Source organism: Salvelinus sp. IW2-2015, linkage group LG9 (assembly GCF_002910315.2).
Source record: "Salvelinus sp. IW2-2015 linkage group LG9, ASM291031v2, whole genome shotgun sequence".
Taxonomy (NCBI): Eukaryota; Metazoa; Chordata; class Actinopteri; order Salmoniformes; family Salmonidae; genus Salvelinus; species Salvelinus sp. IW2-2015.
The window spans coordinates 28,403,671-28,475,759 of record NC_036849.1 but is presented as its reverse complement, the minus strand read 5'-3'; the positions used below and the strand labels follow the sequence as shown (position 1 = coordinate 28,475,759).

The 72,089-nt window shown below is 41.9% G+C and overlaps 3 protein-coding genes and 1 long non-coding RNA gene across 7 annotated transcripts in view; 3 read left to right on the top strand and 1 right to left on the bottom strand.

The window, feature by feature from the left end:
• LOC111968897 (unconventional myosin-VI-like) overlaps positions 1–2,199 on the bottom strand; it is a 130,972-nt gene extending 128,773 nt beyond the window's left edge. The window contains exon 1 of the mRNA XM_070445249.1: positions 2,051–2,199. The gene's annotated coding sequence lies outside the window, so the exon portion shown is untranslated. The remainder of the gene's footprint in view (positions 1–2,050) is intronic.
• A 6,510-nt stretch (positions 2,200–8,709) lies between these two features.
• LOC111968896 (collectin-11) lies at positions 8,710–13,302 on the top strand. 4 transcript variants are annotated; one of them, XM_070445248.1, is made up of 7 exons: positions 8,710–8,897; positions 9,411–9,541; positions 10,887–10,958; positions 11,688–11,759; positions 11,855–11,908; positions 12,004–12,099; positions 12,324–13,302. In XM_070445248.1, exons 1-7 carry the CDS (start codon positions 8,779–8,781, stop codon positions 12,713–12,715), a joined length of 936 nt encoding a protein of 311 aa, XP_070301349.1. In that variant the 5' UTR covers positions 8,710–8,778; the 3' UTR covers positions 12,716–13,302. The 4 variants fall into 4 exon arrangements, with proteins under 4 accessions (XP_070301349.1, XP_023850614.2, XP_023850613.2 ...); XM_023994846.2 differs by having other exon boundaries at positions 12,306–13,302; XM_023994845.2 differs by having other exon boundaries at positions 8,740–8,897; positions 9,387–9,541; positions 12,306–13,302.
• Positions 13,303–25,048: 11,746 nt separating this feature from the next.
• Positions 25,049–34,477, top strand: LOC111968380 (doublecortin domain-containing protein 2C). The gene is made up of 9 exons (XM_023993864.1): positions 25,049–25,598; positions 25,757–25,805; positions 26,130–26,206; positions 26,536–26,667; positions 26,981–27,133; positions 27,255–27,312; positions 32,148–32,307; positions 33,964–34,064; positions 34,298–34,477. The coding sequence occupies exons 1-9, from the start codon at positions 25,309–25,311 to the stop codon at positions 34,475–34,477; spliced, it is 1,200 nt and encodes a 399-aa protein (XP_023849632.1). The 5' UTR covers positions 25,049–25,308.
• A 1,068-nt stretch (positions 34,478–35,545) lies between these two features.
• LOC111968357 (uncharacterized) lies at positions 35,546–49,723 on the top strand. Its single transcript, XR_002877879.2, has 3 exons — positions 35,546–35,629; positions 39,916–39,994; positions 49,669–49,723. It is a non-coding gene; the product is annotated as an uncharacterized lncRNA (long non-coding RNA).
• The last annotated feature ends 22,366 nt before the right edge of the window (positions 49,724–72,089 follow it).

Genomic DNA, 72,089 nt, shown 5'->3' with positions numbered 1-72,089 from the left:
GATGTCACAGGAAGGCAAAAAAGATCAAGAACATCACCACCCCACTATCATCCAGAAGGCGAGGTCAGTACAGGTGCATCAAAGCTGGGACAGAGACTGAAAATCAGCTTCTATCGCAAGGCCATCRGACTGTTATATAGCCATCACTAGCCGGCTACCACCCGGTTACTCATCYCTGCACCTTAGAGGCTGCGGYCCTATATACAGTGCCTTCGGAAAGTATTCTGACCCCTTGACTTTTTCCACATTTTGTTACAGCCTTAATATAAAATTGATTACATTGTTTTCKTCCCTTATCTATAAARCAATATACAACTGAAAAATCACATTTAAATAAGTATTCAGACCCTTTATTCAGTGCTTTGTTGAAACACCTTTGGCAGCGATTACAGCCCAGAGTCTTCTTGGGTATGACATTACAAGCTTGGCACACCTGTATTTGGASAGTTTCTCCCATTCTTCTCTGCGGATCCTCTCAAGCTCTGTCAGGTTGGATGGGAAGAGTTGCTGCACAGCCATTTTCAGAGATGTTCGATCGKGTTCAAGTCCGGGCCACTCAAGGACATTGAGACTTGCTTCAACATAGGGATGGTGCCAGGTTTCCTCCAGATGTGATGCTTGGCATTCAGGCCAAAGAATTCAATCTTGGTTTCATCAGAACAGAGAATCTTGTTTCTCATGGTCTGAGAGTCTTTAGGTGCCTTTTGGCAAACYCCAAGCAGGCTGTCCTTTGCCTTTCAGTGAGGAGAGGCTTCTGTCTAGCCACTATCATAAAGGCCTGATTGGTGGAGTGCTGCAGATGGTTGTCTTTTTGGAATGTTTATGCTCTGACATGCTCTGTCAACTGTGGGACCTTATATAGATGGATGTGTGCCTTTCCAAATCATGTCCAATCAATTGAATTTACCACAGGTGGACTCCAATCAAGTTGTAGAAACATCTAAAGGATGATCAATGGAAACAGGATGCACCTGAGCTCAATTTCGAGTCTCATAGCAAAGGGTCTGAATACTTAYGCAAATAAGTTATGTTCTTTATTTTTAACAAAATGTGGAAAAAGTCAAGGGGTCTGAATACTTTCCTAAGGCACTGTACATAGACATGGAATCACTGGCCACTTTAATAAATGGAACACTAGTCACTTTAATAATGTTTACATACTGCTTTACTCATCTCATATGTATAAACTMTATTATATTGTACATTGCTCGTCTTAATATTTATTTCTTAATTACATTCCTTTACTTTTAGATGTGTGTATTGTTGTGAATTGTTAGATACTACTGCACTGTTGGAGCTAGGAACATAACCATTTTGCTACACCCACAATAACATCTGCTAAATGTGTATGTGACCAATAAAATGTGATTTGTTGTAGGTTTATTTTCATGTAATAATGAATAAAAAGTATCTAAAGTTATGACATTGTCAGCTATACTCGTCATTATTTGAACTGGCTAACCAGTTAGCTGGCATCGACCCAAAAGATTGCTTAGAAAGTTCCTGGAGAGCTACCCTCCTGGATGTTTTCGCTCCAACMCCAGTTGTAACTAACCTGTTTCAATTTATCGTCCAGCTAATTATTAGAATCGGGTGCGCTAGATTAGGGTTGGAGCGAAAACCTACAGGACGTTCGTCTCCAGGAACAGGATTGGAAAGCACTGAAAGACATTTTCCCCAAGTTATCCTACTGTATGCTATTTGGAGCACCGACAAAGTGTGATATCGGCCGAAAATAGAATGAAAGTTGTCGCGGTGACATCATGAACAAACGTTACCGACATGTCATTAGACCAACTGTAAACTAGCCTTTTCACTCAAAAAAAWTGTTTTAGCCTATGCAAAGCGAAATACAAATGAATGTATATTGTATCACTATTTCGACTAATAGTTGCTGTAGCTAGCGATCTCTCACTGTTAGAAAACTGTGTTCGCTCCATCATAACATATAGCTAGCCCCACTACCAGCTAGCCACGAGCTAACAAGTGCAGCCTACTAACGTTAGTTAGCTAAATGGTTTGCAAGATATCTAAAAAGTGAGGGACTTACAACAATGTATCCCTCAAATGTTACGTCTGTGTTCTTGATGTGGCTCAACGAAAACGGGTTCAATTTCCCGCATACAGAATATCCTTGAGACAATATCCGAGCTTTTTCTCTTGGTACTCTGTCCAGCACTTAAGCACAGCAGCATCCCCAGAGCGGCGCAGACTTTAGTCCAGGCCAGCTGGGAGGCAGAGATGACGTCACTGGGAATGAACTTTCCAAGTGCAGGTGCAGCCATGTACAGTAACAACCATCGTCATTCTGCTCATCATACCTGTAGCATAAAAAGGTATACATTCTATTAGTTGTAACATGAGTTGATAGTATTTGAATACGAATGCAGATTGATGATTATCTATGTTGAAGGATATTTATTTACACTTGATAACAATAAAAGTAAAGCATGTCATTGTTTAATGTTTATATAGGATTGTTTTAAAATTATTTTATGCTTCCCCTTTTCACCAGATGATGATGGAACTAAAGCACTGAGGGCAGGTGAGACTGCAGCAAATTGGCATACAACATCACAATGGTTACACACCTTTATTGAAACATGCGAACTTCAGACCCATAAATATTTGAGGCTAGTCATTTAAACCTTTATGAAGACATCACATGAAGACATCCTATCCCCCATTGAAAGTCAACACTGGGTTTATAAATCTAATTTGGACATCTGATACCCATTGTATCACATTTCCCATAGGTAGAACGCGTGTAAACATGACATGCAACATTTACATGTTTACTTTCTTTGAGGACAGGACTATAGCACGAGCAGTGTCCAGTTCACACATAAAAGACAACTGCACACCTAATACAGCACAATGCTGGCCAAACAGTTGTTTAGGCCTATWTTTTCTGCAAGTCACATTTTCTGGGTAACTGACCACAAGGGTAAACCATTGGAGGAATGAACCTTTGTCCAATTGATTGAGGTCAGTGAGAACATCTTATTGACAACAACCTGAGGAAGAGAGGCCTTACCTCCTTACTTAATTTGCACACAGTGTATACAGATCTTCTATTGTGTTATTGACTATAAGTTTGTTTATCCCATGTGTAACTCTGTGCTGTTGTCGCACTGCTTTGCTTTATCTTGGCCAGGTCGCAGTTGTAAATKAGAACTTGTTCTCAACTGGCCTACCTGGTTAAATAAAGGTGAAATAAAAGGTCAACATGAGGCTGAGGATAGAAGGAAAGGGAAGCATCGTCTTTCAGGGAGGGACTGTGACATAACTGGAGAGCTGAGCTGTTACATGAAGGCTGTGCCAGAGGAACAATTTAATCAGATTAATAGAGCAGTACATCTGAGGCTGAGCTCCCATTGGCTCGGTTGAGCCCACAGACTGTCATGCAAACCATGCTAGACTGGGGAATCCCCCAGCCAGAAATGGGCGTGACCAAGGGACTAGACAGAGCACATGATGAAACTGCAGTTAAATCAATATCCCTCCTAAAGTGGTTTGAACTCACTGTACCAAAAGTMTTGTTTTTGCATAGGAAACGGGTTGTTGCCCATCTGCTTCATAAAAGGACCACTAAACAAAACTTGGTCCTTAAACATTCACTTTATTTTTCACTTTAATAATGCTCACTGATCATCTTTAAGTGTTTCTAGGACATTTCATCTAAAGTTAACATTCATTATTAATTCACTCCAGATGCTAGGCTTCTTGCTCAACAGATTGGCAATCCAACAAAGTGTCCCTCACAAATAATTCAASTGCTAGAAGAATTCAAGCTAAAAAGGTTTCCTCTGAAGAGACATTCGAACAGGTACAAAACATGTTATAATTCACTCATATGTCTCCGACATATTTTTGAACAGGACAGTAAGAATAAACCGGAGCCATTTCTAGAACAAAGCTCCATCTGCACTGAAATTCTCCTTTAAGTGATTTTACTGCGATGTGACAATAAGGGAAGAATCATGTCACCATCCTATCAACCAATAAACAGTCACAAGTGCAGCCCAAAAAAATATATTAAAAATGCCTTAAAAATAAATAAAAAAGTTGGCATATATACAACAGATTGGCTGTACCTGTACACAGCCAATCTGTAAATAGCACACCCGACTACCTCATCCCCCTATTATTACTTACCCTCTTGCACCCCAGTATCTCTACTTGCACATTCATCATCTGCACATCTATCACTCCAGTATTAATGCTAAATTGTAATAATTATTTTAGCCTCTATGGCCTATTTATTGCCTACCTCCCTACATTTTCACACATTGTACATAGAGTTTWAMAWWTTTATTTTATGTTATTGACTGTACGTTTGTTTATGTGTAACTCTGTGTTGTTATTTTTGTCGCACTGCTTTGCTTTATCTTGGCCATGTCGCAGTTGTAAATGAGAACTTGTTCTCAACTGGGCTACCTGGTTAAATAAAAATATWAAAATAACTGAAATCCAGTGAGACACAGAAACTAAAGGTGCTACAGTGCCTTCAGTAAGTATTCACACCCCTTGACATTTTCCACATTTTGTTGTGTTACAGCCAGAATTTAAAATTGATAACATGTTGATTTTGTATCACTGATTTACACTCAATACCCCATAATGTCAAAGTGGAATGTTCACAAATTAATWAAAAAATGAAAAGCTGAAATGTCTCGAGTCAGTAAGTATTAAACTCCTTTGTTATGTCAAGCCTAAAACGGTTCAGGAGTAAAAATGTGCTTAACAAGTCACATAAGTTGCATGGACTCACTCTGTGYGCAATAATAGTGCTTAACATGATTTTTTAAATGACTACCTCATCTCTGTACCCCACATATAAAATTATCTGTAAGGTCCCTCAGTCAAGCAGTGAATTTCAAGCACAGATTCAACAAYGAAGACCAGGGAGGTTTTCCAATGCCTTGCAAAGAAGGGCACATATTGGTAGATGGGTTAAAAAATAAATAAAATAAGCAGATATTGAATATCCCTTTGAGCATGGTGTATCAATACACCCAGTCACTACAAAGATACAATTGTCCTTCCTAACTCAGTTGACGGAGAGGAAGGCAACCACTCAGGGATTTTAGAGAGGCTAGACTGAGGGCATGTAGGCCTGTTGTAAGACCCAGATGCAGACGGTGTCAAAGTAACAAAAGTGTATAACTAGAACAGGGGCAGGCAAAACAACAGGTCAAGGGCAGGCAGAGGTCAGTAATCCAGATTAGAGTCCAAAAGGTACAGAACGGCAGGCAGTCTGAGGGCAGGCAGGGGTCAAAACCTGGAAAACAGGAACTAGAAACAGACAAGAGCAAAGGGAAAACCGTTGGTATGCTTGACGATCAAAACAAACTGACAGACAGAACAAAGGTATAAATACACMGGGGATAAATGARGGGAGATGGGAGACAAGCATACAGGTGAAACAGATCAGACCACACACAACTAGGCAGGATATATGCTTTGATTTAAACAAAATAGAAAAAAGGCTAATAGTTTGTTAACACCATCTGCTCTACTTCGCTCACGAAACAGTAATTCAAGATGATCGAAATGCATAGGCTATTCCCAATCAAATGATTGATGCAGTTTCACAGGTAAAACATTAATAATTATACTTCATGATTGACAGTGATGATGGCCTATAGGTATGCCTAACTTGGTGTTTGAGTAAATGAAAAAAATATGTATGGGCATAGGCAGACGTTGCAATTGGAAGATGCATTTTATGCATATTATATAACAGGGATCTGGAAACCTGCTCCAGGAGAGCTACAATCCTGCTACCATCATTCCAACCCTAATCTAGCACACATGATTCTAATAATTAGCTGGTTGGTAAGATAAATGGGGTTAGTTACAACTGGGGTTGGAGTGAAACCCTACAGGAACAGGGTTGGAGAGCCCTGTAATGATAGGCTACATCTGTCGGCAAAAAAGATGACATCATTTACATATTGTTTGCGCCCCCCCAATCTAAAAAATAAATAACAATAGCACTACACCACTGCAAGTCAGATCTGTGGTAGGTCTGTAGCCGTGGAGTCTGTGTGCTGCATGTGTTCCCCCCTGGCTTCATCCATCTGAGCAGAAGACAAAATGCAACCTTCCTGTGCTCATTATGAAAAGGGTAAATGAAGGACCTTGAATGACAACACCATGGACAACTCCTCTTTACATTTACATTTAAGTCATTTAGCAGACGCTCTTATCCAGAGCGACTTACAAATTGGTGCATTCACCTTATGATATCCAGTGGAACAGCCACTTTACAATAGTGCATCTAAATCTTTTAAGGGGGGGGGGGGGGGGAGAAGGATTACTTTATCCTATCCTAGGTATTCCTTAAAGAGGTGGGGTTTCAGGTGTCTCCGGAAGGTGGTGATTTACACCCAGAGACTTTGTGCTGCTATTTTGATCTGCCGCTGACCACATTTTAGTCTTCTCTATTTACATTGTTTCATAGCCCACACTTGGATTAGCCTACACTGTAATTCATTAAACTTGACTGGATTATTTTACCGCACCAGCATTACAATACAACGTATACTATGCACAATTTCTGCAATAAACAGATGTATTGCGGCGCTATAGTTTTTTGGGGGATGCGCTACAGAAGGCTATATTGGTCAGTTTATACAGGACTAGTAAAGGCCAAGTGAACTACTTGATTTATTTAGATATTAAACAAAATTGCAAAAAATATATATATAATTATGCTGRAAATGGAACTCATTTGAATCCTGGTCAGGAGAAAAGGAAAATATATAATTTTCCCTTTCAGATTCATTGCAATCATCTAAAACATAAATCAAATGTAGGACAAAATGCTTACCATTCTTCCCAACTTCACCAGAAACTGATGTGGCTAAATCCAAACTATATTTACAATGCCGAGTTAACAATCAACTAGACTGTATTCTCCTCCTCACTCACCTGAGAGATGCTGCTGCTGCTTCTCTATCCGACCCAGACCATGGACCCGTGGGGGTGGGGCACACACTGAGCTTCTTCATGGCCGACCACAGCTTCTCTCCTCCCCTTCCGTCTGAGCACACGCTCAGCCTCCCCTCTTTGTTGAAGTCGCAGTCTGGAGCCGCTGGGCCTGGCCAAACCCTTGGTGCTGCTGCCCGCGGGGCTGAAGAACAGTGACATGGGGTTGGGGGAGGTGTAGTCCATTCAAACCCCTTGTCCAGGTCACTCTCTGCCTCCTCCAGCCAAGTTGGAGACACGGGCTCATGTTGGGGGTCATCTAGGCCAGGAAAGCAGATGACCGCCAKGAACCAGTGTGCCCTGGGGTAAAGAGGGTGTTTTGACATGATTTTACTGAGTTACAGTTCATACAAGGAAATCAGTCAATTGAAATACATGTATTAGGCCCTAATCTATGGATTTCAAATGACTGGGCAGGGGCACAGCCATTGGTGGACCTGGGAAGGCATAGGCACACCTACGTCAAAACAATAAACATTATGTCATGGATAGGATTTACTCTACAGTAGGCTTTTTCTGAAATGGCAGTGAAGTAGCAATTAACCTGCATTTTCTAGATCCTTTTTTCCCCTTGGGCTATTCCTCCATTTGTAGATGTAGCACACAGTCATTCCTATAATACATTACATATTTGAGATTGACAAGTGTTTGAAACCCTTAATTATGTTTTAAATAAAGGAATATTTTACCATTGAGCATTTTTCTGAGAAACTACAGCAGAGGCAAATCCATGTTGGAAGATTCTGCTTTGGACAACCACTCCTAGGGAGAGTACCTGGCTCACCAAGAAGTACTCACCACTGTCGATGACAAACGCCCCCCCCAAAAAATAAACATATTGACATGAGTTTGTAAGCGAGAAAGCCAGAAACACATACCATGGCATCTTGCCAATTCCCTGCATATTGAGTCTGATGACWTTTCCTTTTGTCAAAGGTCTATTTGCACAAAGTCCTGTCAGTCAGCACTACAGGCAGAAACTGTTGGAAATTMAAACATATCTTCAATTGAGGAAATCCAAATCCATTACAGCCACCACACTAYGTATTTTCACACACAAACAATAACCAATACATTTTCTTCATTGGATTAACAAACCATGCTAACATTTAGTTAAGACTAAGACAAACGTGGCTAGCCAGTTCGCTCGCTAACTTGACTTGGGTTGCGTTACATACACAGATATTATTGCTGGATGACGTAACTTTGACTGTTCGTTCATTCATATAGCAAATACTAGCCTTGTTTCATCCCAGAACATATCTGCAATGCTGAATATGACCGATATGATTCGCACAAACACCTGTGACCACCTGTCCGTGGGTAGAGTCCAWTTAAGAACCAATAACATGGTCGAAAACTACCAACTCCGCTCATCAGGAGCACCGGGCCATGTAAAATGAACTCAAATATAATAACGTTCAATGTTGATTCTATGCTGGGCCAATCAGCTCCTYAGATGCCGTGTTTTGAAATGAAGACGAGATTTTCTATTGGACATATTCAGGTTGGTTGCTCCCCGTTTCGTTCCGTTTGCTCTGCTTGCTTCCGTTTGGTTCCAAGAGTAAACGGTAAACAATWTCCGWTGCAAAACGTTTTGCTACAGACCAAACATTTTGCAACGGAATCGGACTAATGAATACACCCCAGATGTGGATGATGTCAGTGACCCCCACACTTTCCCATCCAATTATCTCTGAGACCCCAGCYGCCCCTGGCTTTATCTGTGAAACTGTTTATGGAAGGCCTTTCACACACATTCTAGGGTCCYGAGGAGGAAAAATGAAATCCKTTGAAAAGACCACCAGTGTGCAAGYCCCTGTTAACTCACAAGGASAATTTGGGAAAATCCTCWAACTGAAGCTACWWKCTGCTTTGGGATCTGGAAAACAACACAAAAGGTAGGTTAAATGTAGAACTATTGATGTGACTCCAGACCCACATGATTTGCTGTGTATGCCATGATAAAGCAAGCTTGGTAAAAAAAAAATGTGGTTGGGGAGGGGTGTGTTGTTTGTCGGCATGCGATCTGTCACAACACTTTGTCTTGTTTCATCTGGAATGTCCCAAGGCACTTTAAGGGAATTTAAGCCAGGGAAGAACATTTGGTCTTAGTTCAGGAAAAGTTTTTGTCAATCACATTGTTTTGTACTGAGTGATGTAATAGTTGATTTGAGGTCTAAAATCAGTTGTTGTGATGTACTGTATGAAAGCAAACTATCAAATAGGCCTGAAGAATCCTTGCTCATATCTGCAATAATTGTACCACGGTGCCAACCATGACATTGTATTTTCTCAATTGTCTGCCAATCAGTCTTACCTCGGCTCTCCTGGTGTCGCTTTGTTTGTGTGTTTGCCAGTCAGTGAATATCTAATTAAATGTCTTTCAGTCCATCAACCTGTCCATGTTGCAGGATGAGAGCAGAGGAGCTGATGCCTTGTGTTCTTATCACTCTGCTGGGGCTGACCCTGATGGAGTCAGCTCATGGACAGCACATGTCAGACGAACCCTGCTCCGTCCAGATCCTCGTCCCAGGACTCAAAGGCATATACACTGAGTGTACAAAACATTAAGAACACCTTCTTTATATTGAGTTGCACCCCCCTTTTGCCTTCAGAACAGCCTCAATTTGTTGGGCATGGACTCTACAAGGCGTCGAAAGCGTTTCACAGGGATGCTGGCCCATGTTGACTTCAATGCTTTCCACAGTTGTTTCAACTTGGCTGGATGTCTTTGGTTGGTGGACCATTCTTGATACACACAGGAAACTGTTAGGCGTGAAAAACCCAGCAGCATTGCAGTTCTTGACACACTCAAACCAGTGCCCCTGTCACCTACTACCATACCCCATTCAAAGGCACTTAATAAAAAATGTGGTCATGCCCATTCACCCTCTGAATGGCACATAAACAATCCATGTCTTGATTGTCTCAAGGCTTAAAAATCCTTCTTTAACCTGTCTCATCCCCTTCATCTACACTGATGGGAGTGGATTTAACAGGTGACATCAATAAGGGATCCAGTTCCTAATGTCTTGTAGACACAGTAGAGCTCCACAGTAGAGGTGTCATAATACCCATAAAAACTAGCGGTCGAATAGGGAAATGGTTCCAATTGTTTTTCCAACATTACATTTTCCCATACAGTGTAGGGGATTTTAGAAAAGCTTAAAATAAGTTCTGTGTTTTGTGTAGGCTTACCCTGGTGTGATGTTTTGATAACCGTGTAAATCTCTCTCAAACAAGGTGACTTTTATCAATATATTCGGCTCTATTTACATTGATTCGAAAATGCTATTTAGCATCAAAGTATACATCATGGAAAACTACAAATCCCTGCACATCCTCTCTAGCTGACACCTTTGCTAACAGGTATTGTGTCAATTTCAAACTTGCACAAGACAGACAGTTCACAGAATTGTCCATTTATAGAAATTTAGCCAATTTATTAATTATATTTAGCTAACATTAGATAGTTAATCCAGAGATTCTTACCTTTGCCTCGATTYGGCAGTCTCGTCCAGATCATCATGGCATTTGTAGTTCTTTGTGATAGCCACATTAGCAGCTAATTAGCATTTCATTTTTGGGGTGTAAATAAAGGACAATATATTGAAAAGTCACCTTCTCCTAGAGAGATTTACACGTTATCAAAACATCACACCAGGGTAAGCATGCACGAAACACAGTCCTAATTTAAATGTTTCTAAAATCCCCTGTGGGAAAAATGAATGGTGGAAAAACGATTGGAACCATTTCCCTGTTTGACTGCTTGGTTATATGGGTATTAGGACTCAGACTGTGGTACTCTATACACTCATTCCAGAGGTGTGAGGTTGTTGATTCATGAAGCTTTTTTTGATCCGTGAAGCTTTCTCTCCATTTGACAGGAGAGCCAGGAGAAAAGGGAGAGAAAGGGGCACCTGGGAGACCAGGAAGAGTGGGTCCACTAGGGGAGATAGGTAAGCATCCATCTTTGAAAACAGAAACAAGTACAATGTGCAGTATTCTCTCTGTACAGGTGCTATGCTTCACCCCTCACAATATCACAAAATGCTGATGACTCATCTATGGAGGCTTGTGAAACTTGAGAAATATATTGATTTTAAATGTATGAGTGGTCATTTTTTCAGTTTCAGAGAATGCTCAGGGCAGTTTGAGAATTTGGTTGTCATGAAAATCTGTTTAAACAGCCCTTCTGATTGACCTTTGGAAAAGGTATTTGCATAACCCTTTGGCCTCTCATTATGGTGTCTCATTACATTTGTGGACAAATGTATTTTACAAGAGACGAAACCATACAGATTTTGTTCAGAATGGTTTAAAATAATCCTATTTCCCTTCAGAACATTCTAGAGTTTATTTAATTGGACAGTTATTGTCTATAAACTAGGGTAAAGATCACAGTATGCACTGACAAGAATTTATCCTACAGGATGTTGTGATCTGGTTACATCGCTGCTAGGCAGTCCAGAGCAACAAAATGTTTACTTTAGGTCAGAGGTTGTGTGAGAAACGCTACCCAGAATCCCCTGAATCACTGACTGCAGCTGTTGTTGATGAATGATGCGGCTGACATCGAAGACAGATTAAATTCTCACATGGAGACTTTGTTATTTAACCCAATTATTCATTTGATTCTGAAATCAGTCACAAAAAACCTAGTTACAGTAACACATGTTTCCCTGCAGGACATACTGGAGTTAAAGGACATAAGGGTATTATGGGACGTTATGGGAAAATGGGCCCCTGTGGAATCAAAGGTAGGAATAAAAAACAGAAGAACATGCATTTACAACAGTGTTTTGGGATGCATTACCATATTTCCCATGTACTTTGACAATGTTTCCACACTCAGGTTTAAAAGGAGATATGGGGGATCCTGGGCCAATGGGCCTGAATGGTGATCCAGGTACAACATGTATTTGTTTGGGGAAACATTACAGGTCTAGTTAACAATGAGTCCACAAAGAGTATGGAAAATWTGCATTCCTTTTGTCTCATCAGGTGTTCCATGTGAATGCACACCCCTGAGGAAGATGATTGGTGAGATGGACATCCTAGTGGCCCAGTTATCCAATGAGATGAAGTTCATCAAAACTGGTACGCTTTTAGGATGTCTGGTTTATAGTAAAATATGAATGTTGAATTAGGAATTTCCAAAGAGTAACGCAAAGGTAAAGACATCAGTTTCCTTTCAGTATCACTCTCATCTATGACCATTTGGCTTTGTTTGCTTCCATTCCACAATGTGAATGCTGGGTATATATGTCAGTGTGATTATAGAAATACAAGTGCTCATTTTTCAGCACTGCCCTCCCCTGCAGCTGTCGCTGGCATCAAAGAGACCGACAGTAAGGTCTATCTACTGGTCAAGGAGGAGAAACGCTACACAGATGCAGAGGTCTATTGTCAGGGAAGAGGTGGACACCTGGCCATGCCCAAGGACGAGGGGGCCAACGCAGCCATCGCTGGGTACATCACTGAGGCGGGCCTGAGCCGGGTGTACATTGGCATCAACGACATAGACCGTGAGGGCCATTTCACCTACGTGGATCGCTCCCCCATGAGCACCTTCAGCAAGTGGAGGGAAGGAGAACCCAACAATGCCTACAGGGACGAGGACTGTGCTGAGATGATGGCGGCGGGGGACTGGACAGATGTGGCCTGCCATCCCACCATGTACTTTGTGTGTGAGTTTGACAAGGACAGTGTCTGAGGGGCATTTTGAGAGTGGTAGTGAGTTGGAAGGGCAAAGGCCTCATTGGAGCTGCATGACAGAGAGAGGCTATAATTATAGAGAAGCCTTTATAGTTACACAGATGATGTTCAGTATGTAACATTATTTTGACACAGCTGCATTTGTTTAATCACCCACCAGTTCTAAATATCATTGTACAGTTTAGAATATTGTATATAGAATACTGTGTRTACACTTCTCAGTTTTTCCAGAATTCTGCTTTTTTTACTTGAAAGTTTGAATTGAATGGATGCTGTTTTTATAAACCTTTGCATTGAATGGCTACAGCAATGTTCCCTTTAATCTCTTGATCTGAATGTTTAAAAAAAAAAGTAAGATATAACACATATTCTTTTTGGGGGTCTGTTTCTTGTCATTATTAGTCRTTCTTTTTTAAAACAAATATTCACCATAGTTTGTTCTGCAGTACTGAATATTGAACGTGAAAAATACAATATTGCTTTAATAGGGACCATGCAAACTCAACAAAGTAGTGAGTAACTGTAGATGCAACATGTATTTACTATTACCTAATACATGTTGGAAAATACACAAACATGTCTTGCWGTATGTTCATATTGTTGGTCCATTATCTTTTTATGAAAGTCATTTCTTGGAAAGCGCACTTACAGGAACTATAGACAAGCTAGGTTGGCATAGAGTAGTTGGGGATGGGCTTGAAAGTGTTTGAGGTCTGTCAGATGTCTTGACTTCTGCCGTGTGCCTTGACTTCAATGATGGTRCAGAGTTCATGTAGCTGAAATTATCCAGATAATGAATGGTTTCTGGTGTGTTATAGGATATTCATCAGCAAAAACAGAAAGAAATAAGATTTTGTGACATATCATAATGTCTGTTTTACCAATAGGCTTTCAACGACTGAATACAGTATCTATTCTAAAATATGGAAATGTATGTCCTTTTAACAGAACAGTGTCCTCAGGGATGCAGATGGTGAAATATGTGGTTTGGTATTGCTCATTTGCCTGTAATGTACAACATAAGCACTGATACTAATAGTAGGTCATGAATTTTTACAAGTTGGTAACGCTATGTAACTGTCCTACTGGTGTATTTTGTAGGCTACTGCCACCTAGTGGCTAATAGTGAAACACTCCTACCACTGTTCACGGTTGATCTCCTCACATAGAGCTATAGGGAATGTTTGCAAATTAAAATGGAAAGATAAGAAAGACACAAACCAGATGTGGCTATTTCTAGCAAACCAAAATATACTGACACCACATTCAATTTCAACCGGCATACCTTGCATGTGAACCTATTAACTTATATAGACTAACWGGTTTATGATGCTTGCAGATCATCTACAATTTCATTTAAAAAATCCAGTCCTTATAATTACCTTTTCCTCTAATGTYTATAAAATATGTACCATGTTACTCTATAGGCATACCTCTTATTTTATTTAACTAGGCAGGTCAGTTAAGAACAAATTCGTATTTACAATGACGGCCAAACCCTAACCCGGATGACGCTYGGCCAATTGTGCGCTGCCCTATGGGTCTCCCAATCATGGCTGGTTGTCATACAGCCTGGAATCAAACCAGGGTCTGTAGTGACGCCTCTAGCACAGTGCCTTAGACCGCTGCGCCACTCGGGAGCCCCAAATTCGACCAGATACAGAAGCAAAAGGTCTGTCTGCACATGATGTAATCTGGTGAAAACATTTGAAAAGATGCCATGACCTTAAGGAGCAATTGAAAGGTAAGAAACAAAAATGACATGTGATCAGAGAATTGTAACAGTAATCGTTTGCAATGAAGACCAGATCCAAAATCTATTATACTGTAGTTCCATCTAACAACAAATCACCTTATTGTGATAGATTATGAGTGAGCAGCATTGGTAATGTCCTTCTGTCAGGAGCTGACAGTCTTAATAGGGGAATATTCATGTTGGAATGCTGCCCCTGACTGGAACTCCATGTATGGGCATTGCTGTCTCATCTAAAAATGTATGTTGGAATGGTGTCTTTGCAGGAACTCCATGTATGGGCCTAACAGGAACTCATTTTGTGGGCATAGTAAATCGTTTGCTAAATGATTACACCTGAGCTCAATCTGAATCAAGAGTTTTTAGGCTAGCACAGGTTGGTTTTCATCAGGTCGTCAATTGATTAAGGATGCTTTGTGCTGCAGCAAAGATTGCTGCTTGATAGGTTCCAATAGGCTGTGTAATAGTGCTTTTAAAACTGTGCCTGTTGATACCTTACAAGTGTAACTGTCTCAGAGGGTTTTTGGCTGGTGAATTGGAAACAAGGTAGCGGAGTAGGATCTCAGGGATCTAATAATCGGGCCATCTGTGGCACTGGGGAATGTTCCTCCATGGTTCTTTCCAAGGCCTTATGTGGATTTGAATTTGATTCAGGAATAGGACWGGTGTGATGTTGGTAATGTAAGTACACAAGTAGATCAGTTTGTAATAATTTGTATTCCTTTTTGACAGTAAAAGGTTTAGGAGTTCTGCCAATCCAGCACCTGTTAATTGTTGAGTTCCAGCCTGTGAAAAATAAAGGTGTGGTCATACCTGTGGTCCCGTGTCTCTGTGGGGGTACACTGGGGGAGATGTTGCCAGAAGATTCCGACCCTACTCTTACGCTTGTTTACACTGAGCTGCACTGAGGTCTGAACACAATGATGGTTACATTAAGGCACTGTGGAACTGGTGCTAGATATGGGTTGGAAAATGTACTTCAATGCAGGGATGGAATATGCCACTGTACTCCAAATGTTACCTTTATCCACACTGAAACATTGAGATTGGAAAACTGCCCTTTTCGTTCTCCAGCAAGCTAGTCACCACAGCCATTTTGGAATGGCAGTGTCAGCCAATCAGCTCCTTAGTAGTTCAATGCGATGTGCCATTCCATAATCCTCATGCTAGCTACTGCTAGCTAGCATGAGGATGAAAAGGGCAGTTTTCTGGAAAGACTAGCAGTATTTCAATTTTGTCATTTTAGCAGACATTCTTATCCAAATCAATTTGTATTTGTCACGTGCCGAATACAACTGATGTAGACCTTACTGTGAAATACTTACATTTCTTTTAAATGCAGTTAAAATATTTACTAAATAAACTAAAGTTTAAAAAAAGAACAGAATGAGGCTATATACAGGGGGTACCGGTACCGAGTCAATGTGCGGCTGTACAGGTTAGTCGAGGTAATTTTTACATGTAKGTAGGGGTAAAGTGACTGCATAGATAAACCAGTAGTGTAAAAACAAAGGTGCGGAGGAGGGGTGTGTCAATGCAAATATAGTCAGTGGTGTAAAGCACTTAAGATGAAGGAAAAAGGAAACCGCACACTGCTCTTGATAGTATCACCGATATTTAATAAGCTTAMGTATCGGCCTCACGGCCTTCATCAGAGCTTTTGTGATTTAAAAAATAATAATTTGCACCCTTATGTAGACCTGGACCCATCCACATCCKTTCTACTCATCGAAGGGGGTTGGAGGCAAAGGAAAAACAAATAAGTGCTACCAAATATAACAATATGCATTTCATAAATATTACAAAAGTGTATAAATAAGGCGTATTGAGCACGTCTGGAAAACCTCTGAGGACATAGCAAGTTTTCATTAGTCATTGGGTACATCGTATGAAAAACGTCAGAATAATCTACAATACACACATTTCATGTTCAAATTCACAACATAACATACATAGGCATTTCATCATTAAGTCCTTTAGGAAATAATGTCTGGAGGGTGAAAATCCMAAAACATTCTCTTTTACTCAGAGTATTATTAATATCTCCTCCCCTGTCTGATATCTTAACTTTCTCTATGCCACAAAATCTAAAGGTGGAAATGTCATGCTTCAGGTCATTGAAATGTACAGCGACTGGATAATCCCTGTCGTTTCTCCTGATTTAATTTTTATGTTCACTAATTCTCTATTTGAGAGAGCAGGTGGTTTTACCGACATAACAGAGCCCATATGGACATTTAATAATGTAAATAACATGGGTGGTGGAACACGTAATGTCATTTATTAGGAACCGTTTTCCTGTGTGGGTGGCAGAAATATTCACACTTCATCATATTGTTGCACTGTGCGCATCCTCTGCATTTATAGCTACCATTTGGTAGAGGGCGTAAAAGAGCTTGGCTGATTTTCTTTTGTGGCTGGCAGTTGGCATGAACCAATCTATCGCGTTAATTGCGACCTCTCCTATACACAATATGTGGTGGATATTTAAATTCAGCCGGCAAAGCTGGGTCCGATGATTAAAATATGCCAGTGTTTCTTGACCACACCTCCCACTTTTCGCGAAATCAAAGTATATGTAGTTGTGGACATTACAGAGTGTTCTTTAGCTTTAGCTGGTCTTTTTTGTAGCAGTTCATCTCGTGTTTTTTCCAATGCCAAATGATGACCTTCATCCACACATTGTGACGAATAGCCTCTTCTTACATGCTGACCAGACCGGACACGTCGCGTGCGCGAGCGTCGCAAAATAAATKTAGAAATCCATGTTATTCAATTATTGCACCCACACTGCTTGCGCGCGCCAACGAGCGTCTGCGACACCAAGGGCTAAAATAGATGACGTTCCTATTTCTGACGCAGATTGCGCTGCAAGTTCTGCCTCTCCCATCTCCTCATTGGTTTATAGAAGCAGGTACCCACGTGCCATCTCCTCATTGGTTTATAGAAGCAGGTACCCACGTGCCATCTCCTCATTGGTTATACYCACGTGGGTGAATGAAAGATTAATTGTTTTGCCGGTAGTCGTGATAATACAATGAAAGTTTAGATGCGATCACCATATAAGTTAAACGATGAAAAWGCCTGGAAGGAGGAGAGATGACTAGAAACTATTCGGTTGGCCGTTTTATGTGTGGATTAATTGTCGGAGTAGAGGTCCTTGTGCATTTCAGGTAAAATAACAACTCAATGTTTATATCCCAGGACAAATTAGCTAGCAACAGCAAGCTAGCTAAATAGGACAAATTAACGTTAGCTAGCAGGTGCAAGCTAACTAGCTAAATTGCCATACATGTTTAATGCTTTTCGACCTGACCCCAAATTAATGTCATTGGTTCAGAGTTTGTTTTGATATTTTAACCTGCGTGTCGTGATCGCGTTTGGTGTGGGGGGGGAAAAATACATTTATGCACGATAGCACACGATGGCGCACGCGCGCAGCCGGTTTGGGTTCCGTGTTAGAAACCTCATGCGCATCTCCGCTGCTTTTTCTAGATAATCTTCTGTGGAGTGGTATATACTGTGCAGTCTACAAAATGGGCTTCTTGGAAGTCCTCTTTTTAATGGCTCAGGGTGGAAGCACTTAAGAAAAAAATACTTGAAAGTTCTACTTGAGTAGTTTTTTKGGGATTCTGTACTTAATTTGACTATTTATACTTTTGCAACTTTTACTACACTTCATTCCTACAGAAAATAATGTGCTTTTTACTCCATACATCCATACACCAAAAAGTACTCGTTACATTTTGAATGCTTAGCAAGACAACATAACTGGTCATCCCTATTGCCTCTGATTTGGCGGACTCACTAAACACAAATGCTTAATTTTTTTATTATCTTTGAGTGTTGGAGYGTTCCCCTGGCTAACCRTAAAAATTTGAAATGAGTTACACTTTAACATTTGATACTTAAGTATATTTCCAACAAAATACTTTTAGATTTTTACTCAAGTAGTGTTTTACTGGGTGACTTTTACTTGAGTAATTTTCTATTAAGGTATCTTTACTTTTACTCAAGTATGACAATTGGATACTTTTTCCACCACCGTAAATACCACCGCGCAGCTGTGGAACTTTTTGAGGATCTGGGGACCCATGACAAATCTTTTCAGTCTCCTGAGGGGGAAAAGGCGTTGTCGTGCCCTCTTCATGACTTTCTTGGTGTGTTTGGACCATGAACCATGATTGTTTGTTGGTGATGTGGATACGAAGGAACTSAATTCTTGACCCTCTCCACTACAGCTCCGTTGCTGTTACTGGGGGTGTGCTCGGCCCTCCTTTTCCTGTAGTCCACGATCATCTCCTTTGTCTTGCTCATGTTGAGGGWAAGGTTGTTCTCCTGGCACCACACTGCCAGGTCTCTGACCTCCTCCCTATAGGCTGTCTCATCATTGTCGGTGATCAGGCGTACCACCGTTGTGTCGTCAGCAAACTTAATGACGGTGTTGGAGTCGTACTTGGCCATGCAGTCGTCAGTGTACTTGGAGTCGTACTTGGCCATGCAGTCGTCGGTGAACAGGGAGTACAGGAGGGGACTAAGCACCCACCCTACATCTGGGTGAGTGCGAGGAGCAGGCACAGGACGTACCGGACTGGGGAGGCGCACTGGAGGCCTGATGCGTGGGACCGGCACAGATTGCACCGGACTGTTAACACGCTCCTCCAAACGCCTGCGTTGCCGCATACTCCTCGCCAACTCCATTCTCCGGTATCCCTCCTCGCACTGTTCCATTGACTCCCAGGCGGGCTCTGGCACTCTCCCTGGGTCGACCGACCACCTCTCTACCTCCTCTCATGTTGTCACTGGTTCACACCCCGACCACCCCGTGTGCCTCCCCCCCCAAAAAATTAGGGCTGTCTTTTGGGCTTTCTCTGTGGCCGCGAACCCCGGCGTCGTCGCTGTTCTCCCTTCTCTCCTTGCGTCTTCTGTGACTCCTGCCAAGGAAGGATTTCTTGTGCTTCCCATATTTCCTCCCAGGTCCAACTTATTTTCTCCCTGATCTCCTCCAAAGAACAGGATGCCATTTCCTCCCAGGCACGCTGCTTGGTCCCGTTGTGATGGGATATTCTGTCACGATCGTTTGTAAAAACGGACCAGGGCGCAGCGTGGTTACAGTTCCACATAATTTATTAATAGTGAAACTTAACAAAAACAATAAACAAAAATGAACAACGAACCGTGACTACAGAGGTGCTGGGGGTGTGCTGGGGGTGTACACTTACTCAAAATACAAAATACAAAATTCAATATCCCACAAAACACAAAAGGCTACCTAAATATGATCCCCAATTAGAGACAACGATTACCAGCTGCCTCTAATTGGGAACCATATCAAGCACACCAACATAGAAATATGAAAACTAGAATGCCACATAGAAATAATAAACAAGAACACCACATAGAAATAATAGACTAGAACACCCCAGTCACGCCCTGACCTACTATACCATAGAGAAACAATGGCTCTCTATGGTCAGGGCGTGACAGCACCTGAGCTCAATTTCGAGTCTCAAAGCAAAAGGTCTGAATAATTATGTAAATACGGTATTTCTGTATTTGCAAACATATCTAAAAAACTRTTTTTGCTTTGTCATCATGGGGTATTGTGTGTGTAGATACGCTGAGGATWAAAAAAAAATCAATTTTAGAATTGGGCTGGAACGTGACAAAATGTAGAAAAAAAACAAGGGGTCTGAATACTTTTTACACGGGCACTGTATCAGTGAGGATTAAGGTAACATTTGGAGTACAGTGGCATATCCCACATCCCTGCATTGATTTATGTTTTCCAACCCATATCTTGCGCTGGCTCCGCAGTGTCTTAATCAGCAATTGCTACATCTATTTTTGGACTTATAAATGGATTATATGCACCCATTGATTCTTGAAGAATATAACTTATAAATGCCTCATGAGCTGAGTTCAACTGTCGTACACCATCAGAACCCAAAATATGAGCTTGATTTACTCCAATGTCTGTAAACAAAGTAAATATAAACAAACACTATATAGCCTCAAAACATGGTTAAAACTATAATTTTGATATCATGGATAGTCAGTCCTTGCATCCATTGCTCTGTTTATTTGAGAGTGGTTACATTTCTCCATCCCCATCTCTCAGCTTTTACTGAAACAAACAGGGAGTATGTGTTATTGCTTCTACTGTTGATTGCTGCTTTAGGGTAAGAGTTAGGGTTATGGTTAGGGTTAGGTTTAGTGTAGGGACGTCTCAAGGTTTCCGGATAGCACTATCCAGAAGGATCCTGACTGGAGGAAGGTTACCGGATTGTCACGGACGGTCCAGAATTCAGACTGACAGGTAGGCTACTCAGTCTCAATAGAGCTGAGTGCAGACTATATGTGATGGAACTGACTCCAGACAAGGTCACCAAATACAGCATTGGAGTAATCTGCTCATACAGTTGAAGTTGGAAGTTTACATACACCTTAGCCAAATACATTTAAACTCAGTTTTTCACAATTCCTGACATTTAATCCTAGTAAATATTCCCTGTTTTAGGTCACTTAGGATCACCACTTTACTTTAAGAATGTGAAATGTCAGAACAATAGTAGAGAGAATGGTTTATTTTGATTTTATTTCTTTCATCACATTCCCAGTGGGTCAGAAGTTTACATACACTCAATTAGTTTGGTAGCATTGCCTTTAAATTGTTAACTTGGATAAAACTTTCGGGTAGCCTTCTACAAGCTTCCACAATAAGTTGGGTGAATTTTGGCCATTCTCCTGACAGAGCTGGTGTAACTGAGTCAGGTTGTAGGCCTCCTTGCTCGCACACGCTTTTTCAGTTCTGCCACACATTTTCTATAGGATTGGGTCAGGGCTTTGTGATGGCCACTCCAATATTTTGACTTTGTTGTCCTTAAGCCATTTTGCCACAACTTTGGAAGTATGCTTGGGGTCATTGTCCATTTGGAAGACCCATTTGCGACCAAGCTTAATCTTCATGACTGATGTCTTGAGATGTTGCTTCAATATATCCACATAATTTTCCTCTTCATGATGCCATCTATTTTGTGAAGTGCACCAGTCTCTCCTGCAGAAAAGCACCACCACAACATGATGCTGCCACCCCCGTGCTTCACGGTTGGGATGGTGTTCTTCAGCTTGCAAGCCTCCCCGTTTTTCCTCCAAACATAACGATGGTCATTATGGCCAACAGTTCTATTTTTGTTCATCAGACCAGAGGACATTTCTCCAAAAAGTACGATTTTTTGTCCCCATGTGCAGTTGCAAACCGTAGTCTGGCTTTTTTATGGCGGTTTTGGAGCAGTGGCTTCTTCCTTGCTGAGTGGCCTTTCAGGTTCTGTTGATATAGGACTCGTTTTACTGTGGATATAAACTCAGCAAAAAAATAAATATCCTATCACTGTCAACTGCGTTTATTTTTTCTGCAAACTTAACATGTGTAAATATTTGTATGAACATAAGATTCAACAACTGAGACAAACTGAACAAGTTCCACAGACATGTGACTAATATAAATTTAATAATATGTCCCTGAACAAAGGGTGGGATMAAAATCAAAAGTAACAGTCAGTGTCTGGTGTGACCACCAGCTGCATAAAGTACTGCAGTGCATATCCTCGTCATGGACTGCACCAGATTTGCCAATTCTTGCTGTGAGATGTTACCCCTCTCATCCACCAAGGCACCTGCAAGTTCCTGGACATTTCTGGAGGGAATGGCCCTAGCCCTCACCCTCCGATCCAACAGGTCCCAGACGTGCTCAATGGGATTGAGATCTGGGCTCTTCGCTGGCCAATGCAGACCACTTACATTCCTGTCTTGCAGAACGAGCAGTATGGCTGGTGGCATTGTCATGCTGGAGGGTCATGTCAGGATGAGCCTGTAGAAACGGTACCACATGAGGGAGGAGGATATCTTCCCTGTAACTCACAGCGTTGAGATTGCCTGCAATGACAACAAGCTCAGTCCGATGATGCTGTGACACATCGCCCCAGACCATGACGGACCCTCCACCTCCAAATCGATTTCGCTCCAGAGTACAGGCCTCGGTGTAACGCTCATTCATCACCCCTGGTGAGACAAAACCGCAACTCGTCAGTGAAGAGCACTTTTTGCCAGTCCTGTCTGGTCCAGCGACGGTGGGGTTGTGCCCATAGGCGACGTTGTTGCCTGTGATATCTGGTGAGGACCTGCCTTACAACAGGCCTACAAGCCCTCAGTGCAGCCTCTCTCAGCCTATTGCGGACAGTCTGAGCATTGATGGAGGGATTGTGCGTTCCTGGTGTAACTCGGGCAGTTGTTGTTGCCATCCTGTACCTGTCCCGCAGGTGTGATGTTCGGATGTACCGATCCTGTGCAGGTGTTGTTACACRTGGTCTGCCACWGCGAGGACGATCAGCTGTTCGTCCTGTCTCCCTGTAGCGCTGTCTTAGGCATCTCACAGTACGGACATTGCAATTTATTGCCCTGGCCACATCTGCAGTCATCATGCCTCCTTGCNGCACGTTCACACAGATGCGCAGGGACCCTGGGCATCTTTCTTTTGGTGTTTTTCAGAGTCAGTAGAAAGGCCTCTTTAGTGTCATAAGTTTTCATAACTTTGACCTTAATTGCCTACCGTCTGTAAGCTGTTAGCGTCTTAACGACCGTTCCACGGGTGCATGTTCATTAATTGTTTATGGTTCATTGAACAAGCATGGGAAACAGTGTTTAAACCCTTTACAATGAAGATCTGTGAAGTTATTTGGATTTTTATGAATGATCTTTGAAAGACAGGGTCCTGAAAAAGGGGCCTTTCCTTTTTTGCTGAGTTTAGATACTGTTATACCTGTTTCCTCCAGCATCTTCACAATGTCCTTTGCTGTTGTTCTGGGATTGATTTGCACTTTTTGCACGTTCATCTCTAGGAGACAGAACGCGTCTCCTTCCTGAGCGGTATGACGGCTGCGTGGTCCCATGGTGTTTATACTTGCATACTGTTGTTTGTACAGATGAACGTGGTATCTTCAGGCGTTTGGAAATTGCTCCCAAGGATGAACCAGACTTGTGGAGGTCTACAATTGTTTTTCTGAGGTCTTGGCTGATTTCTTTTGATTTTCCCATGATGTCAAGCAAAGAGGCACTGAGTTTGAAGKTAGGCCTTGAAATACATCCACAGGTACACCTCCAATTGACTCACATWATGTCAATTAGCCTATCAGAAGCTTCTCAAGCCATGACATAATTTTCTGTAATTTTCCAAGCTGTTTAAAGGCACAGTCAACTTAGTGTATGTAAACTTCTGACCCACTGGAATTGTGATACAGTGAATTATAAGTGAAATAATCTGTCTGTAAACAATTGTTGGAAATATTACTTKTGTCATGCACAAAGTAGATGTCCTAACCRACTTGCCAAAACTATAGTTTGTTATCAAGAAATTTGTGGAATGGTTGACTCCAACCTAAGTGTATGTAAACCTCCGACTTCAACTGCACCTAGTTTCTATCTCTCCTTGAAGTCTTGAACGTTGATACTCTTATCCATTTAACTTCTAGAATCCAGGCAAAGGTTTATCATTGTTTAAATCGAGATTGTCTCAACAACACTATTTTAAAGATTCAACAGGGCATCTAAAATGAAATCATATTGTAAACCAAACACAAATTCAGAACAATGTTGTATATGCATGGCACAGTTCTTTGATAAAGCACAGTATGAGTTGTCCCTTAAGCCATGAATAATGAACACAGAGATGATGAATTATGCATCCCATTGACCAGGAGAGTGTCTGGCAAAAACCAATTAGCTGCTGTTGTAGTGGTGAAATCTCTGGTTACCTCTGCAGTAAACAATTTGGACAGCACTGACTGAGGGGAGGGAAACATTGCCAGGTTATTCGGGTGGAAAAAGTCGCAACCATGTCCATGGGTGATGCTTTGTGGAAAAACTCCCACCTATTAATGTAATTATGGATTCCATCCACATGCAATCATTTAAAAAATKTAATCAAAAGTCTGCAAGAAGTTTAACAGTTAAGATTGCATACGTTTGTAATCTATAATGCAATTCAAACTGGTAGGCTATTTGGTCAGACATTTTGTGATTTCAGGCAGATAGTCCTACTGCTACATCTGATTGGTGAAATGTAGTACTGTATACAGTTAACACTTTGGTTGATCTGAAAGACCAAAGTAATAGCAATGACCACATTTGACCACATTATGAACTGAACACACATGAGTGTTTCAAGTGCCTACAGAAGTTGAGGGCCCAATGTGCCATCATGGCATGGTTTATATTATGGAGAAATGATCTGTCACACATTGTTTCTTCTCACCTTTAAATGTCATTGAGCATTTTCAAGAATAACTTTAGAAATGCAACTTGGAATTTAAGATTAACAAAATGAATAGATAGGATGAATACTGAAGCATAGGCTTGTTGTGCTTGATGTGGTCCCCTTTGCGGGATCCTACTTGATATACTGTATCATTATATGTGGCCCATGGGTCACCAAGCATTTCTGGAGAACGCGCGCTTTCCCCCCACAGGTTTCCTTGGAAACACATCCAACAACATAAATTAGATTGGTGGTAGCCACAAGGCTAGACAGCTTTTGAAAACAGAAACAACACGGTTAACGAGGAACAACAGCACGTTTGTTGACCAGAAACATCTGTAACGAAGGATAGGCTTCTTGATAGGATGCGTACCCAAGTGGACGTCTGTCTCATCTTCAGATATCTATTTCTTTGCGAGAAAAATCTAATTCTCTAGCTAACGTTAGCTGGCTAACTACTAGCTAACTCTTGCCATTTTGACCTCGGTTCTGGAACGTTGTCTGCCACGGTTGTGATYACATTACCATGTCTGGGACTTCAGGTAGAGCGGTGCTCCCTCAACCTCCAACAAAAACTATTGTTGTCTACAGGAATGGGGATGCTTTCTTTCCTGGACGAAAGTTTGTTATAAATCAACGACAGATGTCAACGTTTGACAGCTTTTTGAGCTATGTCACGCGTGGGGTTGAGGCCCCTTTTGGAGCGGTCCGAAATGTTTACACTCCAAGGGAAGGGCACAAAATCCATGACCTCGTCAACTTGCAGCACGGGGAGAGATATGTTGCAGCTGGAGGAGAGCGTTTCAAAAAGCTTGAGTAGGTACACTGTAATTAGCCGGGAATTATAAGGCTGATGTTATTGTTAGACAGCCCTTGTTGTTGCTGGTGCAGCCAGCCATAAATAATCATGTTTAATGACTAGCTAAACCAAAATGCATGTAATTTGTAATGTAATCTACTGTTTTTAATTCTAGTTATTACCATATAACAACGAAGAAACCACAGAAAAAGAAGAATGAACAGGTAAGGCCACTAACTATACCCTCATCTTTTTGCTTTTTTAAATGTTTTATCACAAAGCTTTTTGAAAATCATCCATGTGTATGTTTGTTGCAAATGACTAATTAGCCTAATTGCTTTCGACCTTAACTGAACAATGGAACTGATATTTGATACCATACTGGCCCCACCAATTCTTTGTCAKTAAAGGAATGCATGTGCACCTCTGAAAGATAGGCCTARGCTATCAATGTTACATTCACACAATACTTTTACAGGATTGCAAGATTCTTGGTAATAACCATGTAATACAATAACCATTTTTATTTTTGTTGTTTGAAATTACAGATCCGACCTGTAGTTCACAGTAGAATAGTTGTTTCTGCTCGCTGGAGGAAAATAATAAAYGAGTCATGCACTATCAAGTGAGTTTGGGTTTTCAAGTGTCCTACAATGATATTGTGCTGTTGCAAACATTATTGTTTGCAATGGGATGTAGGGAATACAAAATAGGCATKAACTCTTTTCACTTGTCTTGTCATTCTATAAATGACAAAACTAAGTAGGCCGAAATGTTTCTTGTGTCACGTAATACTTAAGGAGATGTTATTTATTCTACTTTGTTAGATTCAATTGATTTATGTAGGCTAGTCCTACAACATTTCTGATGTTGAAAATGTCAATGATCWTAACCATGTTGAAATCGCAAGCCCATAAAATGGTACTGAGTTTGATGTGTTTTTGTATTTTGTAGTGTTTTTACCAATGGAGATGTGTTGGTTCCTCCAGCTCGGATACTGATACCAAAGTATACTCTCACAAACTGGGAAAGTGTCTTGGCCATGGTGACCGAGAGGGTACATCTGCGCACTGGTGCTGTGTACAGGTAGGAAATAACTAATAATAGCTCTATGTTATAGATCATCATGTTTTTCAATAAAATAAAAAGTCATCCAACTTGTAGCGTTGACCTCATTTATGATTTACATAATCACATAATTAGTGTTGCTTTTCGTACCATTTAAATATTGAAAGGGCACACACTTAATATGTTGTGAAATATGTTATGAATGTATTGTAATGTTTTTAAAATGTATAACTGCCTTAATTTTGCTGGACCCCAGAAAGAGTAGCTGCTGTCTTGGCGATCCATAATAAATACAAATACATGTTAATGATAATTTTTCTTTGATAACTAGACTGTGCACATTAGATGGGACTACTTTACTTGGGCCAGTGGAGCTAGAGAACAACCAGTACTATGTTGCTGTGGGAGCTGAGAAGTTCCGCTTCTCGCCATACTTCCAGTGGGTCCCCAGCAGAGGAATCATCCAGGACAACAGTCATCATGCGTAAGAAAAACGATGTATTCCTCTCCAGAAAAAGAAAGAATTTAAGTTCATGGAAGTTTATGTTCTGTTGGTTTCATTCAGATTATGGTGTTCTTCTTACTAATTAGTAGATTTTCCTTAGAGTCAACAATGACAGTCTCCCAGTCCCTGTTCCCACAAGGAAAGGCAAACATGCAAAAGTAAGTAGGCCTACTGTGCAGCAAAAGTATACTAGTATACACCACATACAGTACATGCTTGTATTAACCTCCCCCCATGAAATCATTAGTTTCAGTCCAGGAGAAGCGAGAAAGAAAGACCTCCACTAAAGAGTTCCATTTGAAAAATATCATGTTTTATCACCCTGAAGTAGGAAACAGCTGTGATCACAGTTTATCCTACAATAATTTTATTTCAAGGACATACTGTACAGTGTGACTGGAAATTGTCTTCACGCTTAGAACAGTGAACAATGTAAACGTTTTCTGTTGCGTACAGCATTTCAATTAACATTTCCAGCGTGTGTTGTTCATGAGCCTTGCCGTGTGGGGGAGGCATTGAGTTACCATTGCCTTCCAATTTGATAGGTAACAGAACGAGCCTGGCCGTTTGATCAAGTAACAGCGAGTCTCATAGACTGAACATATTAACCAATGGACCATGCTGACAAAAAATCGGAAAAAATGTAATTCCTCCTGAACCGGGACATTTTACATTACATTTACATTTTAGTCATAGCAGACGCTCTTATCCAGAGTGACTTACAGTAGAGTGCATACATTTTATTAAATTGTTTTACATACTGAGACAAGGATATCCCTACCGGCCAAGAGCAGACGCTCTTATCCAGAGCGACTTACAGTAGAGTGCATATACATTTTATAACATTTTTTTTTACATACTGAGACAAGGATATCCCTACCGGCCAAACCCTCCCTAACCCGGACGACGCTATGCCAATTGTGCGTCGCCCCACGGATCTCCCGGTTGCGGCCGGCTGCGACAGAGCCTGGGCGCGAACCCAGCCCAGCCTGGGCGYGAACCCAGAGACTCTGGTGGCGCAGCTAGCACTGCGATGCAGTGCCTTAGACCACTGCGCCACCCGGGACAATTTGTATGCTGATTAGTAGGCGTTGAAACGCATTGCAGTGATATGAGAAATGCACAGGGTCCAAGATGAGCGCCACGTACATACAAACAAGTGAAGAAGAAGAGAACATGCACACTCAGCGGACAGTTAGAGATCAGGCTATATGGGGAGATATCTGACAACTGATTTTTCTAACTAAGAAAGGTGACAGTAACAGCATGGCATGTGTACATTTTTTCTGATATAGAAAAGCAAAAAAAAATTTAAGATACACTATGCAGAAATTGCTCTGCCATTTCCTGGTTGCAATTATTTTATAGTTTGCCTAATTTCCGTTTATATGACAAAACAAGCAAGCATAGTGTAGAGAATCATTGTACCATCTAAACCGCTGTGAAATATATTTTCTATAACCAAAAATATTGTATTTTCAGCTGTTTGAAGCTGGTGTACAAAACCGACAGTGAAAGACTCAAAAACTAAACTTAAAAATGGAATGCATAGAAATAGCTCACATAGAACAGATGTACCGCTTCTTGGACTTGCTTTCAATGAGAATGACAGATCTAGAAGTCACATTTCTATGTATTTTGTCAGGTCTCCCAAAAAGTCAGGTCAGGTCTCCCATATTGCAGCTTTAACACTTGAATTGATGTCTTGTTTTCAAACTATAATAATGCTTTATCAATGTGATTGAAATGGCAAGAAAAAAAGGTCAGTAACAGCAGAAATGTGAATTGAGTTACCAGAGCTCCTTTTGCCATTTTTGTTTTGGAAACAACATAAGTGGTCCTGCATAATTGTGTCAATATATGTATTTTTTTTACCCCTTTTTCTCCCCAATTGGTAGTTACAGTCTTGTACCRTCGCTGCAACTCCCGTACTCGGGAGAGGCGAAGGTCGAGATCCATGTGTCCTCCGGAACACGACCCAACCAAGCCGCACTGCTTCTTGACACACTGCTCGCTTAACCTGGAAGCCAGCCGCACCAATGTGTTGGAGGAAACACCTGGCGACCGTGTCAGCGTGCATGCGCCCGGCCCGCCACAGGAGTTGCTAGAGCGCGATGGGACAAGAATATCCCAGCCGGCCAAACCCTCCCGTAATTGTGCGCTGCCTCATGGGTCTCCCAGTCGTGACCAGCTGCGACAGCCTGGAATCGAACCCGGATCTGTAGTGACGCCTCAAGCACCCTGCTGTAGTGACGCCTCAAGCACCCTGATGCAGTGCCTTTAGACTGTTGCGCCACTCGGGAGGCCTTGTGTCAGTTTTTCAATGCAGGATGGAATCCACAAAGAGCAGTTTGCACTGTTCATTCCACCAACCAGTGTAATTCTGTTGTTATTATCTGCCATATTTCATTGACCTACACAGAGGGAGCATGTCCTTTTATTATACACCAGAAGGGGGAGGCAGAGACAGCGTTATGTCCTCTCTATCCCTCAGCCAGTGTTGTCACCAGTTACCACAGCCACAAAGTCAAAATTGTCTATTGTAAAATTTCATGAATGCTTTTCGGTTGTCAGTGTGGTTACGGTTAATTTTAAGAAGATACATTTTAGAAATAGGCAGGGTTTAGCCATAATTATGACTTTGTGGCTGTGGTAACTAGTGACGACCATCAGCCAGCTCATCCATTATTACTCATTGACTGGAAACGCTACCATACTTTTATGCTCCCTCATCACCTTACCCCTCATGAATTCGTAAATATGATTTGACCAGTTAATGAGGACGTTTCAGAAACAAGATTATTGGCAGAGAAATTGTCCACTGTAGTTAGATCTGTCAGCTGTTTAGCTTACTGATACACATACGTTTATAGGGTTGTGTTCCTCATTCATTTTGGTTTGACCTCACAAAGCGACAAGCGACCTGATTTGAAATGCCTGTAAAATCTCTGTAACATCCCGTTGTGGGCTGGTGTAAAATGTAACCTTTCTCRGGGTTCTGCAACCTTGCTTTGTGAGCATGGAGCATGGTGTCTGTCTGCACCAGCAGAGCGTCTCGATCATTTAGTACTGTACAGGGGCAGCTGGAGCACTGAGTAGTCACTGAAGTCTGCACTGAAGGCTCTGCTTGCAGCATGTGGCATTGACAGTACAGTGTGTCCCCGTTGGCAGCCTAGAGGCTGAGCTAGTTGTCTATGTGTGATGATTACCAGAAAACAGGATTGGTTGGAAAAATGTATTTCCTGCATTTGAGGTCCATTGAGCACAGTAACATAAGTGACGTCACACCGGCGCCAGTAGACTCAGTCACCTGGCCATATGAGAAGAACTCAGCGGACTACTCAGGGAGAGAGGAGCTAGAGTGCTCCCCTGACATCATCAGGTGACATCATCACCCCTTWCCAACTGTATCGTTCCCATCCAATGTGACCTGATTCAGAGGAAGTGGTGATGCCCAGCGGGAAGCGTTACACCCTAGTCGCCTGCTGTTAATCTGTCTTCCCACTGAGGACCAGGCACTGGGAGTGGCTCTGGCTCTGATCCTATACAGTGGTTGGAGGTTGGCTGCTGCTGGCTCTCTCTCATGCCGGCACCCGCTATCATATCGTACTGTCCTCCCGTTGACTCCTCCACTCTGCTTCTTGAGAGGGCCAGAGATTACACGCTAGCCGCCCTCTTGGGTCCTACTCAACATTGATTCCACACGACTCAGGTCTCGGCGGGGCCCGATAGACACTGTCGCCCCACAGGACATAGCAGATGTGTAATGCCAGCGGAAAAAGAAGCAGCAGCAATGACTTCAGCAGCTTTTTACATTGCTGAATTTTGCAGTTGTACTGTACTGTACTCCCAGAGCTCTTAACTGCACTGGAGTGCTCATCCTCTCTCTCCTTGAGAAGGGCTTTTCTGCTGATTTAAAGATTTGGCATTTTTCTCCACAAGGCTTTAAAGATAAAAGTGTTTACCTTTTTTTATATTTCAGATGGGTTTTAAGATTTGGTTGTGGTCTTTTCAATACAAGCTACAGTACATCACTCTTTGAACTTTCCTTAACTGAATATCCCAGGCAAACTGCAGTCTTTTCATGTTGTTTCATTTTTGTCTCTAGCCCACCAACAGCTGTATAAATTCAAAACAACATCAACACAAACTTGGCCTTTGCATTAAAGAAAGCAAACAAGTAGAAACAACACAGCCGCGCTATTCCCCAAACCACATGTTAACGGGATGGCAAACACCATTGCCCGGAGTGTGTTCTTGTGTGGAAGCTTGAGCTCAGTACACTGGCCCTCCAACCAGCCTTGGGATCGAGGCTGAACAAAAACARATCTGAAAAAATTATGTCTGCTCTTCCTTTTCCTCTCAGAGGGAGACAGAGCTCACCTTGCTACCTACAAAGAGTCTGAGCAGCCTACTGTCTCAAGCATCACTCTGAACTCAGCTTCCCACTCACACCCCCCCTCTCTCTCCTCTGTCTCTCTCCCTCCCTCTCCTCTCCCGCCCAGCTCCCCAGCCCTTTTTTTAATCAATAACCGTCTGCCGTCTTCTCTAAGAATAAGTTATTCCCTGCAACTCCCTTTCCCTTTAAGCTTGTTGGGATTTTCATTGTTTGATCTGGCTTGATAAATAAGATGAATGCCGTTAGAAATTCATGGCTGCCCTGTTTCATCAATAAATTATTAGTTTGCTGTGCTCCCCAGTGATTGATAGGTTCTGCATGGGATGTATTGGAACCAAATGAATTCAATACAGTGGGAGTCACTGGGGAGCCACAAAGCATATCAGCTCATGAAACATTGAGGTCAATGGAAAATGTAAAAAACAAAGAGGGGAAGAAAGGAAAGGGGTACACGTTTTGTACTAAAGCACATTAGACGTGTAACACAACATGTTTTAGTCTTTGAAAATAACAAGAAATAGATACATCTCAGTGAGAAAATAAACTTCTGTGGGCTTCGGTTCAGATTCGATCCATGGTCTTTGCTTTGTGTAGTTTGCTCACACAGGYTCTGGAGATGACCTTGAGCACACAGCCAGGGGCCATCCCAAGAACGCCACAGAGTCTTACTTCTACGCCAAGCCAGAGAAAGAGAGGGAGACAGCCAAACAACAGAGGCAGGTGTCCAGACTCCCACTTCTTTACACAACGGGCGGTAAGTAGAGCATTTCCTATAGAAATGTCTTCCAATGTTTCATGTGTGTACCACTGTTTCGCTACGCTCCCCTTCTCTGTTCCTCGCTCTCTGTGATATCAATTGAACCTGTTGTTTTTGTTGAAGGGAAGATTTTCTTAGCACTCGGTGTGTGCATGTGTGTATACAGAGAAAGCAGAGGCATGTGGAAGTGTGAAGAGCTTTCTTTGAATTCCCAACCTGCTCTCCAAAATCGACTTCGTACATCAGGGGAACAGAACAGGTTTTCAGCCTTAGGAAGATTGTAACTCTTTACGCTGTGAATATTAAACCGTACAAWACTTCAAACACCATCCAGTGCTCTAAATCATAGATTCATTCAATCAGGCCATTTTGTTGAAAATGTATCCAGAAAAGCCTTGTTAACTAGGCTAGGAAAACAAAATGCTTCGTATTTTCTCTTGATGGGGGAATCAAAACAATCATAAGTTATTCATCACAATAATATAACGGAGAGATCATAAAGCTGACAAAATCCTCTGTTAGATTGATGGTATTTAGCATTGYGGCAATTACACAGTTTGATTGTGATACGTAAGCTATACGATACATAGTAATTGCACCAGTGGCCTTAGACGCTCAACTGTTCAATAGTTATTATGCCGGTGTCTCTTTACAGTGTCCGGACCAGAGATATACCATGACATCATACAATGAGTAATTGCCACCGTTTTAGCATCCTGCCATCATTTCACATCACACATTACAGCTGAGCCAGCAGTATCCTATGTGATGGAGTTGAATTTCCTTTCCTCCAATCACGTTGGGACAGCGCATTAGCGCCTGACTGGCTGTCTACATCCCCTGCAGACCTGGTTATGAGAGAGCTCCTCTCACAAGTCTCTGGCCACTTTTTGGACACTTGATCATCCCCTGGGGGCAAGAACCCTCCTCCTCATTAACTCATTACTAATSGTTGAAAAAAATCCATAGGCTTCCTCTTAACTACATCAATCTGGCCTCACACACAAAAGCATGCATGCATGCAAACACACACATACATCACTCTTACCGCACAGGGACAATCAGGGCCTATCAAGCAGTGGCTCGGAGCATTGTTGGCAAGCATTCGCTGTCAATCGCAGGAGAGGAGGCAAAGCTTTCGGCAGCAGATTTTCATCACTGGCTTTTCTTCTGAACTTGATATGGAAGGATTGATCCGCGCTGCACTCTGTGAAATCGAACACCGTCACATCGTGCAACATGCTTCAATTTGGTGACGTCCTACTGTAGCTGGTGGCAAAGTCCGACCTTTTGTTTCATTATTTGCTCACAAATTAACAGAGTGATTGTCTACGACGAACACACAGTTACTGAACAAAGTTCAAATGGCTCTTGGTCCATATGTTATTTTAAACACAGACACAATTCTATTTATTTACTACCAAAGGACAGTGTGGTGTGCATTACTCAAATGCATCTAGTCACTGTCAGAAACTACTGTAGGAACATATTCTCACGCAGGGAGGACAAACTTGTAGCGGAGAAGTCTTGGCTTACACTTGGCTTGCACTCTAAATAAATTAATTGTTTGACATGATCACTTCTGATGTGAAGGAGAAATGGGAAAGAGAAGGAAAAAGAGAAGAGGTAATTGTGATCAATCACTTTTCTTAGAAGGCAGTGTGTTCCGTGCGAAAGACAAAAGAAGTGAAACTGTGGGAGCAGCTGAGGTCCAGGAAGATGGCAGAGTGACGGTGGACCTGCCAATTGACCAGGTAAAAACCAACCTTCATGATCTGCAATACCTGTAGTATATGGGCATGAAACTTATGCAATGACTACCCAAAGTGGTTGTGCTGTAGCCTGGGGTCAAACAGACAGATCTGAGACAAGGCTAGTTGTAACTGACCATCAACAGACGACAAAACCAGTAATACAGATGTATCGGGCAACTGTGTGTTGAGCGGTAATTAGCTAAGAGAGGGTTCCCCTTCCTTTCCCTGCCCAGGTTGAGGCCAAGGTAGTCCAGGAGGAAGAGCAGTATGTCCGGAGGAATTCCAGGCCGGCCGGTGAAACCCAGAGTCCCTACAAAGCCTTCCTCCAAGGCTCTGATGCATCCAGGAAGGTCAGTGGACTGGACTGCCACGTGGACAGTGCGTGGCATTTTGGAATGAAGGGAATWAATTAATTAATTCATAAATTAAAGAATGGAATGGAATTGAAGAGGCGACTCCGGGATGCTGGCCTTCTAGGCAGAGTTGCAAAGAAAAAGCCATWTCTCAGACTGGCCAATAAAAAGAAAAGATTCAAATGGGMAAAAGAACACAGACACTGGACAGAGGAACTCTGCCTAGAAAGCCAGCATCCCGGAGTCGCCTCTTCACTGTTGACGTTGAGACTGGTGTTGAGACTGACGTTGAGACTRKTGTTTTGCAGGTACTATTTAATGAAGCTGCCAGTTCAGAACTTGTGAGCTGTCTGTTTCTCAAACTAGACACTCTAATGTACTTGTCCTCTTGCTCAGTTGTGCACCGGGGGCCTCCCACTCCTCTTTCTATTATGGTTAGAGACAGTTTGCGCTCTTCTGTAAAGGGAGTAGTACATAGCGCTGTACGAGATCTTCAGTTTCTTGGCAATTTCTCTCATGGAATAGCCTTCATTTYTCAGAACAAGAATAGACTGACGAGTTTCAGAAGAAAGAGTCTCTGTTTCTGGCCATTTTGAGCCTGTAATCGAACCCACAAATGCTAATGCTCCAGATATTCAGCTAGTCTAGCTATACTTAGCTAGTCTGCTTATTTGATCAGAACAACAGTTTTCAGCTGTGCTAACATAATTGAAAAAGGGTTTTCTAATGATCAATTAGCCTTTTAAAATTATAAACTTGGATTAGCTAGCACAACGTGCAGTTGGAACACAGTGTGAGTGATGGTTGCTGATTTTGGGCCTCTGTACGCCTATGTAGATATTCCATAAAAAATCTGCCGTTTACAGCTACAATAGTCATTTACAACATTAGCACTGTATTTCTGATCAATTTGATGTTGTTTTAATGGACCAAAATATGTGCTTTTCTCTCAGAAACAAGGCATTTTCCAAGTGACCCCAAACTTTTTGAATGGTAGTGTTGATACGGGTTTAACAAGAGTTTTCTGTGTGTGTGTGTGTGTGTGTGTGTGGTGTGTGTGTGTGTGTGTGTGTGTGTGTGTGTGTGTGTGTGTGTGTGTGTGTGTGTGTTTAGGCTCGGCACCCTCGTTGGTCGTGGGGAGTCAGGTAAGGCACTGGTCTGACCAGCTCCAGAGACGGAGGACTAAAGTCACCTCTGGAACCTGAGCCACAGGTAACACACACAACACACAACACACACACACACACACACACACACACACACACACACACACACACACACACCACACACACAACACACTGAGCTTATCTCCTGCTAGAGAATGAACAGAGTGATGCCTACTAGACTGGGGAATGCAGCGTTGGCCCATCTTATTAATATAACTGGTGTTAGATCCTTGTCCCTCGCATATTCTAGTTATTATGTAGGTCATAAACAACAGTTAGAGCGCTGTGTATACAGATGTTTCTGCATGGATGTGTGGTTTAGTGTCGCACGGTATACCGGTACCACGGTAATATCATGGTACCAAAACATTATGATACCAACATTTTTAAATGCCGTAGTACCGTTTCATATGATAACCAACTTTTTCAGCCTACCGATTGAAAGAACCTGCTGGCGTGTTAGAAACATGTTTTATAAGTCTTGTTTATAGATTCAATAGAATTGAAGCAACAGCCACTAGTCTGTTGTATGAGCAGGTCTAATAATATCCACTTCACTTTCATGCGCACATCACGTGGCAACTGTAATCAACCAGCCCTCAACACCTGCTTCCCTCAGCATCCCTACCAGCCCTCACTCACCTGCTTTCCTCATCATCCCCTACCAGCCCTCACTCACCTGCTTCCCTCATCATCCCTACCAGCCCTTCACTCACCTGCTTCTGTAAGCATCCCCTCAGAGAGGTTAAAACATGACCCATATTACCTGAGAGGCCTTCTTTTCTTTCTATCGGGAGTCGCACGCATTTTATATAATTTCACAAACCATGTCGCAGGCTGTTTAAAACTAATCCTGGTCACTAATTATTGGTTGATAACAAACAACATTGTTCAGTCATGATACCTAGCTAGCTAACAACCTGGTAACTTGACAGTAGGTTTAGGCACATTTGATTTATACAGGAAGAAAGGAAAAGGGTCTGCTACTCATGAGATGTGCTTCAAAAGGTAGGATTCATATAGGCCTAATGGAAGCCTAAACTATATCAAAAATCTATTTCTTTCTGCTGCTCCTTCAATTCTGTTTGGTGCCCAACATTTTAAAAGTAGGGAGCAGTGTGTGTTTTTGTGGGAGAGCGAGGGTGTTGTGTTTTTATGAGAGTGAGGGAAACAGTGTGTCAATGTTAACTGAAGAGTAAAGGTTTCATGCAGTGTTTTCCCCTTACTGACAATGATATGCAGATCATTATGCATGTATATTCATYCTTCCAATCCTCCAGCCAAATTTTCCTTAGGGAGTTTTTTAGTCGTTCAGTTTTTATTGTTATTCTTTAGTTTTTTATCCTCTGATGTTTGTTGTGTACTAAATATTTCAGTTTTTATTTTCATTGTTTTTATTAGTTTTTTCCCTATGAAGTACATTGTGTTGCATTCCATGTCTGAAATGTGCTGTATAAATAAAGCTTGATTTGATTTGAAATCACAGGTAGGCCTTTTCAAATATGAGAAAATCAGCCATTCTATGCAGTATTCTGTTATACACTGAACAGTGTGAAGTTGAATTCAATGTGTTGTATTGAGTAGAAGTGTGAATTTCAGTGACAGGTTTTTGTAGAGTGTTTAGAAAACGTGAGCAAGCGTCCGGGGAACAGGGCGAACAGGATGCTAGGCCACAAAAAAAAATTGCCCATGGTATTGCGATACTACTCGGTATCGTGATACTTGGCCTGGTATCGTATTGTTTCTAGAAATTGTACTCAGTTTAATACACATATTCTGGTCTTATAATCTTTAAAGGAATTAAAATGGGGAGCCTCATAACAGTGATGAACGTACACAATACTTGGGCGATATTACAATTCCATGCAATTGCATTCAGCTTTGGAAATGAGAAGATATTGAGTCTTATTTAGGCAATCAATAACAGTGAACATTTTGTTTAATGAAAACGATAATTTCAGCCTATGGTAATCACACTTTAGAGAGATGTTTTGGTGTGATGATGATTCTTGCAGTGGTATGCACTTTTGTAATAAAGATATTCTTATCAAAATCATTATTGACTTCGGGGGAGTTATTACCCTGTTAAGGACCCTGTTAAAGATCACTAGCTTTGTTCATTACTTATCGCATTTACTCATGAATGAATATTGCTGAATCAGAATGGTTATAGATTCCGGGAATGACCATTAGATAATGGGGAATAATGATATCTGGACTCAGCTAATTTGTAGAGTTATCTCACCACCACTCCACCAAACAATGTTTGACTTGACTTGCTGCAGCTGACAAGAAGTCCGTCTAATTGTAATTGGGGTATTTACACTTCTGTCCAAAATTCAATAGATACATCTACAGTGAGTGGTTTGAAATAGGGTTGGATGAAATTAACTATAGCAGTAAAAAAATATACTTTATTTTATTAGTGTTAGCACAGGGAATTGCTGCTTTAAAAGCAAGGTTTGACTTCATGAAGTTTATTGTCGTAATTAGAGAAAACCCGAAGCATATTAATGTCACCCCTGGTGAATATATTTAATGTGTTTTGTAGCTACATTTTATGGGCTGAGATTTTTATTGGAGATTATAATATCAATATTATTTATGGAAGCTTTGATAGCAGGTCAAACTCAGAGCTGATATTCTGGCCAAACAACATATTAATATTACTTACTTCTCTCCCTTTCTCTCTTCCAGTCTCCTTATGAAGATAAGCAGAGTGTTTCAGTCTGTCCTGCTTCTTCATCATCTAGTATGAATGATAATAAAACACTATGGCTATGACTCATAGTTGAGCTGAGTTTGAAATAGATTACATCCCAGTCTGGCCACGCTTGTGAAATACCTCTCATGCCATATATATTGATGACCAAATTCAATTACATGATTGCATTCTCAGCCAAAACCTCTTCCCCCTCAGTTTAAATGATTCATTGCATTGGATTTAAATAGTGAATAGTTACAGTGGCAAGGTAGAGGTAATATTTGAAGGACCTCCGCTAGACAACATAAAGAGTTATTAGAATCAGCATGTTTGTCTGTCTGCCAAATGGTGACACACAATGTCTCTTGGGCATGACAACAGACTTCTGCAATAGGCTGATGCGAAGGCCAGAACAGGGCAACCATCTTCTTTTTATTTTTTTTATTTAACCTTTATTTAACTAGGCAAATCAGTTAAGAACAAATTCTTATTTACAATGACGGCCTAACTACTAAAGTAGTTTGTTCATGTTTGAGAGCTTGAGCCGATCACAGACTGAGCCGACTGACTGATCTACAAATAATAACGAGCAGTTATTTAGAATCCAAGGTGATTTGTAGATCAGTCATTGTGCAGACGCCGACTGCAATGAAGTCGATCTCAAACATGATCATTGCGTTAAATTGACATGAGTTGTTTCCTGATGGGTCTTTTGGAACACCTTCAGTTGAACATACTGTCGAATGTGTTCTCCTTATTTCTATACAGTTTTYCTTTAGCCTAGAAACAATGTAGAAATGGTTATGGTTCGCTGAATGTTCATGCATGTTGAACAAAGGTAGAGTTGAATGAGCTTGTGTAATTGTCTGTTTTTAACAATCGTTTGTTTTGATTTAACGATATTGGCTGATTTATCAGCCGGTCAGCTAAGCATTCTTTCTTAATTAATATTGTTAGAAATGCCAATAGGACTAGGCATGTTTTATCAGTCGTCTTCCTCTTAAGAATTTTGTGATAAGAAATCAAATAGTTATCGATCTTGCCATCGACCTCCACTATTCTTTACCAATGCAATTCCTTTTCATTTGTCTTGTCCTGTTTTCCTGCCTACTATTCCCCTAGCTTCTTAGGTTCGCTATTTGTAAAGCTTCTCCTCTCATGCAAGGTCAACTATAATCAACCCCAGACAATGTCACTGGCTTCTGCAGCAACCAGGGTATTCCTTTGGGGCTCTTAGGGCCCGCTGCATTCTACCATTCAATTACTGTTCATTAGACAGTGTACAGCCATTAATCAAACTGAGATGTTCTGCTATTCTTCAAAGGGCCATTGAACCAGGGAGGAAAAACACTGGCTGTTTATCCTTGTTTCCTGTTCTGAGATACTGTAGGAGCACAAAGAAGACACTCTGGGATTCCCACTYGATATGTCTGTTTTAAACTTCTCCTCCACACTACAGTCTCGGAATGTTAGATTAATAAACAGAGCGTGCTAGAGATATGCCGCAGTATTAGGAGTCAAATAGATCATTTGGAGTAGTAACTTGACAGATTTAGTGAATGCAGCCCATATGCATTGAATCTGACTGGATATGATATGAGGAACTGATTTATGTGCCTGTGTTCCAGGAGGCTAAAGAGGAGGTGGAGGCGGTGTCGTCCTCAAATCTGTGCGGAATACGGTCACGGATGTCCAAGTTCTTCAAGGGTAGGTTAATCAAAGCATAGTAGCACCACAAGCTAATTACCCCACGTTTCCTCCACAACACAATTGAACATAATGTGACCATAAGAAACCATAAAGAGACAACTAATAGTCTCGGAGTTACCCGGTTTCCCCATTGGCATGTCACCTAATCCTCAACTGCAGCTCTGCACATCTGGGAGAGCTACCGTACTTTATGTTTACCTTGTGGTCGAGAGGTTGAAGTTGCGCTCCCCCATATCACATTACTTATTTTAGTATTAAAGTTGCACTCTACAGAAATCGCTCTGCAAATTCCTGTTTGCTAAAACTCTAATAGTTTGCCTAATTTCAGTTTATGTGCCAAAATAAGCTAGTATTGTGCAGAGAATCATTGTATCATCTAAACCGCTGTGAAATATATTTTCCATWGCCAAAAATGTTGTTGTTTCAGYTGTTTGAAGCTGGTGTACCAAAGTAAAAGACGCTAAAACAAAACTTAAGAACGGGAAGCATAGAAATAGCACACATAGAACATACACTACATGAGCAAAAGTATGTGGACACCTGCTGATCGAAACATCTCCTTCCAAAATCATGGGCGTTAATATGGAGTTGGTCCYCCCTTTGCTGTTATAACAGCCTCCACTCTTCTGGGAAGGCTTTCCACTAGATGTTGGAATGTTGCTGCAGGGACTTGCTTCCATTCAGCCACAAGAGCATTAGTGAGGTCGGGCACTGATGTTGTGCGATTAGGCCTGGCTCGCAGTCAGCATTCCAATTTATCCCAAAGGTGTTCGATGGGATTGATGTCAGGGCTCTGTGCAGGCCAGTCAAGTTCTTCCACACTGATCTCGACAAACCATTTCTGTATGGAACTCGCTTTGTGCACGGGGGCATTGTCATGCTGAAACAGGAAAGGGCCTTCTCCAAACTGTTGCCACAAAGTTGGAAGCGCAGAATCGTTTAGAATGTCATTGTATGCTGTAGCGTTAAGATTTCCCTTCACTGGAACTCAGACGCATATCCCGAACCAAGAGAAAAAAAACACTAGACCATTATTTATCCTCCACCAATATTTATAGTTGGCACTATGCATTTGGGTAGGTAGCGTTCTCYTGGCATCCGCCAAACCCAGATTYGTCCGTCGGACTGCCAAATGGTGAAGCGTGATTCATCACACAAGAGAACGCATATCCACTGCTCCAGAGTCCAATGGAGTCCAGAGTCCAGAGTCCAAGCTTTACACCACGCTTGGCATTGCGCATGTTAATCTTAGACTTGTGTGYGGCTGCTCGGTCATGGAAACCCATTTCATGAAGCTCCCGAAGAACAGKTAGTTTGCTGAAGTTTGCTTCCAGAGGCAGTTTGGAACTCAATAGTGAGTGTTGCAACCAAAGAAAGAAGATTTTAGCACTTGGCGGTCCCGTTCCGTGAGCTTGTGTGGCCTACCACTTCGTGGCTGAGCCGCTGTTGCTCCTAGACGTTTCCACTTCACAATAACAACACTAACAGATAACCAGGGCGGCTCTTGCAGGGCAGAAATTTGATGAACTGACTCGTTGCAAAGGTGGCATCCTATGACGGTGTCACATTGAAAGTCACTGAGCTTATCAGTAAGGYCATTCTACTGCCAATGTTTACCTAGGGAGATCGCATGTCTGTGTGCAATTTTTTTTTACACGTGTCAGCAACGTGTGTGGCTGAAATAGCGAATCCACTCATTTTAAGGGGCGGCTTCTACTTGAAAGCTTCTTAGATTTGCTTTCAAGTAGAAGGATAGATCTRTAACTCACAATTGTATGTGAATTTGGTCGGTTCGCCCAAAAAGTTACATATTGCCACTTTAAACGTAGATTATTCACATACGTTTTACTTTTACCCATGTCCTAGGTAATCATGTCTACCCTGACAGATATTTTGATAGGTGGGAATATAAGACTGGTCTTAGTTTAGTATGACTGTATCTTCTCAATTATTGCATTTTGGATACAGTATTTTAAAATTAGTAGAGTATCTATCTATCCATCTATCGAGCAAAAATGTAAATAACTTTATTCTTGAATATGACTTCAAATCATGTGTATAAACACAATTTATGATTAGAAAGATATACCATGACAGAACGAGACCTAACGGTTCCATGATAGAAAGAGACCTAACGGTTCCATGATAGAAAGAGCCTAACGGTTCATGATAGAAAGAGACCTAACGGTTCCATTGATAGAAAGGAGACCTAACGGTTCCATGATAGAAAGAGACCTAACGGTTCCATGGTAGAAGAGAACCTAACGGTTCCATGTAGAAAGAGACCTACGGTTCCATGTAGAAGAGACCTAACGGTTCCATGGTAGAAGAGACCTAACGGTCCATGATAGAAAGAGACCTAACGGTTCCATGATAGAAAGAGACCTAACGGTTCCATGTAGAAAGAGACCTAACGGTTCCATGATAGAAGAGACCTAACGGTTCCATGATAGAAAGAGACCTAACGGTTCCATGTAGAAAGAGACCTAACGGTTCCATGATAGAAAGAGACCTAAGTTCCATGTAGAAAGAGACCTAAGGTCCAGGTAGAAAGAGACACGGTTCATAGAAGAACCTACGGTTCCATGATAGAAAGGACCTACGGTTCCATGATAAAGAGACCTAACGGTTCCATGTAGAAAGAGACCTAACGGTTCCATGATAGAAAGAGACCTAACGGTTCCATGGTAGAAAGAGACCTAACGGTTCCATGATAGAAAGAGACCTAACGGTTCCATGATAGAAAGAGACCTAACGGTTCCATGATAGAAAGAGACCTAACGGTTCCATGGTAGAAAGAGACCTAACGGTTCCATGATAGAAAGAGACCTAACGGTTCCATGGTAGAAAGAGACCTAACGGTTCCATGATTAGAAAGAGACCTAACGGTTCCATGATAGAAAGAGACCTAACGGTTCCATGATAGAAGAAGAACCTAACGGTTCCATGATAGAAAGAGACCTAACGGTTCCATGATAGAAAGAGACCTAACGGTTCCATGATAGAAAGAGAACCTAACGGTTCCATGATAGAAGAGACCTAACGGTTCCACGATTAGAAGAGGAGCCTAACGGTTCCATGGTAGAAAGAGACTACGGTTCCATGATAGAAAGAGACCTAACGGTTCCATGATAGAAAGAGACCTAAAAGTTCCATGATAGAAAGAGACCTAACGGTTCCATGATAGAAAAGAGACCTAACGGTTCCATTGATAGAAGAGAGACCTAACGGTTCCAGATAGAAAGAGACCTAACGGTTCATGGTAGAAAGAGACCTAACGGTTCCATGATAGAAAGGACCTAACGTTCCATGATAGAAAGAGACCTAACGGTTCCATGATAGAAAGAGACCTAACGGTTCCATGATAGAAAGAGACCTAACGGTTCCATGATAGAAAGAGACCTAACGGTTCCATGATAGAAAGAGACCTAACGGTTTCCATGATAGAAAGAGACCTAACGGTTCCATGGTAGAAAGACCTAACGGTTCCATGATAGAAAGAGACTAACGGTTCCATGTAGAAAGAGACCTAACGGTCATGATAGAAAGAGACCTAACGGTTCCATGGTAAAGAGACCTAACGGTTCCATGATAGAAAGAGACCTAAGGTCCATGATAGAAAGAGACCTAACGGTTCCATGATAGAAGAAACCTGACGGTTCCATGTAGAAAGAGACCTACGGTTCCATGGTAGAAAAGGAGACCTAACGGTTCCATGATAGAAAGAGACCTAACGGTTCCATGATAGAAAGAGACCTAACGGTTCCACGATAGAAAGAGACCTAACGGTTCCACGATAGAAAGAGACCTAACGGTGCCACGATAGAAAGAGACCTAACGGTCCACATAGAAGAGACCTACGGTCCACGAAGAAAGACCTAACGGTTCCACGATAGAAAAGAGACCTGACGGTTCCACGATAGAAAGAGACCTGACGGTACCACGATAGAAAGAGACCTAACGGTACCATGGCAGAAAGAGACCTAACGGTACCACGGCAGAACGAGACCTAACGGTACCACGGCAGAACGAGACCTAACGGTACCATGGCAGAACGAGACCATGACAGAACGAGACCTGACGGTACCATGGCAGAACGAGACCATGACAGAACGAGACCTAACGGTACCATGACAGAACATGAAACTCTCCTATGTCGGGGGATGTGCCTCATTCCCAGTTCAAATAACTTTCTCTAATTGGCCACAAACCATAGGCTGTAGGAGCAAGACCATTCAGTGGTCCAGATGTGTTCCAGCATTTGCCATCGTCCCGTGAGAATTCCTTAAGTGGCTAAAGGGAGAGAGAGAGAAAGTCCGGGTCCTTCGATATGGTTATTTTCTGTCCCTGATCTGAGGTAGTACAGGTTGTCACGGGTACCAAGAACTTCACTACATCCTGTGTTGCTAACAGCAGGCGCCCATCTCACTCACATGTAGCCGCGCTGTCAGCACACAAGGCAATTTACAGAAGCAATCTCATCCCCATTTATCTCAAATATTTTCTTTATATTCACGTTTGTTTTATATTGACTGGACTGGAGGTCTGGCATGATGAGAGAGATGGGAATTTCAGCAAAATGATGGAAATTATGTCCTGTTAAGTTTGTCTCTCTGTTTGGAATGGAGATATTCCCATTAGGGGTCCTTGGAATCGTGACTTCTCATCATTGGCATTGTGAACTCTAGACTCGTCCTTATTATACGTATGCACATTGCTGTTTATTGTCCTTATTTCTCAATGGGGCGGAATGGCTCAGCTATAGGCTACTGTATGCCCAATATTCACAACATCAACAGATCTGTTCAGTAGCTCTATGCCACAACCACTTCAGAGCTGAAGTGCAGTGAAGGGTAATTTTTAAATACAGGAAATACATGGGATCTATTGTAACAGTAAGGGAAATCCAACACTGCYTGACTGCTTTGTATCAAAAACTATACGTCTGTCTGTCTGCAAATATTTGTCCTCAATGGGAATTTTTCAGTTGGTAGAAATTGGTTGTTCTGGAATTGCRGTTGCATTTGGGCATGGCATTTTGGGAAAAATATACATMTTTTTTCTAATTTTCTTTATTTAAACGTATTTGGTTACATCTTCCCATTCTACATCAACTAATAACATCTTAATGACTTTAAATAATGTTTACCATTATGATAACATTGTGCCACCAGTAGGTGTAACACGAATGATGCAACACCTGAGAAATGTTTGGTTGAGGTTTTTCTTAAATKATGCTGAAATCATTAACMCTTTAAAAATAATTTACTGAATTGATATGAATAATTTTGCTCACGATGTAATTTCTGTTCATTTAAATGGACTAACACCAAGTGACACCAAATTGTCAATGGAATCCTCAAACGTATGACATACATATAGACTCCTTCCCACTATTGTCACACCCTGGTCTGTTTCACCTGTCTTTGTGATTGTCTCCACCCCCCTCCAGGTGTCACCCATCTTCCCCATTATCCCCTGTGTATTTATACCTGTGTTCTCTGTTTGTCTGTTGCCAGTTCGTCTTGTTTGTCAAGTCAACCAGCGTTTTTGTTCTCAGCTCCTGCTTTYCCCAGTCTCTCTTTTTCTCGCCCTCCTGGTTTTGACCCTTGCCTGTCCTGACTCTGAGCCCGCCTGCCTGACCACTCTGCCTGACCCCGAGCCTACCAGCCGACCTGTACCTTTGCCCCACCTCTGGATTATTGACCTCTACCTACCCTGAGCCTGCCTGCCGTCCGGTACCATTGCCCCACCTCTTGTTTACTGACCCCTGACTGCCTTGACCTGCCCCTGTTGGATTATTAAACCATTGATTATTCGACGTGTCTGCATCTGGGTCTTACCTTGATACTTGATACCTATAACAGTTTGCCACTGGAGGGAATGCTTAAGGTCCTTGTATATCTTTGTAATGAGTCATTTTCAAGTCGGTAACACCAATGACAAAACCAAGGGACAGACATACTAGTAAAAAAAATAGAAAATATAGCCTTCTTTGTAAAGTGTAAAGTGTTGGTCCCATGTTTCATGAGCTGAAATAAAATATCCCTGAAATGTTCCATATGCACAAAAATCGTATTTCTCTCAGATTTTATGCTCACATTTGTTTACCCAGTGCCCTTCTCCAACTTGCTACTACGGAGGAGAGAACAGTGGAGACAGGAGAGACCAACTCTCAAGGAATACGTCTTTGCCCTCATCCATCTGATGCATTCCACCCCTATGGTCCATCCCAGGGACACAATGCTTCATGACAGGGTGGCGGATTGTGTTCCCTGAAATGCGTACACCAACTGATTGACAGAGAGCGCCGGGCCCTCTCTATGCACTTATCTTCTCAACACACTGGAACATCCAGCTACTCCTCTGCGCGATATCAGAGAAGACCATTGTCCCGGGAAACATCCTTGCATCTGCTGCACCAGTGCCGTCCCCTTAGTGTATCCCATGTAATTTCCACCAAGGTGGATGACTAGAACACAGAGCAGCCTTGCTAGAACACCGAGCAGCCTTGCTCTCCAAGCCACCTRAWGTGACAGTCAGTGCATTCGTAAAGTATTCAGACCCCTTGACATATTCCACGTTACGTTACAGCCTTATTCTAAATTTGATAAAATAATTTCCCCCCTCATCAATCTACACTTAATACTATGGGGTATTAAGTGTAGATTGATGAGGGGGGAAATTATTTTATCAAATTTGACAAAGCAAAAACGTTTTTTTTTAAACATTTTGGCAGTAAAAATAACTGATCACATTTACATAAATATTCAGACCCTTTACTCAGTAATTTGTTGAAGCAGCTTTGGCAGCGATTACAGCCTCGAGTCTTCTTGGGTATGACACTACAAGCTTGGCACAGCTGTATTTGGGGGGGTTCTCTCATTCTTCTCTGCAGATCCTCTCAAGCTTTGTCAGGTTGGATGGAGAGAGTCGTTGCACAGCTATTTTTACRTCTCCAGAGATGTTTGATCGGGTTCAAGTCGCGGGCTCTGGGCCACTCAAGGACATTCAGAGTCTTGGCTGTGTGCTTAGGGTCGATGTCCTGTTGGAAAGTGAACCTTCGCCCCAGTCTGAGGTCCTGAGCGCTCTAGAGCAGGTTTTCATCAAGGATCTCTCTGTACTTTGCTCCGTTCATCTTTCCCTGAAAAACATCCTCACAGCATGTTGCTGCCACCACCATGCTTCACCGTAGGAATGGTACCAGGTTTCCTCCAGACGTGACATTTGGCATTCAGGCCAAGAGTTCAATCTTGGTTTCATCAGACCAGAGAATCTTGTTTGTCATGGTCTGAGAGTCTTTAGGTGCCTTTTGGCAAACTCCAAGCAGACTGTCATGTGCCTTTTACTGAGGAGTGGTTTCCGTTTGGCCACTCTACCATAAAGGCCTGATTGCTGGAGTGCTGCAGAGTTGGTTCTCCCATCTCCACAGAGGGACTTTTGTGCTCTGTCAGAGTGACCATCGGGTTCTTGGTCACCTCCCTGACCAAGGCCCTTCTCCCCCGATTGCTCAGTTTGGCCAGGCTACCAGCTCTAGGAAGAGTCTTGGTGGTTCTAAACTTCTTCCATTTAAGAATGATGGAGGCCACTGTGTTCTTGGGGACCTTCAATGATGCAGAAATGTGTTGGTACCCTTCACAAGATTTGTGCCTCAACACAATCCTGTCTCGGTGGTTTTTGATTTGGCTTGGTTTTTGCTCTGACATTCACTGTCAACTGTGGGACCTTATATAAACAGGTGTGTGCCAAATCATGTCCAAATAAATTGAATTGACCACAGTTGGACTCCAATGAAGTTGTAGAAACATCTCAAGGATGATCAATGGAAACAGGATGCACCTGAGCTCAGAGCAATGGGTCTGAATACTTATGTAAATAAGTATTATTGTAGCCTCACCATCTTTTTGCAAAAATAAATACAAATACACACAACTGTAAGCTACATATTAATCAATTAGTCAATATTACACGGGTAAGCTAACGGTTACAGAAATCAGGAATACAGACAGGCTCTATAGACCTCTATATAAGAGTGACTGTGTCCAACCCACCATCACCTGGTGTTATGTTGGGCACCTACTGACCCAAAAAAGATCAAATATACTGACATGTATTGCTAAATCAAAAAGGTTAAAGGAAATAAAGGCAGGCACTACATTACTACAATAATAAAAAAGCATGATGGTCTCATAAGTATAAAGGTAAAGCTTGTTTTCATATAATAATAAAAAAATATATTGAAAAGGGTAGCGGAATGGGATTAGTATGGTGCGTGAAGAATATATGCGGTAGAAATGACATTATTGTGGGTGCACTAACCTTTAAGAGTATGAATTAGGCTGTTTGCGAATGTTTGACTCCTAAGCAACCTGCATACCCATTGTTTTAAGTAATAGACCAGCATAGCTACTGTAGTARGTCAAAGCTGTGTGCTGGAAAACTTTGGTAGAGTATTGGTGGAGTAGGCATTGGGGTGTTCATGTGAATTTCCTTTCTTTTTCGGCTTCAGACAAATAGCTACTTCTCACTTAAAACATAGTATATTTTGTATTTTTTTAAATTATTATTACATTATTTTGTTCAATTTCTAATATAAAAAATTATATATAGATATCTCTAAATGCTTAAAACATGTCTCTACAACTTTACACATCACTACAGGGACAAGCCAATTTGCTTACCCTAAGTACTTTAAACAATGCATAAGCATACAATTTTGCAGTATAAAGGACTTGCATTATGTTTTATCAATATAAGCCAAAACATGTACGATGTGTAACTCTGTACCGGCACCCCCCCTGTATATATTGTTATTTTTTGCTGCTGCTATTTAATTACTTGTTACTTTCATCTCTTATTCTTATCCGTATTTTTTTTAAACTGCACTGTTGTTTAGGGGCTCGTAAGTAAGCATTTCACTGTAAGGTCTACTACACCTGTTGTATTCGGCGCATGTGACTAATACAATTTGATTTGAACTATTTGTCATTTTAAAGTGTTTTTCATGGTTGCAAAGTCAAGGGACGCAAGTCCACCGCAATTCAAGAATGACCCAAATAGGAAACCTTATTCAGCAAATGTAAATATACCTTCAAAGTGCTTTTTCTTATTTGCTTCCGGGTTGGATTAGGTATATGGCCTCTATACTAGGGCATTCTGTCCTGGGTTTCCGTGTATAACAGTAGACACTACAGTGTTCATTTTGCTGGAGATTCTCCTTCAAAAGTTATTGGCAACATGAACAATGGTCTGTCTATGGATGGTGATTATTAGAGCTTCTGACAGAAGTTGTAAAGCATTGTGATTGATTGGCGATATGAGATGTGTGCAGTCATGGTATATTGTCTCCCTTGCATGCACACACTACATGCAGTTGTGTGTCACAGATAAGTTATTCCACACAACCAAATGAATGTGTAGTAAATCATTTGTCTCGACCCGTGAGTAGTCTCGAATGACGACCTTTACGCCTATTTGACTTTTACTCGTATTTATGTAAATCGGTGTTGTTCAGGGTGTCATATTCATCGAAGGTCATGATGGTACTGTTTATTTGAGACAAAAACATTTTGTTTTTTACAGTATAACATTTTACAGTATAAAAACATGTTTTCTGTTAATGCTCCAATGATTGTAACTGAGTCCTTTTTCCCTTCATAATTTTTCTACAGAAAAAAGCAAAAAGTGACCAGCTTCCAGACCAAAATGCCATTTATTCAGTCAGAGGTAGGTTGTGTGCTTATGTTGGCATTTTATATGTTATTAATTCCAGTATGCATTATATTTACAGACATATTGTTGGTGCCATTCATATGTAAAATATCCAGTGAATATATCAAATTGTTGTGAAGCCATTCCACAACAGAGTTCATGTTATTTGTGACACACTGGTAATTGCATGTTCCATGGGTATTTGAACACACAGTCCATTTCACAATATGCCTTTTTATACTCATTCATCCAAGTTGAGTACTGGTTTATGCTCAGAGCAAATAATATCCCTATGGAATTGAATACTTCTTCCCATTCATCATATACATGGCATGAAAGGCCCTTCAAAGCAGCTCCACTAGCAGTATGTTTTCAACATGGAAAAATAAATAGTTCCAAAGACCGTGTGTGGAGAATCTGCCATTGTGATGTGAGGAGGAGAGAGGGGATGTCTGAGTGYGACCTCAGCTACCATTGTGATGACGGGTCCCTGTGAAGTGCACCACTGGCCAGTTACACGTTAACTTTGATTGCCAGTTTGCTCTGTTCACGGTCCGCTTTGAACCGCATCTCGAGATGAAAGCCAACCTTGTCCAGTGTGTCCATCCATTGTGTCTACTGTTATAGCTCTTTATTGCAAAAGAACTGGCCTCCGTCCCCGCAGGAGGCTTTTTGCCTTTTGGTAAGCCGTCATTGTAAATAAGAATTTGTTCTTAACTGACTTGCCTAGTTAAATAAAGATTCAATATATATACAGTATATTCTTTTTAATTGTCTCCAGGCGCCATCAAGGGCCTTCAAGACTTTAGCTACCATGCTGCGATGAGCATTATGTATAATGTATCATACAATGAATCTCCGACATCAGCCCCAGCTCTGTTCCTTCATTTTAATTGAATGCCATTTTTTATTTCTCCTGTTGACAGACTGTGGTAAACCTATTGTAACAACGTATGGCTTGGTTGTGTTTTTGGATGCGCTTTGATGTGGGCGGATCCAGTGGTTCTGAATGTATCAGTTCTCTGTTTTCTCTTGCCCTATACAGAATTCTAAGAGCCAGAATCAGAGAGTCCTGTAGTAACAGGAGCGGTCGAGGACAGCGTACCCCTTACGAGACCCCCACGTATGAGATTAAAAAGTGTTATAAACCAAATAAAAATGTTTGCGTCTTGACAGCCCCACCGTGGATATATATGGCCTCTTATTCCACGGACTGTATTGCATAATTATGTATGGTCTATGAATATTGCATGGCGCCTCACACTGAGCGCATGGTAAAATGCCTAATTGCAGAGTTTAATTATTAAGAAGCAAAGGTCCTTGGCGGGTTACACAGAAGCACTTTTGATCAATTATTTTTTGTGTTTTTTCTGATTAATTATTTTTGGGCTGGTGCCTCAGCAGGTCTAGTGGACAGTGTAACCGCTCTTGAGAGAGACTTAGCCTCCTGTGGAGAGGAATTACTTTGCTGATTAAAATCCGGTGGAATCAACTAAAAACTAATGATATTGAAGTGGTCGAGGGGGATCAAGCAAATTTCATTCCTCTCAGTCAAGGCTAGTAAAATACAGAGGCACCTTGATGGGGAGAATAAGAGCTGCTGGTATTGACCCTCAGGGCACTGGTTTAATTTGTCCATGTAACATGAGAGAGAGATAGAAACAGTGGTGTTTGCCTGAGTGCAGAGTAACCTACACTGAGTGCACAAAACATGAACACCTTCCTTATATTGAGTAGCACTCCCCCTTTTGCCCTCAGAACAGCCTCAATTTGTCGGGGCACATGGACTCTACAAGGTGTCGAAATCGTTCCACAGGCATGCTGGCCCATGTTGACTCCAGTGCTTCCCACAGTTGGGTCAAGTTGGCTGGATGTCCTTTGGTTGGTGGACCATTCTTGACACGCCTGGCACCTACTACCATACCCCGTTCAAAGGCACTTAAATCTTTTGTCTTGGCAGTTCACCCTCTGAATGGCACATATATATAATCCATGTTTCAATTGTCTCAAGGCTTAAACAAAAATGTTCAATCTGTTTCCTCCCCTTCATCTACACTGACTGATGTGGATGTAATTAGTGRCATCATTAAGGGATCATAGCTTTCAGCTGGTCAGTCTATGTCATGGAGTGAGCAGGTGTTCATAATATTTTGTACACCCCAGTATATGTTGTAAATATAATGTATTTCCTGACACTGTCCTGAGCAATACTTAGCAATCAAGGACAGAGAAAGGAAACCACCTTCGAGCAGTTTTCCAACACCAATGTGGTAAAAGCTGTAGATTTCTCTACACATGAAATGAAGACTCCTGTGGTAATTTTGTATTTTGTACTGACTTACACTATTTCCCGTCCCAAATGAGTAACGTACTGTGCAGGGGTTGTTCTATTCCTTATGTCCGCAGTGGTTGGAGGTAAGGCATTACTTATTTTCAAGTCTTCACTTTTTTGTGAACTGGAAGAGCCCATCTAAAGTCCCTTTTGAGCATCCATTAGCCTTTTCACTCTGTCATCAAATACAAAATAAATAGAAGCCACATTGAACTATAATGGAGGTCAAATTTGAGATGACTGCTGTTTTGAGAGCCCCTTTTTTCACAGTTAGCTCATGTTGCAACTTTAAAGCATATCTCCTATGACTATAAAATAAGAATCATGTTGACAGCTGACCCGTAATACTCAGTGCCACACAGTCTATCCACAACAAGCTACTTCAAGCTACGGCACTGTGAACACTACAATAGCTTCAAACTCTGAGTAATGGATCAAAGAGCTCCTGCAAAATGCATTGCAGTCTCGCACTCCAGTCAAGCTTCTTTTTGCAAGACCAGCACAAATAGATGAATAATTGATCAGGATCAATGGGAGGATTACTTTGAGTGTCAAGCAGTGTGTGGTGTGGCTAACTCTCCTATACCCTGTCTGTCAATGACGTGTCAGTCTTCTTATAGTCTACAGGGTACCTAGACATGCAAGACATCACCTACTGTAGCTATCCACTTCCTGTGTGTGTTTTTGGACAACCAACTATTCTGTGACAGGGCTCAAGGCCTTGTTTGAGTTGATCCAGTAAGTCAAGGAACTGCTCCGTAGGGAACAGTTTGAAGACATCCTGACAGAATGTTTGGTTGTTGTGGTTTTCAGGTTTGACCTGAAAGGGATTTTGGAGCAGGATAACAAGAAATAGAATCGTGACAAAAAACTAAGGGCAACACATTTGTTAAAGTCAACATCTAACCAAGGCTTTCACTTAAACAGATCACTGGGTGACTGATTCACTCATCAATACATGGCCACCCGCGGGAAGATATTTTGGATTAGTCGTGCTTTCGTCAAGTTTCTTTCTCCGTTCATACAGGAGTAATAAAGGCCTAGTTCTCTAATTTTGTGGGTTGTTTTGTATATATATTTAAGCAATAAGGCACGAGGGGGTGTGGTATATCGCCAATATACCACGGCTAAGGGCTGTTCTTAGGCACGACAATCAAATCAAGTTTTATTGGTTACATACACATGGTTAGCAGATGTTAATGCGAGTGTAGCAAAATGCTTCTAGTTGACAGTGCAGTAATATCTAACAAGTAATCTAACAATTCCCCAACAACTACCTAATGCGGAGTGCCTGGGTACAGCCCTTATCTGTAGTATATTGGCCATATATCAAACTCCCGAGGTGCCTTATTGCTGTTATAAACTGGTTACCAACAGAATTAGAGCAGTAACAATAACTGTTTTGTCATACCCATGTAATGAATACTCAGGGAGAAAAAGGTATAGATTCACGCTCAGAGYGCGGCAGATGTTYATTTCACCTTCACAGAAGGCAGGAATCGTGGTCGCAGGCAATGGTCAKACACAGGTAGGCAAACAGACAGGTGACTCAAAACTAGGACTGAAGGCTACAACTGGTTCTCACGAACGAGCTAGGAAAAGGCTTAGTAGAGTCAAAACCAACAATACCTTACAAAGGCACAAACAGAATGAACTGAACTAAATAAGGAGCTGATGAGACCAGGTCAGTAACTAACACAGGTGAAATCAATGAACAAAAATGAAAGACAGGGCTACGTTCAAGAACACAACGAAACAGAACACAAGGTTGACTAAGAAAATAAATACAGAACCTTACAACCCGTGGTATACGGTCTGATATACCACAGCTGTCATCAGCCAATCAGCATTCAGGGCTGGATTTCTGGCTCTCACAGACCTGTAACTTCTTCTTTAAGAGGCTCCTCTGTCCTCCACTCGTTACCTGTATTAATGGCACCTGTTTGAACTTGTTATCAGTATAAAAGACACCTGTCCACAACTTCAAACAGTCACACTCCAAACTCCACTATGGCCAAGACCAAAGAGCTGTCAAAGGACACCAGAAACAAAATTGTGGACCTGCACCAGGCTGGGAAGACTGAATCTGCAATAGGTAAGCAGCTTGGTTTGAAGAAATCAACTGTGGGAGCAATTATTAGGAAATGGAAGACATACTGATAATCTGATAACACTGATAATCTCCCTCGATCTGGGGCTCCACGCAAGATCTCACCCCGTGGGATCAAAATGATCACAAGAACGGTGAGCAAAAATCCCAGAACCACACGGGGGGACCTAGTGAATGACCTGCAGAGAGCTGGGACCAAAGTAACAAAGCCTACCATCAGTAACACACTAGCCGGCCCGGGACTCAAATCCTGCAGTGCCAGACGTGTCCCCCTGCTTAAGCCAGTACATGTCCAGGCCCGTCTGAAGTTTGCTAGAGAGCATTTGGATGATCCAGAAGAAGATTGTGAGAATGTCATATGGTCAGATGAAACCAAAATATAACTTTTTGGTAAAAACTCAACTCGTCGTGTTTGGAGGACAAAGAAGCTGAGTTGCATCCAAAAAACACCATACCTACTGTGAAGCAATGGGGTGGAAACATCATGCTTGGGGCTGTTTTTCTGCAAAGGGACCAGGACGACTGATCCGTGTAAAGGAAAGAATGAATGGGCCATGTATCGTGAGCTTTTGAGTGAAAACCTCCTTCCATCAGCAAGGGCATGAAGATGAAACGTGGCTGGGTCTTTCAGCATGACAATGATCCCAAACACACCGCCCGGGCAACGAAGGAGTGGCTTCGTAAGAAGCATTTCAAGGTCCTGGAGGCCTAGCCAGTCTCCAGATCTCAACCCCATAGAAAATCTTTGGAGGGAGTTGAAAGTCCGTGTTGCCCAGCAACAGCCCCAAAACATCACTGCTCTAGAGGAGATCTGCATGGAGGAATGGGCCAAAATACCAGCAACAGTGTGTGAAAACCTTGTGAAGACTGACAGAAAACGTTTGACCTCTGTCATTGCCAACAAAGGGTATATAACAAAAGTATTGAGATAAACTTTGTTATTGACCAAATAATTATTTTCCACCATAATTTGCAAATAAATTCATTAAAAATCCTACAATGTGATTTTCAGGATTTTTTTTCTCATTTTGTCTGTCATAGTTGAAGTGTACCTATGATGAAAATTACAGGCCTCTCTCATCTTTTTAAGTGGGGAGACTTGCACAATTGGTGGCTGACTAAATACTTTTTTGCCCCACTGTAGTTGTAGTACTTGCGTGCATGGTTGGGGAGTAAATGATTACATATAATCAATTACCCCAAAAAACTATAACTGGAACAGTTACTTACCAGCAGATTACAGGTACTTTTGAAAAGCTGGACAATTACTTCTTGGATTACTTTAAAATTCAGAAAGGATGTTTAGAAAAAAATACATTATGACACATTTCGGTTTTCTCAATGACATTCAATTCAGCATTGAAAAAAAGCGCAAGTTTAAGTTTGTTCCACCTGAGCGAGTCTTCTTCTAATACCTCTTAAGGGGAAAGTACTCATAAATGAATCCGATTACTTTACTGAGTTTGGGTAATCCAAAAATGACCTTCCTGATTACAATTTTGGACAAGTAACTAGTAACTGTAATGGATTACATTAGAAAGAAACCTACAGTGTGTGAGTGCACGCGTGTGTTTGTGACACGCGCATGTGTTTTACAGTAGCTCTCTGAAGGGCCTTAAGTGGTTCTCCTAGCAGGCGCTCTTACAGTTTTACAGTAGCTCTCTGAAGGGCCTAAAGTGGTCCTCCTAGCGGTTGTTTCTTACTGTCACGGTTTTACAGTGGCTCTCTGAAGGGCCTAAAGTGGTCCTCCTAGCATGCGGTCTTACAGTCTTACAGTAGCTCTCTGAAGGGCCTAAAGTGGTCCTCCTAGCATGCGGTCTTACAGTCTTACAGTAGCTTTCTGATGGGCCTAAAGTGGTCCTCCTAGCATGCGGTCTACAGTCTTACAGTAGCTCTCTGAAGGGCCTAAAGTGGTCCTCCTAGCATGCGGTCTTACAGTCTTACAGTAGCTCTCTGAAGGGCCTAAAGTGGTCCTCCTAGCAGGCGGCCGTACGGTCTTACTGTCCCAGTCAACTGACATCATCCAGAGCCACCAGCAGCCACTTCTTTTTTCCATCGCTCTCTTTCATCCGGCGAGCTACTGCTAATGGCTGGAGGCTCAGCTAAAAGCCCCCAGTGTGATAAGATGTGAGTCTGAGAGAGAGACAGTATCATTGGGCCAGCTACAGTATGTACTGATTATTCTGTGATGAGGAAATGGTCTATAAATAAACCCAAATGGAAAAAGGCTAGATGATATCATCCCCAGATTGCTGAGTACAGCGACGGGAGAGAGGGAGGGGTGTGTAGGGAGACGGCGACTTCTCTGCTTCCTCAAATAACTTAGTTAAAACTGGTGTTAGTATGGCTAGTTAGTAGCATTGGGAATCATGGGAGGTAGTATTGTAATAAATATAATCAGATCTTTCAAGGACATTCCACCTATCCATAGAAAGTGTTTTGACAATAGGCGACAAATATACATCACAATATATACATGAGACAGTAACCCTCCTAAATTATGATGATCCTTTTGAAGTTCCACCTGTAGCAAACCAGGGTCATGTTCAGTACGAAAACATTCTTGACGTTGCAGATAGAAATACCACAAATAGAGCCAACGTGATTCCTTATTCTACATGTCAGAGATGCATGTTTGTTTTAAATAGCACATTTATATCTGAATGTTCCTAAACATTGTGTCCTGCTGAATGCCACCAAAGTATGTGGTCCAATCAATGTGGGTGGTGGGCCGCGTGCACCTCCAATGGCCATCAAGTTCAAACAGGTGAGGTCGATAAACGTTTGCCTTTAGGGTCTTAGACGGTGCATTTTGCCAGGAGAGTGGTGGTCTTGAAGACGTAGATATTCAAGGTGTACTACATGCCCCCCCCCCCCCCCTCTCATTTGTCTTGCTCAGCTTCTAATGAAGTCTGCAGAGGGAGACACTGGTCCAAACAAGGCAACAGTAAATATGTATTCCCCTACGAATGACGCAGCGCCCCCTTGGGCCAATCAGTGTAATTTTGTAAATGCTGCATCTCTATCAGAAGACCTATCATTGAACCAAGTTTCATCAAAATCAGGCCAGTGGTGTTTGAGATGTTACGTGGATAAGCTAGACTCATATCCCTGAGCATGTGTGTCATATTTCAGCGCTATTTCAGTCAAACAGATATAAACATATGCCTGTTATAGTGCCACCGTTGGTTTGCTGACAACGTCACGAAAGTTATGAGCACGCTTCAATGGGGCAGTTGTTGTGGTTTTTGATGGCCAGATAGCTACCAACAATGACAAAAAACTGCCATGTGGGGAATCGTAAGTGACTCGTTTCGGCTATATGGTTTCATCTTGTTCTTGGTACCATGTCTTGTTTTGATGTAACGGTCATCGTTGCATGAAGAAGGATCGGACCAAAGCGCAGCGTGGTAAGCGTTCATGATTTTTATTTACACTGAACACTAGAACAAAATAACAAAGTGAGAACCGAAACCGAAACAGTCCTGTCAGGTGCAGAAAAACACTAAACAGAAAATAACTACCCACCAAGCATCGGTGGGGAAAAGCTACCTAAGTATGGTTCCCAATCAGAGACAACGATAGTCAGCTGTCCTTGATTGAGAACCATACCCGGCCAAAACAAAGAAATACAAAACATAGAAAAAAGAACATAGAATGTCCACCCAAATCACACCGTGACCAAACCAAAAGAGAGACATAAAAAGCTCTCTAAGGTCAGGGCGTGGCATTTGAGGTGTTTTGACTGATTTCTTGTCAATTCTTATAGTACCAGTCAAAAGTTTGGACACACCTACTCATTCAAGGGTTTATCTTTATTTATTTTACTATTTTCTACCTTGTAGAATAATAGTGAATACATCAAAACTATGAAATAATGAAATAACACAGATGGAACCATGTAGTAAGCAAAAAAAGTGTTAAACAAATTCTTCAAAGTAGCCACCATTTGCCTTGATGATAGCCTTGCACACTCTTGGAATTCTCTCAACCAGCTTCATGAGGAATGCTTTTCCAACAGTCTTGAAGGAGTTCTCACATATGCTGAGCACTTGTTGGCTGCTTTTCCTTCACTCTGCAGTCCAAACCATGTCAATTGGGCTGAATTCTAAATGAATCACTGACAATGTCACCAGCTTAGCACCCCCACACCACCACAACTCCTCCTCCATGCTTCACAGTGAAAACCACGCATGCGGAGATCATCCGTTCACCTACTCTGCGTCTCACAAAGACATGTCGGTTGGAACCAAAAATCAGAAATTTGGACTCATCAGACCAAAGGACAGATTTCCACCAGTCTAATGTCCATTGCTCGTGGTTCTTGGCCCAAGCAAGTCTCTATTTCTTATTGGTGCCTTTTAGTAGTGGTTTCTTTGCAGCAATTTGACCATGAAGGCCTGATTCACACAGTCTCGTCTGAACAGTTGATGTTGAGATGTGTCTGTTACTTGAACCCTGTGAAGCATTTATTTGGGCTGCAATTTCTGAGGCTGGTAACTCTAATGAACTTATCCTCTGCAACGGAGGTAAATCTGCGTCTTTCTTTCCTGTGATGTTCCTCATGAGAGACAGTTTCATCATAGCTCTCGATGGTTTTTGTGACAGCACTTGAAGAAACTTTCAAAGTTCTTGACATTTTCCCTATTGACTTACCTTCATGTCTTAAAGCAATGATGGACTGTCATTTCTCTTTGCTTATTTGAGCTGTTCTTGCCATAATATGGACTTGTTTTTTTTAACCAAATACGGCTATCTTTGTGTACCACCCCTACCTTGTCACAACACAACTGATTGGCTCAAATGCATTAAGAAGGAAAGAAATTCCACAAATTAACTTTTAACAAGGCACACCTGTTAAATGAAGTGCATTCCAGGTGACTACCTCATGAAGCTGGTTGAGAGAATGCCAAGAGTGTGCAAAGCTGTCCTCAGGGCAAAGGGTGGCTACTTTGAATAATCTCAAATATAAAATATATTTGTATCACTTTTTGATTAATACATGATTCCATATTTGTTATTTCATAGTTTTGATGTCTTCACTATTAGTCTACAATGTAGAAAATAGTCAAACTAAAATTAAAATAAAAACCTTGAATGAGTAGGTGTGTCCAATCATTTGACTGGTTCTGTATATGGCTAAAACTAGCTAGCTAGCTAGCTAACCAACAACTGTAACAATGTATTTGAGAGACAACAAGTGCTCATTGTGCAAATGTATTTATGTTTTCAATAAACATTGGAGACGAAATATAGTTTACATGTTGTCAATAATCTAATCCAACCTTGTCTGTTTTGCCCCATAGTTGTGCATGCATCGGTTTTGTTGCTATACAACCAACCAGTCTATATGATGAATCTTGACATTTTGTTTATCAGTTCTGTCTACAATATTGTGTGACTAGCGTACGACAAACGTACGAACAAACGTATGAACAAACGTACAAACGAACGGACGAAGACAGATCCATAGTCCCCTCCCCTATTTCATTGTGGGGGACAATTAAAGTCTGCAGAGGGAGCCACTGGTCCAAATGACCTCCCTCCCTCTCCCTCTCTCTGTCTCTCTCTCTCGCTCTCTCTCTCTCTCCTCTTCTTCCTTCCTTTTTCTCAACTCAGGGCAGGGTATCTCAGAGTTACGGTCCTTAGTAAGATGCATTGATGCCGGTGTTCCAAGGGTAGATGGTGGTTATTGTTCCTCTGTGTGTCTTCCAGTACACATATAGACTATATTAACATCCAGCCTGCTTGTCAGAGCTGATTGACATTGCTGGGCCTGGGGGACAGTACAGTAGCCTTAGTCTACCACGTCATTGCATCTGTGCAGTGTTAGTAACTAACTGCAGGAGTGGTCACTCCTTTTGGGGGGAGATAGTTTAGTTGGCTATAGTAGGCTGTATAGGACATGCAGTGCTCAAACACATGATAGTTCACTGATGGATTCTCTTACACATTCAATAGAAAAAGTTATTGTGCAAAAGGCAGGTTGAGAGGTGGATTTAAAATGCGTAGACAAATGGATTGATTTAAAACCTCTAGTACTATGAACTGTACTTGTTATGCTATATAACACATGTTTATATATTCTATTTGGTGTTGACAACATGTAGAATGTTGCATGACGTCCTCCTAATTATGTGATCATTTTGACTGATTTTCACCATAAGGGTTAGACTGTTGCCTTGCTCAGCATGCAGTTAACACTTTCACTCCCTCCCAATAATACCTCTGATTGGCTACCATTTTGCATAATGTGTTTTTGATAGATTCATTTCATTGAATCACTGTGATAAACTTTTATAACAGCTATCATTTACCTGCAGCATGTGTAGACCTCTTTAGGAGATCTACGCTAGATTTTCGGCGATGATCTAAGGCCTATAAATCACACAGCATATATAAATGATATCCCAAGTCCCCAGCTATATTTCCTTTGTGGGGTGCATATGTAAATTTAGCCAGCCCCAGGCGGTCATATGATATGCTATGCTCTGTGAAATTGCCATCTTTGTCTAGAATGCCTACCCCCAACCACTACCACCATTACCTTCATTTCAATCTCAGCATGCAATCGGAATATCGTCCCTTAGCTATTCCTAACAGATCTAATGAATGTATTGCCCCAAAGGTGAATGCCATAATTGATTAAAAACCACAATGTTTTCGCCTTGGCTGGGTGCTGGACGTGTGGAGACATCAAAGTCGTGCAGCACTCCACGCGCCGGCTCTATTTCATCCTGTTTAATGAGCAAACGGCGAGAGTGCTTCTGGGTCACTGTGGGAACATGCCCGGCGAGGTCACTTCAAAGGCGCGATAATGAAGGATTAAGTGTAAATCACAGTGATGGTTTTGTCCCTGCGTTACATTTCCCACTGTCTCCGTGCATTTGATTAACAAATCATTGCAATATGATCTGGTAAAATGTGTCCTCTGTCATTTTCCTTGTCCATCTTACGCTTCATAAATCCATAATATCCAGATTAACGGATACACAAAGTGGGCAATGAACTTTTTATAAAGCCCTGATGATGGTGATGAAATATCCTTTCTTTCCGGCCCTATATCTCTTTGGTGTATTCATATTTTAATGTAATGCTGTGCTCGCTTCCTTAATTGCCTCTTAGGGGGTTGTTGTCAAATGATAAGGACAGGGTAGAACAGAAGTGTTTTCAAAATAGTGGCCTCCCACTTTATCCATCCAGTCTGTTTTAGTGCTCCTTTATCCAAGAGGAGTGGTTGACAGCAGGACAATGTGGATATATTACATATCTTACCCATGGTCCTCTCCTTCAGTGTGTAACCCTGACCATCTCTCACCTTGGCCCTTCCAGAGTCCTTCTCGTTAGGGGGTTGTCCATAAGTGCAGCTGAAGTGATTTATGCACCTGTAGGCCCTCCGAGTGCACTCTACCAGAGAGCCACTCTTGTCAGCAAAACCCCAAATGATATGAGGAGGCTATACCCTTGAAGGGGTTTCTTTAAAAAATAGGTGCCTCTTGGGATAATTATTCAGTCAAGTGGTTGTTTATGACACGTCTTGTGAAAGTGTCTAAAACTATTATGGATTTAAGCATGGGTTATGACCAAGGTCAAAAACATGGTCAAGGTTTTTAAGATGGTTCTTAAACATTACGGGCGTTAATCCGGATCAGCCGCGATAATAATCTTTACATTTACACCTATAAACTACGGCAACAGCATTTATATTCCAGGATATATACATTAATAAGATCAACAGTATGTCAGTATCCATACAGGTATGTTTGACAGTTTTAGTTTCGCAGTGATTAGTGGAGGTTGTGACAGGCAGCTGAGATTGGGCAGTCTCCCTGGCCAGAGGGGGAAATCAGGCTAATTTAGCTGCAAGCTCTGAGGTGGCTCTCATTTCACCTGAGCCCTCTAATGTTTAATTGGCCTCATTATGTAATTAACTTAGAAAATGTACCTCTTCTCCTCAAGGGCACAGCGTTAAACAGTAGCAGACCAAGAGGCGTCCCAAAGTCACTCCATCATACACACCACAGTGTCAGCATATAGGCCTACTGTAGGATTTTAATTGGATCAATCTTTTGTTGCTGAACATTTTCCTGCACAGCAGGAAATATAAACTTGGAGTGTATTCAAGGTTTAAAAAGGCTTCTAAAGTTTGTAATTTCCATTTTAAAATATCAGAATTGATTTGCCCTAACGAAAAAGATATCAACTCCTACAAAAAATATATATTAATTTTAATCCACATAATAATTCCCATTTCCTGTTGCTGCAGGATTCATTTCCTGTTGTAAAAAAAAATGCCTCAAATTAGGATCCTGCATCTGTGTATAAGAGCTGCTGCTGGACATTGGACCTGAAGTTTTAGGAACATTTCCTAAGGTCTCAGCAATATTGTTTTGGACGTGTAGCTACAGCTCTTTGTTTTGTTCTCCATTCACAACAGCTTAACCCTGTGATAAATGTGTTATATCAACCAAATAACCGATAACAAACCTAAGGAACTGCAGCACAAGTTGGAGCTCAGGCTAGTTCTATATACTGTAGCTACTGCAGGAGAGTATGTTCTGTAATGTAATACTGATGTCTTCTGGCCCTATGGAGAGTGTAGTGAATTTGTGTGTATTGGTTTAGGATTTTTGTTCTACGGTCATCGTAACAAGGACAAACACTACAGTAGCGTCACTTGCACCCCTAAACCGACAGCTCTAAGCACACCATATTGTCAAAGATCCTTGAAAGGCTGCAGTCTTGTCTGATATTGGTTGCATATCCTTTTTTTTTCTCCTCTGGGGAATAAAACAAATTAATGATAGATGAAACAAAAAAGGCCACGATATTAATCTGTGTTGTCGTCATTGAATTATCTGTCCTCTGTGAATTCGCAGATGAAATGACAAAGTGCCAATTTAACCAGTTCACTTGTTATTCGCCAGCAAAGTTATTGGGGTGCTTCCTGTTTTAATGACCACTGGCACAGTTCTGTGAAAGCCCAGCGACGGGGGCTGGAGAAGAACAGCTTTACAAATGGGATCCATCATTTTTCATGCACAGAGTGACATCCTCCCGTCAGCCAGTTTCGCCCCAATAGCTTCTCCCCGGGATCACTCATATCTGCATTAGAGACCTTTGTTAAAGGTCTCATCTAAATGCATTGAAAAATGCCTTGCTCTCCTGTGTACTTCCAGCTGAAAAAGCAATGGGTTGGTTGTGTGTGTGTGTCTGTCTGTCTGTGTGTCTGTGTGTGTGTGTGTGTACGTGCTCGCAGTGCTGAAATTTGCTGACTTTGCTCAAAGTTAGCACTGGGCCAAAGCAATATGGTGTCACTGAACCCTGGCTCAAAACAACAAGAGGAAAACAACAACAAAAACAACATATGGGCTTTTAGAGGACAGGGTTCTCACAGCAGTGCATACAGGTACAATTGAGAAATGTTGTCAACATAAGGAAAAGGCCTAGCCTATTATTTGTTTTAAAATTGCTCCAACTTTTGCATTTACAGCACAGCAAGTAATGTACCTGTAATGTAATGTACCAGATGGTGTAGCGAAATGCTTGTGCTTCTAGTTCCGACAGTGCAGCAATATCGGTAACAAGTAATATGTCACGTTCCTGACCTTATTTCCTTTATTTTGTCTTTGTTTAGTATGGTCAGGACGTGAGCTGGGTGGGCATTCCATGTTATGTGTTTCTATGTTTAGGTTCATTGTTAATTAGCCTGATATGGTTCTCAATCAGGGGCAGGTGTTTTACGTTTCCTCTGATTGAGAACCATATTAAGGTAGGCTGTTCACACCGTTTGTTTTCCGTGTCAGTGTTTGTACCACACGGGACTGTTTCGTTTTGTTTAGTCTGTACCTGTTCGTGCGTTCTTCGTTATATGTAAGTTCTCATGTTCAGGTCTGTTGACGTTGTTTTGTATAGTTTGTCAGTGTTCGTCGTTTCGTCTTCTTTAAAATAATTAAATCATGTATTCTCCACAAGCTGCGTTTTGGTCCGATCCCTGCTCCTCCTCAGACGAGGAGGAGAACATCCGTTACATAATATCTAACAATTTCACAACATATACCCAATACACACAAATCTAAGTAAAGGAATGGAATTAAGAATATATGAATATATGGACGAGCAATGTCAGAGAGGCATAGATTAAGATACAGTAGAATAGTATAGAATACAGTATATACATATACTGTAAGTAAAGTGACATTATTAAAGTTAGTCAAAGTATGAGGGGTAAATTTAGACAAAACATGATAATATAATGAGGAAAAGTATTTTTTTTAATAATTGACATGAAAAATAGGACTATGAATATGCTCAGTCTTAAATAATATTGGTTTGAGTAGCTACCCATTAACCAAAACACTACAGAGGCACTTCTTTTTATTTGACTAAACCCCATCTCAAAAGTATCTCCTTAAATTAGCCTATACTTGACAATAACTCTGCTTTTCCCTCTGATCAAAATTAGAAATTTGCTGTTACTGCCTTTCTAGTTCCCAGAGCAGAATGAGACAGAAGTGATCAGGTGTTCATCTGCGTTTTAAGGTAATAATGTCACTGTCTAGCCACCATTTTCTCTCCTATGTAACAAGTCTATGGCTTCGTTCCCCTCTGATAAAAGCACCCTTGAGCTTCAAGGGGCCTCACTGATGCACTTGATTTGAAATTGCCCCAACCTCTCTGCCCACTAATTTCACAACACTTAGAAATACCTGTAGCCACTGTAAAATACCACATAATACCCCAACCCTGCACTCAGACAATCCAATAAAACAGTTATATATAGGATGCAAATGTATGTCGAACATTTCATTAGGATGAACTAGGTAGTTAGGCTATATGTTCTGGCACACTTGGAAGATATATTAAGAATAGTAATTAACAAACCTGATAATTCAGAGTATCCTGAAATGGACTAATAATGTGGTGCTGGAGGACATCCCCGCATTAGGGTTCCATAGGGACCCCATGAGGGCCTTCTTCAATAAATCCTTAACATATAGTTGTGCCATTTGTACAGTTTGGCCATGTTATCCCTCTCACAACAATATTGAAATCCACTTTCAAATGACATTGGAGTTAGTATTTTATCTTGACCGTATTCATATTATCACAATGGTTAATCGTTACATGGATGGTAGTTTGTCCGTAAATGTTAACAATGTTTCCAATTTCACTAGAGCCATCTCTCATTGACAGTCACGTCCTTGAAGGAAATTTGAAAAAAGCTCTTATCAGAGTTTGTGAAATGCTGTTGGTTTTTCTGTTATAAAAAAGAAGAGATTAGCGTCAATGGTTACCAACAATAATCATCTGTTTTGTAGACAATAAATGTAAGATAAAAAAATATCAAATAAATGCAAAACCTGAACATGCATCAAAAGAAAGGATAAAGCGATCCCCTTTCTATTTTGAATATACTTATCAGCACTTTACTACTTTATCATGTGAGGCGGAAATATCCTTTTTTTTTTTTTTTTACAGCCACAACTCCAACAGAGAACATCCAAACACCAAAACGTGGAGAGAGGTTGGATGAGAAATCAGTGCAAGGGTCACTGACAAAAGAAATGGGGTTTTACCCAGACCGTGTGCCTCAATACACAACTCTCCCAATAGCTCTGTACCAAAGGTAAAGGCACAGGCTTACAGCCATGTCCAACCTATCATTATTCCTCATAAATCCCAAAGTAGCCCAGTCCACTGCCTCTGACAGCATGACTGATGAGTTTTCCGTCGTGAATGTCAAGAGAAATGGTCTCCCGCACCTCATCTCCCCCAGTTCTCATTGTGTGTGAGACTTTGGGTTTTATGGAAAAATACAGCCGTTATGATGAGCATTTCTCGGCGATAGTGAAGGTTATGTTGATGTTGCTGTCAGGTTCTTACCAGCAGGCTGGGCCCTGTGTGGAGACATTGTTCATTCAGGCATTTCCTCTGCCCATATGTATTTATCTGAGCCCAGGGATAAATAAGCATATTTATACATATTTCTATATTTACATTGTGTCAACGTGGTTATCTAGCACCGCCTTCACTCACGAATAGAAATATCAAGAACTAATCAAGTCAAATAGCACCTTTATCAATGCTATTCCCATATGAGAAACTGCGTATTATTACACAATTTTTCATTCATGTTTTTTAAGTACATTTCACCTGAGCTAAACATGAGATGCACATTTGAGATGAAATAAGATGAGATGAACATCTCTTGATTTAAAGATTTACCCAGCACAACACAGTAGCTTAACCCATGTTTTGAATATCCCACTGATTTCACGACCACCTGATCAAAGATAGTGCTCTCAGAAGGGCTGTAGTCTTCGGAGGCTAATGTACGGATTTGACTTATTCCCCTGCATCCTTTTCACGCAACAGCTTGCCAGCGGATCCTATGGATAATGAGAGCTGAGCCAGGTTTTTAGCAATGGCTATTAGCCCCAGCAATTGCATATCTATGAAAGCTTTCATCAGGTGATTATGTGCAAGGACTTGACAGCTTTCCTTTGAGATTAGTCTCAGATACCTTTGTTAGACAGCAGTCTGCACAGATCGTTTTTTTCCTGAAAGAAAGTCCCCCTCGGCTGTTAGGTTCTTCTTCTGGGGCGCCGTTACACAACTGATAGGAATCCAGGCAAAAGTGTTTTTTGACTGTGAAAAGAGAGAGAGAGACAGAGAAAGCGAGACAGAAAGAGACAGAGAGAGAGGGAGTGCAGCTCAGCACTGTGGTAAATGTCAAGGATGATGAGGTCGGTCAGGCTGGCAGCGCTGTTGCTATTAAGACAGCAGTTGGCCTCGCATGGCATCATCACAAACTCTGAGAACCGCAGTGAGACCCAATAATGCATGCTTCAGAGACTTGCTCCTCTCCGAGTCCCGCTGTGTTTCACCTGGAAATTAGATTCACATGTTATCTTTGAGAACATCCTCCCTCATCACCCTGATGCCAGCGTCGGAGTAGGTAAGGGTCAGGTGCCCCACTGTGCTACTGTTAAAGCAATTAGAAATGGACTCAGGCTTTAGAATGTTGTACAAAATGTTTTACTTTGTGGCTAGATGAGGGCTTCTGAAACGATGGACTCGACAAAACATTCAGAAAACGATAAGATTCTTTGTTTTTCAAGTTCGTGTGGCAGCTATGGCACTATCTTCTAAACAATGGACCTAGAGTTGCATACAATATTGTGCAACTTCAACATGATCTAAATTGTGCTGTCAGTAAACATAAAACTACAAGTTACTTTCAAAGAAAGAATACAGAAAAATCTGAAGAAGTGTTTATCCTCACTATTGCACATTAACATGCTGGCACCTTTTCATAAGGTAGCTGCTCAAGCCAGGCTTTATCTGTTTACTGAGCCTGCATAGGATTCTTTCATGAGCTGTGTGCTGGCTAGCCTTTCGTATGCGTGACTCTCATTGGACACTTAATCAATAGCTGTCATCTCCAAGTCATCCTTCAAAGTAGACCCCGTTCTCAGCCTGCCCCATAATCCGTCTCCATATAGAGCTATTTGAATTTGTATTACACGTTAAGAGGACCTTCTTTACCATCAGACAACTTAAAGGATTGTTTAAGGACCTTCAGTATGTAGTTTCATAAGCACCAGACCTGCTTTATAAAAATCTATACACTGCCTGAGGTCCTGAGGCAGCCTGGTGACAGAGGGAAGAGGACGTGTGGAGAATCCTAGTTCTCGCACCTAGTCCTCCCACCCAAAGGCAATTTCAGTGTCTCGATTTTTCTGATTGTTTTGTAAAAGTGTTTTTTATTGGTGTTTTTCTCCAGCTCCTGTCTGTCTATTTGTTTTGGGTTTAAGGAGTCGACAATCATTTCTGGCATTTTCCTCGTGGAGGAAAGTGTTTATAAGGCGTTTCTAAAACTGACCTACTCCAGACTGCAGAGAAAGCAACGAGTCCGGTGGTCATTTTGGATTCTGAGTGAGTGCACTGCACTCCAACATCACTGGCAATGGCTTGTGATTGTACTCTGTGAGTTTATCTGAAGTAAGCACTAATCGTATTCTCAAGGCGAATTCTGTAAAGGCATTCTTCCAAGTGATTGTTCTGTGTAGTTTGTGAGTTTATCTGAAGAGCACTGATAGCATTGGAGACACAAGGCCTGTATACATTCTGTTTAAAATAATATTTTGTTTTCAATGTACTCTCAGTTCCCTACAACACAGCGGTCTCTGCAGTATCAGATGTTCACTGATCCGTCGACCCGACACAGTTAAAGAAAACTGTTTTCCAGAATAGATCGTTTAAATCTGAATGGAAGAGTAATTGGAGGTCATTGGAAACGAATGCTCCAATAGTCATTGGTGAGTTGCTCTGCCTCCACCACAGAAGCCTAGACCACAGAAGCCTAGACCACAGAAGCCTAGACCACAGAAGCCTAGACCACAGAAGCCTAGACCACAGAACCCTAGACCACAGAAGGCTCCACTACAGAACCCTAGACCACAGAACCCTAGACCACAGAACCATAGACCACAGACCCTAGACCACAGAACCTAGACCACAGAACCACAGACCCTAGACCACAGAACCCTAGACCACAGAACCTTAGACCACAGACACTAGACCACAGAACCCTAGACCACAGAACCCTAGACCACAGAACCCTAGACCACAGAACCCTAGACCACAGACCCTAGACCACAGAACCTAGACCACAGAACCCTAGACCACATACCCTAGACCACAGAACCCTAGAACACAGAAGCTTAGACCACAGAACCCTAGACCACAGAACCCTAAACCACAGACTCTAGACCATAGACCCTAGACCACAGAACCCTAGACCACAGAACCCTAGACCACAGAACCCTAGACCATTGAATCCTAGACCACAGAGAGAGAGTAGAGGCAGGCTGTCTGTCAATCAACCAGCGTTTTGCCCGCGTCGCCCCTTCATTTAATCACTGTTTAATTACTGCCATCCCCGGAGGAGCTCAGCTGGGTTCGGTTTCGGAGGTTTCCCTCTTCTTCTCCTCCCTCTCCTCCGTCTCTCGGCGCGTATTTAGCCCTCGGACACTCTCTGAAGCAGGCCACTCGGTCTCTAAAGCCTCAGCAGTATTTCAACCTTACCTCGGGGCCTCAGCACATCTGCTGATGATAATGTCAAGGGCAAGCAAATATGCATATGTGTGATGAGAGTTGCCCGCAGGAGGATAGGGGAGCCCAGCGAGCGCATCCTGGGACAAGCTTGGAAACATCTTGTATTAACTCCTCCACCTCCTCCACCTCCTCCAACCCCCTTTCCCCACCTCCTCCACCTACCCCTTCTCCACCTCCTCCTCCCCCATTTTCCACAACCACCCTCCCTTCTCCACTCTGCTACTGTACTACCACTCTCATGTGTGAGGATGATGTACTATGGCAAATCATCCACTTACAATCACTGCTGGAAGGCCAATGTGGGGAATGGGTGAGGGGAACAGGTTCATACCGGTACTATAATACACCCATATCTACACCCATATCTATGCCAAATGCGTTGGACATTTGGCAGTTGGATTACCAGCTCTACCGCGGTATTGCACATGTACACGGCCACAGCGCCCGGGGAATAACTCACGTTTAGCTCTTAAGCTACAGCAATCAATATAAATTTAGCATGGTAATGATCATGCACTGGGGGTATAACTCTCCAGTGCCCTGCCTCTTCTCCTGGTACAAACTTCTGCGGTAGGAGACTACACAATCCCAACAGGCTCAGAGGCACTGACATACCACAAACCCCCCCACAGCCCCTGCAAGGGGGCCCCCAAAACACCCCTTTCCACCCCAAAACATCTGTCACCAACCTCCACAGATAGCATATCCCAATACCAAAACATGTTTAGAATGATAGGAAACTGCAACATTTTCTCTCAGTCTCATGGCAAAATATGTAGAATAGCATGAAATTAGCTTTAAAAATGCAAAATTCTCTCAGCCTCATGGCAAAATGTGTAGAATAGCCGGAAATTTGCTTTACAAATGCAAAATTCTCTCAGCCTCATTGCAAAATGTGTAGAATAGCACGATATTAGCTATAAAACTCTTTGCCCCATGGCAAGTTTTTGGACTGAGTGTCTCCATCCATCGTCTTGAAGAGGAGTTATTTTTTTATTTGTTGTATTAAAGATACCATTCCTGTGTCTGACGGACACACACAACTACACTCTTAGGAAAAAAGTTTAAAAAATGGTTCTTTAGTTGTCACCCATAGGAGAAACCTTATTGATTCCAGGTAGAACCCTTTTGGGTTCCATGTAAATGTCCTCTCACTGTCAACTGCTTTTATTTTCAGGAAAATGTGTAAATATTTGTATGAACATAACAAGATTCAACAACTGAGACATGAACTTAACAAGTTCCACAGACATGTGACTAACAGAAATGGAATAATGTGTCCCTGAACAAAGGGGGGGTCAAAATCAAAAGTAACAGTCAGCATCTGGTGTGGCCACCAGCTGCATTAAGTACTGCAGTGCATCTCCTCCTCATGGACTGCACCAGGTTTGCCAGTTCTTGCTGTGAGATGTTACCCCACTCTTCCACCAAGGCACCTGCAAGTTCCTGGACATTTCTGGAGGGAATGGCCCTAGCCCTCACCCTCCGATCCAACAGGTTCCCAGACGTGCTCAATGGGATTGAGATCCGGGCTCTTCGCTGGCCATGACAGAACACTGACATTCCTGTTTTGCAGGAAATTACACATAGAACGAGCAGTATGGCTGGTGGCATTGTCATGCTGGAGGTTCATGTCAGGATGAGCCTGCAGGAAGCGTACCACATGAGGGAGGAGGATGTCTTCCCTGTAACACACAGCGTTGAGTTTGCCTGCAATGACAACAAGCTCAGTCCGATGATGCTGTGACACACAGCCCCAGACCATGACGAACCCTCCACCTCCTAATCAATTCCGCTCCAGAGTACAGCCTCGGTGTAATGCTCATTCCTTCGACGATAACGCAAATCCGACCATCACCACTGGTGAGACAAAACCGCGACTCGTCAGTGAAGAGCACTTTTTGCCAGTCCTGTCTGGTCCAGCGATGGTGGGTTTGTACTCATAGACGACGTTGTTGCCTGTGATGTCTGGTGAGGACCTGCCTTACAACAGGCCTTCAAGCCCTCAGTCCAGCCTCTCTCAGCCTATTGCGGACAGTCTGAGCACTGATGGAGAGATTGTGCGTTCCTGGTGTAACTCGGGCAGTTGTTGTTGCCATCCTGTACCTGTCCCACAGGTGTGATGTTCGGATGTACCGATCCTGTGCAGGTGTTGTTACACGTGGTCTGCCACTGCGAGGACGATCAGCCGTCCGTCCTGTCTCCCTGTAGCGTTGTCTTAGGCGTCTCACAGTACGGACTTTGACATTTTTTGCCCTGGCCACATCTGCAGTCCTCATGCCTCCTTGCAGCATGCCTAAGGCACGTTCACACAGATGAGCAGGGACCCTGGGCATCTTTCCTTTGGTGTTTTTCAGAGTCAGTAGAAAGGCCTCTTTAGTGTCCTAAGTTTTCATAACTGTGACCTTAATTGCCTACCGTCTGTAAGCTGTTAGTGTCTTAACGACCGTTCCACAGGTGCATGTTCATTAATTGTTTATGGTTCATTGAACAAGCATGGGAAACAGTGTTTAAACCCTTTACAATTAAGATCTGTGAAGTTATTTGGATTTTTATGAATTATTTTTGAAAGACAGGGTCCTGAAAAGGGACATTTCTTTTTTTGCTGAGTTTAGAACCCTCTGTAGAAAAGGTTCTACATGGAACCCAAAAGGGTTCTACCTTGAAACAAAAGGATTCTACCTGCAAACCAAAAAGGGTTCTTCAAAAGGGTTCTCCTATGGGGACATCCAAATAACCCTTTAAGGTTCTAAGATAGCACCTTTTTTCAGGGTGTAGGGCTCTGTTCTGCTTCACTATATGCCTGTACTGGGGAT